Here is a 72,089-nt window from a genome sequence, read left to right as displayed (position 1 = left end):
TCGACATGCAGAACTAACACCCAAATACAGCTGGAATTTTTTGCAAAGACGGGTGCCCAAAAAGTCGGGTTTCTGGTGACAGATGTAGGCATTTGTTCAGCAGTGTCCGAAAAAGTCCTTAGACATTTTAGGCCTTACAGCAGGAATTCTTTGTACAGAAATAGAAATTATTATCCGAAAATAGTTATAGATTATGTTATTTTGATTAATGGAAAAATAAGGATTTTGATTGTATTAATGATTAAAACATGGGGTCATGTTTTTGTTTGAAGTAAGGTGGATACACATGACTAATGTATAGGTCATATGTTATTTTATTATAGTTTAATTCTATTTTTAATTTCAAATCTATATTTTAATATTTATTAATGCTTGGTTAGTCATTAGAAGCAGACAACAATTAATTTGTCACTCCATATAAATTATGACAGGCTGGCAACTAAAGTGTTTGATCTGCTCAGTTTCTTTAACTATTGTTTTAAATGGCTTAAAAATTAATCCTTCAATAATTATATGTTTATGTCAATACTTTCATAGTAACTAATTTATATAAAAAGACAAGTGTATGTGGGATGAATTATAGGTTGTTTACTTGTTGCTGTTATTTATTTGCTCCTGAAATAAAGTGTTGAAGATCTATTCGATGAATCTGTATTCATTTCCGATACTTAGAGAACATACTCCACGCGATACATTCCCTGAAAGTTGAACCCTGTTATGAGCATGAAAGGGCTACTTAATGAAATAACATGAAATGGAGTTTAACCTCCTACTGTTGGGCTAATGAAGATGGGCATACACCATACAGTGTGCTAAGAGGGAAATTTTGTCTGGAGAGCGCACTACGGCCTACTCTTATATTGAATTCCAACTGTCAAGGAATCTTTTACATTCACTCCAATGTGTACACAGGACCTCGGTTTTTCATCCCATCCGAACGACTACATAGCTAACCTTGTCAGGCCCTCTGTCCTGCATCACTGACAAAGGGGAATCACACCGGAAAATCTGGATGAATTCTTTCGGCCAATGCACGGATCGAACACCTACATGTAACCTCCAGACTTAGTGAGACAGCGTCTTACCCACTTAACCACCGTAAACTCCTGCTACTTAATGAAGTGAAATGGGGTTTAACATCCTACTGTTGTGCACCAACTGGGCTAATGAAGACTGGTATACGCCATACAGTGTGCTACAAGGGAAATTTTGCCTCGACAGCAGCGCTACAGCCTACTCTTATATATAGAATTCCAACTGCCAAGGGATCTTTTTCATGCACGCCAATGTGTACATGGGACTTTGGTTTCCCGTCCCATCCGAAAGACTAGACAGCTGTCTTTTTTGTCACGCCCTCTGCCCTGCCCTACGGATAAGGGGAAACCACCTGGATAAAATTATGAGGAACTGTCTCCGCTAATACCGGGAACGAACCTGCGACCTCCAGGCTAGCGAACCACTGTTGCTCCAGGCTATTTATTGTTATCTTAGTTCACTCCCATTAGAGCTTTATAATGCTTGGTTAGTCATTATAAGCAGATAGCAATTAACTTGTCAGTCGATTTAAATTATGATAGACTGGCAACTAAAGTGGTTGATTTGTTAAGTTTCTTTTACTATTGTTTAAATGCCTTTAGGTTGTTTACTTGTTGCTGTTATTTATTTGCTCTTGAAATAAAGTGTTGAAGATCTATTCGAAGAATCTGTATTCATTTCCGATACTTAGAGAACACACTCCACCTGATACATTCCCTGAAAGTGTAACCGTGTTATGAGCATGAAAGGGCTACACAATGAAATGAAATGGGCTTTAACGTCCTACTGTTGTGCACCGACTGGGCTAATAAAGTCAGGCATACGCCATACAGTGTCCTACTCTTATATATCGAATTCCAACTGGCAGGGGATCATTTACATGCATGCCAATGTGTACATGGAACCTTGGTTTTCCAACCCATCCGTACGACTAGACAGCTGTCCTTGTTGTCAGGCCCTCCGTACTGCCCCACTGACAAGGGAAAACAACCCGGAAAATCCTGAGGAACTTTTTCGGCCAATACCAGGAACGAACCCGCGACCTCCAGGCTAGCAAGCCAGCGTCTTACTCATTTAGCCACCGTGGCTCCAGGCTACTTATTGTTATCTTGTAGTTCACTCCCATTAGTGCTTCATAAAGTATGGTTCTCCACCATCAAGTCAAGCGATTGTTTTTTTCGACTGAAATATACACTGAAATATTCGACTTGACAAGGTCAGAACAAAAAAAACCTGACTCGTCCAATACCCCGAGCCCCTGACTACAGGCCTATGTAGGATTCTATTCACTTAGATGACGGAGCCCAAAACATTACTCTCCAGTTAAGTACATGTATCACCTAAATACCTAGGTCATAAGACTTTTTTTGCCCGAAAAATCTGACTTTAAAGTAGTTGGGAGGGGCGGGAGCGAAGCCCCTGGCTACGAGCATGATTGGGCTACTCTATACTACCTTCGTTCACTGCCACCGGTGCTTAATATTGAACGACTGGCTTTATCGACTGGGATATTTGACTGTTTTTTCGCCTGGATTATTCAACTGGTTTTATTGACTGGATTATTTGACTTTTTTTTTCGACTGGATTATTCGACTGGTTTTGTTAACTGAATTATTTGACTGGTTCAGTCAACTGAATTATTTGACTGATTTTATCGTCGAAAAAAGGCAAATATCCCAGTCGATAAAACTATTTTCTTGTGGCCTCATCCCAACGATAAAGACAGTCAAATATCTCGGTCAATAAAACAAGTCAAATAATTCAGTCGATAAAACCAGTCAAATAATTCAGCGATAAAACCAGTCAAATAATTCAGTTGATAAAACCAGTCGAATATCTCAGTCGATAAAACAAGTCAAATACCTCAGTTGATAAAACCAGTCGAATATCACAGTCGATAAAAACAGTCATATATCTCAGTCGATAAAACCAGTTGAATATCTTAGTCTATATAACCAGTCAAATATCACAGTCGATAAAACCAGTCACTGAACCCAATGGTGAAAAACTGAAAACAATACTGAAACTAAGATAGTAAAATGTAGCACAGTTGTCTTTAGATAATCCACACACATGGTCTTCATCCAAGATCAAGTTGACAATGTGCTTTTGACAGTTATATGATGAGAAGTTTTCTTTCCACTGCGCCCAGTCGATCAATATCTGAGTCAATAAACAGTCGCTCAATAATAAGCAGCAATGGCAGTGAACTAAGATATAATCGAGCAGTCCAGTCATACCCATAGCCATAGCTGTAAAAGAGTCGGGGGCTTGCACCCCCCTCCCCTGCCAAATAGTTTCAAGTTCGATTTATGGGGCAAAAGTACTCTGATAATTAGGTATTTCTGTCCGGGGATAGTCGAAAACCAGCGGCTGCCAGGCAGGATACGCCCACATTTTCGAGAGATGGATAGAGAACAAGCTAAAAAGAAAGGGATTTTTCCTACAATCAAGGGCCATAATTCAGGAAATTACTATTCGATATACGCAAATATCGAAAGGAACCGAGATCTTTGGGTTATAAACTTACATTTCAAGTTTCAACAAAATCTGATAAAAATTATGACCTCTATTGGGTCCACAACCTTAATATACCATATTTTTACACTATTTGAGAACGAAGGACGGCCATTTTATCTGCCAGTTTTGGGCCGATTTTCACGAAATTCGAACTCAGTCGTCCTTAGGATGCAACGGTGATGTTTTTTTTAAAATCGGATAAAAATTATGACCTCTATAGGGTCCACAAGTTAAAAACGTGATTTTTCGTACAATCAGGGGCAATAATTCAGGAAGTTACGGTCCGATATGCTCAAATATTGAAAGGGACCAAGATCTTTGGGTTATAAACTTACATTTCAAGTTTCAACAAAATCGGATAAAAATTGTGACCTCTATACCATATTTTTACGCTATTTGAGAACGAACAGCGGCCATTTTGTCTGTCAATTTTGGGCCGATTTTCACGAAATACGAACTCAACCGTCCTTAGCGTTTAACGGTGATATAACCAGCGGCTGCCATGCAGGATACGCCCACATTTTCGAGAGATTCATAGAGAGAGAGAGAGAAATGGGGTTTAACGTCCACTCGACACAAACTAGGTAATTTCCGAACTAACATATGGTTTAATTTTATTTCAATAATTCGCTTGCGCATAGGGGTCTTTAGCAGTGGGAGGAAACCAGAGGACCCGGAGAAAACCCACGAGGTTGGACAGGCGACCCTACTCCTTGTCACGTACAATCGAGAATTCGAAACCACGCCAGTCGACTCAATGACAGACTTTATGATACAGTGCGCGCACGCTAACCATTCAGCCACCCAACCCCCCGAGATTCATAGAGAACAAGCTAACAAGAAAGTGATTTTTCCTACTATCAAGTGCCATAATTCAGGAAATTACAATTCAATATGCGCGAATATCGAAAGGAACCGAGATCTTTGGGTTATAAACTTACATTTCAATTTTCAACAAAATCGAATAAAAATTGTGACCTCTATAGAGTCCACAACCTTGATATACCATATTTTTACGCTATATGAGAACGAACGGCGGCCATTTTGTCTGTCAATTTTGGGCCGATTTTCACGAAATTCGAACTCAACCTTCCTTAGGGTGTAACGGTGATATAATAATACTTTTTTTTTAATCGGATAAAAATTTTGACTTCTATAGGGTCCACAAGCTAAAAACGTGATTTTTCGTACAATCAGGGGCCATAATTCAGGAAGTTATGGTCTGATATGCGCGAATATCGAAAGGAACCAAGATCTTTGGGTTATAAACTTACATTTCAAGTTTCAACAAAATCGGATAAAAATTGTGACCTCTATAGGGTCCACGACCGTGATATACCATATTTTTACGCTATTTGAGAACGAAGGGCGGCCATTTTTCCGGTCAGTTTTGGGCCGATTTTCACGAAATTCGAACTCAGCCATCCTTGGGGAGTAGCGGTGATATATTAACACGTTTTTTTAAATCGGATAAAAATTATGACCTCTATAGGGTCCACAAGCTAAAAACGTGATTTTTCGTACAATCAGGGGCCATAATTCAAGAAGTTACGGTACGATATGCGCGAATATCGAAAGGAACCAAGTTCTTTGGGTTATAAATTTACATTTCAAATCAGATAAAAATCATGACCTCTATAGGGGTCATAATGCAGGAAGTTACGGTCCGATATGCGCTAAGATGAAAAGAAACTGAGATCTTTGGGTTATAAACTTACATTTCAAGTTTCAAAAAAATCGGATAAAAATTGTGACCTCTACTGGGTCCACAACCTTGATATACCATATTTATACGCTATTTGAGAACGAACGGCGGCCATTTTGTCTGTCAATTTCACGAAATTCGAACTCAACCTTCCTTAGGGTGTAACGGTGATATAATAATACGGTTTTTCAAATCGGATAAAAATTATGACCTCTATAGGGTCCACAAGCTAAAAACGTGATTTTTCGTAAAATCAGGGGCCATAATTCAGGAAGTTACGGTCCGATATGCGTGAAAATCGAAAGGAACCAAGATCTTTGGGTTATAAACTTATATTTCAAGTTTCAACAAAATCGGATAAAAATTGTGACCTCAACCTTCCTTAGGGTGTAACGCTGATATAATAATACGGTTTTTTAAATCGGATAAAAATTATGACCTCTATAGGGTCCACAAGCCAAAAATGCGATTTTTCGTACAATCAGGGGCCATAATTCAGGAAGTTATGGTCCGATATGCGCGAAGATCGAAAGGAACCGAGATCTTTTGGGGATAAACCTATATTTCAAGTTTCGTCAAAATCGGATAAGAATTGTGACCTGTAGACTGTTCAGAAACAATTGTGGACGGACGGTTGGGGGCGACGACAATCTACGTCCACAGTTCCATACAGATTAGATTATAAATTTTGTCGTTTGAGGGTTCTACAAACTGAAACAAGGGTCTCAACTCTGGAAGTAATCTACAGAAATTATTGAAATTTGACAGGCTTTTTCGTTTTATTAATCTAAATAATGCATATAAATTTCATACAGATCACATGATCACTTTTGTCATTCAAACGTTCACAATCGCCATAACTCTTAGAAATCATTGACGGAAATTGCTGAAATTCAATAGACCTGTTTCACAAATTTAAATGATGCATATAAAGTTCATACATATCGGATGATAACTTTCATCAATCGAGCATTAACAAGATTTAACAAAGTGAAACAAGGGCAATAATTCTAGAAGTAATTATTGTAAATTGCTGAAATTCAATAGGCTTTTTCATTTCAGTAATCTAAATAATGCATATAAATTTCAGAAAGATCGGATGATAACTTTTGACGTTAGAGCGTTCACTAGGATCAATAAAGTGAAACAAGGGCCATAACTCTAGACATAATAAACAGAAAGTGATCAAGGGCCATAACTCTGGCAGTAATTATCGGAAATCGCTGAAAATCAACAGGCTTTTACGTCTCATGACCTTAAACACTGTGTATGAATTTCAAGTCAATCGAATATTAACTTTAGCCTCTACAGTAATTAGTGGAAATCGCTGAATATCAGTAGGCTTCTTCGTCTCATGACCTTAAACACTGTGTTTAAATTTAGAGCCAATCGGATATTAACTTTAACCTTTAGAATATACAACCACATTCCAATGTGGGCGTATAAAAATAAGATATCTAAAACTCAAGTATATTATTGATACATATTTTGCTTCGAAAACTTGGAAACTTATGAAACTCAAATGCCCGTATCTCAGTCAAGTTTTTGATGTACAATAACATATATTTTTTCCAGATTTTTTCGAGGGAGTCGATTTCCCAAATTTTTGAAAATTGACCCATTTGACATGGAATGACCCAAGAGATGAACAGAGAAAAAGGTTTTTCGTACAATCTGGGGTCTTAATCACGGTCCGATTAGCAGACATGAAGACGGCACCATACAGCTATGACACAATAAATCAAGCCAAGTTCAGATTGTGGATTTTTGATAATTTATTCATATAATTATAATTTTGAAAAAGCCTTTAAATCCTGCAAAGAAAAAATAAACATGTTTAGTGAAATAAATTTGTAGACTTCATACCGATTTTTTGTTTTACTTACGAATCCACCTCCCCGGTCCCTAGTTATATATAGGTTGCCAGGCAATCAAATGTAATAAGAACTGTTATCTAGTCAAACAAGCCAACAGTGAGGCTGATGTCCCCCGCCGAAATCCACAAATAAATAGATGACATATATTAATTAATCGCGCATCTATTTTTTTCAAAAGTATCGAGCAATCAAACTGATAATCAACTATACACTAAGTTTCATCACTCTATGAGATCAAGGAAATGGCTTATCTCTGCTTAGCTTTAGCTCGATATATGTTAATCATTGAAATCAGTCAAGGCGAACATCTACATCAAGTTTAAACATTCTACCTCAATTAGAAGCAGAGTTGTTATGTTCCAAAGTCTTGACCAATCAAAATGCTTATTGCTCCTTAGCCTAAGCAGACAATTCTCATCATCGAACTTAGTCAAGGTATTGATGTAATGAAACTACACCAAGTTTCATCACTTTCACTTAATTAGAACTAAAGTTATCGTGTCCCAAAGAATCAACCAATCAAATTGCTTATCTCTACTTACCATAAGCAGAAAATGCTCATCTTCGCACTCTATCAAGGCATTGACCTCATCAACACCTACACCAAGTTTAAACATTGTAGCTCAATTAGCTACACCAAGTTTAAACATTCTAGCTCAATTAGAAGGAGAGTTATTGTGTTCCAAAGTCTTGGCCAATCAAATTGCTTATCGCTCTGCTTACCCTGAGCAGAAAATGCTCAATATCGGACTTACTCAAGGTATTGATGTAATGAAACTATGCACCAAGTTTCATCAATCTCACTTAATTGGAACTAAAGTTATCATGTCCCAAAGCATCAACCAATCAAATTGCTTATCTCTACTTACCCTAAGCAGAATATGCTCATCTTCACACTCCATCGCCATCAAGGCATTGACCTAATAAACACCTACATCAAGTTTGAACATTTTAGCTCAATTAGAAAGATTTATTGTGTTCCAAAGTCTCGGCCAATCAAATTGCTTATCGCTCTGCTTACCCTGAGCAGAAAATGCTCATTATCGAACTTAGTCAAGGTATTGATGTAATGAAACTATACACCAAGTTTCATCACTTTCACTTAATTAGAACTAAAGTTATCGTGTCCCAAAGCATCAACCATTCAAATTGCTTATCTCTGCTTACCCTAAGCAGAAAATGTTCATCTTCGAACTCCATCAAGGCATTGACCTAATAAACACCTACACTAGGTTTGAACATTCTAGGTCAATTAGAAGGAGAGTTATTGTGTCCCAAAAAGTGTGACGGACGGACGGATGGACGGACGGACGGATGACAGACAGACAGGCAGGCAGGCAAGCCCATTTTAATAGTCCCCTGCTTTCTTTGAAAGGCGGGGGACAAAAAGCGGTTACCATGCAAGATACGCCCACATTTTGCAAGGGTTGAACGGGGTTCAAGGAAAACCAATTGGGCTCATTCTCCCATTGTCCCAGTGCTTCACATCAAATTAGACCAGCGGTTACCATGCAAGATACGCCCACATTTGGCAAGAAATGGATAGAGAAAAAGCTACAAAAAAGATAGGTTGCCAGGCAACGAAACATATGCCCACAGCAGCTAAATCCCCCCCGGCAGTCAACAGGCTTGTAGCATATTTTTTACTTTTGTCGTTAATGAAAACATTTATCAGGGATGCAGCCACACTCGGTGGCACCATTTTTTGCCGCTAAGCACATAGAAAAAATCGAAGAAAGCCGCCCAGTCGTATTTAAACCCCTTCGTACACAAACTCAGCGCTCGAAATTTACCATGGCAAATGGCAAAGCGATGGTAAAAACCGACGCAAACCATGTCTGCCACGGCATAATTTATTTTTGTGTGCCGTGGTAGACACTATCATCCCAAATTAGATTAAAGAAAAAAGTATTGGTATTTTGTTTATTAATATTTACAAGTTGTGTAGGTATATTCATTCTACAATTCTACGGTCTTTAAATTTGTCTATTTGCCGTAAATATGTCACCCAGACTAATTTACGGCACTCCAATGTTAAAGTTAAAGGTTTGAATGTAGTAAATGGTGTCGTAATTCGTGAGACAAGTAAAAAAAACGTGTTCTAATTATCAATATCTACCTGTTGTCACAATTCGTTGTACTCAAATAAAACACAAACACCGTTTTAAGAATCGTTTTAATTTTTAATCTCAAAGTAATAAAGTAATATTTGAAAGAAAAACAAAAAAACCAGAGCGGGGTGGGGCAATTTTTGGCTCGGTTGTATCATTGATGAAAATTAAGTGAATTTGGTAAAAATTTGAATATATAAATGGAAATTTTATTTACACGGAAGCAAATACAAAAGGCAGCAGAGATGCTCTGAAAATACACCAAGAAGGGTTGAATTTTCATTAAAGACCATGCACCCCCCGTCCCAAATTTTTTTGTTTTTTTCCACCACTCGGCAAATCCTGGCTACATCCCTGATTTATAATACACTAAAATCTGATTAAGAGTAGCAACTCATCAAGTAATTACAGTAGAATCTGCATTAAGCAGCCACCCAAGGGAATTTTCACAACTGACCGCTTAACGGGAGTGGCCTCTTAATAAAATCTCGTTGCTTTTTGTGCCGACATAAATTAAATATTACGCTTGGATGCATTGGAAGCGGTAAATTTGGCCGTCGCTGAATCTTGCGCCGAACGAAAATTCTTTACTCAAATCTCGGACATAACTTAACGGGAGTGGCCTCTTAATAAAATCTCGTTGCTTTTTGTGCCGACATAAATTAAATATTACGCTTGGATGCATTGGAAGCGGTAAATTTGGCCGTCGCTGAATCTTGCGCCGGACGAAAATTCTTTACTCAAATCTCGGACATAACTTCTGTAAACTTGTCATTTTGTACCAACCTTCGATACTACTGTCTACCATTGTGATGCATTCGATAATATTTATCCATTTTTGTGAAGAAAATCGATGAATGCATTTTATTTTATCAAAAAAGCACATGAACAAAAAACATCGCTAATTTTATCACCTATTTACAGGGGGTGTAACTCTGTATGTAATATTATAGGAGGCGCTAAGAGAGATACTAGATGATCGTGACAAAACTCGGTACTTTTATTTTATTCAATCAGTATCAAATAATGTGTCGTTACGCGTGAAAACAATGATCAGGTTAGTCGTTTAATAAAACAAAAGATTAATTAACAGATAATCCCGGATTGATTGTTATGTTTACATTTATTTTTACCTGATCAGTGGGGGTCCAGTTAATTAACTACTACTCACGGGATTAGCGGGGGTGTTACAAAGAACGACAAGATGGTATCATTCAACAATGGCCGTTGAATGGGCGATGTTTTGTTGAATTTATTAGTAAAATAGTGACCGCTGGCCGCGTTAGAGGAGTGACCGTTGAATAAAGAGATGAAACAACAGAATTTCTACGGGGGGAATTTATCGTGACCGCTTACAAGGAGATGTCGCTGAATAGGAGTGGCTGCTCATACAGATTCTACTGTATCAGAAAATCATTAGAAATTGTTTGGCCTATGCTAGTGATTAAGCTGTCTGAAAATGGGCGAGAGCTTGTCTATAGAGATTGACAGTGACCTTTTTTGGGTGGCAGTCTAATGTACAGTCTCGCAAGATTATCGCACTGCCTTTGTGAGCTTGACTTATGACCACTTGTACAGATGGAAGACTAGTTAATTCATTTGTGATTTTAAAAAGATACATTACCTGGGATGTGATTTACCGATTTCCAATTGCATAATTACCTGGGACATGATTTACCGATTTTGGATGTATTTGTCAATGGTGGAATACTAATTTTATAGGATAATGGATAACATATAATACTACGACCACGGTAAGGTGATCATCTATGGGTGTGCATTTTTTTAATATTCACCTTTTTTTATTTGTACTTCATATGTAAATAATCGTAATCAAAATGAACCGATCGGATAAACGGCCTCGCAGGAAATTAAAAGGTTCATCTAATAGTTCAACGGCGTACATAAACTAATTGTGTGTTGATTTTTCAACGTATCTCAGGAAAGTAAACGCTCATCTAACAAGCCAACAGTGAGGCTGATGTCCCCCGCCGAAATAGGAAAATAATTAGAGGACACATATAAATTTATCACAAATTATCTTTTACAAAGTATTGAACAATCAAACAGTATATCTTTACTTATAGTCTAACAATCAAAGTAGGAGAGTTATTGTTTTCCAAAGTCTCGACCAATCAAATTGCGTATCGCTCTGCTTACCCTGAGCAGAAAATGCTCATTATCAAACTTAGTCAAGGTATTACTGTAATGAAACTATACACCAAGTTTCATCAATCTCACTTAATTAGAACTAAAGTTATCGTGTCCCAAAGCATCAACCAATCAAATTGCTTATCTCTGCTTACCCTAAGCGGAAAATGCTCATCTTCGAACTCCATCAAGGCATTGACCTAATCAACACATACACCAAGTTTGAACATTCTAGCTCAATTAGGAAGAGAGTTATCGTGCCCCAAAGTATCAACCAATCAAATTGCTGCTTACCCTGAGCAGAAAATGCTCATTATCAAACTTAGTCAAGGTATTACTGTAATGAAACTATACACCAAGTTTCATCAATCTCACTTAATTAGAACTAAAGTTATCGTGTCCCAAAGCATCAACCAATCAAATTGCTTATCTCTGCTTACCCTAAGCGGAAAATGCTCATCTTCGAACTCCATCAAGGCATTGACCTAATCAACACATACACCAAGTTTGAACATTCTAGCTCAATTAGGAAGAGAGTTATCGTGCCCCAAAGTATCAACCAATCAAATTGCTTATCTCTGCTTAGCCTAAGCGGAAAATGCTCATCTTCGAACTCCATCAAGGCATTGACCTAATAAACACATACACCAAGTTTGAACATTCTAGCTCAATTAAAAGTTATCGTGTCCCAAAGCATCAACCAATCAAATTGCTTATCTCTGCTTACCCTAAGCGGAAAATGCTCATCTTCGAACTCCATCAAGGCATTGACCTAATCAACACATACACCAAGTTTGAACATTCTAGCCCAATTAGGAAGAGAGTTATCGTGTCCCAAAGCATCAACCAATCAAATTGCTTATCTCTGCTTACCCTAAGCGGAAAATGCTCATCTTCGAACTCCATCAAGGCATTGACCTAATAAACACATACACCAAGTTTGAACATTCTAGCTCAATTAGGAAGAGAGTTATTGTGTCCCAAAAAGTGTGACGGACAGACAGACGGACGGACAGACGGACAGACAGACGGACGAACCCATTTTAATAGTCCCCCGCTTTCTTCGAAAGGCGAGGACAATAAGTAGATAAGTAAACCGCGTGTTGATTTTTCAACCTATCTCGGGGAAAGTGAAAGGCTCGTCTAATAAATAAACGCCATAAATAAGTGAACGGGTCGTCCATTTATAAACGCCTCTCGGAGAAACTAAACTAAGCCATAGTACTAACTAAACCATTTTTGTAATTCTTAAACGATTTTTATCAATTATCGAACAATGTTTTGAAAGTAAAACTATATGCATACTTTCCAGCGCTAAAAACCCCGTTCTAAACGATACCATTCTTCTAGTCCGGCAGACCTATGACTGAACCTGGAAATTGTATACAAAGTTTTTTTTTTATGATTGATTTTAGTAGCCTAGTGTGTCCTCGTTCAGAATCTGCCTGGTGAACCTCGGTCACCCTTGAACGTTTTGAGAAATTCAAGATAGCGTCCAAGACGGCCGCCACTTCAAATAATCCCCTATAGCTCCCATAGTATTTATTCTAGGATGATAATTTTGGTGTCTATAATGTCTGTGTATAAATTTAAAGTCAATCGGTTATTGAATTTAGCCTCTACAGCGTGCACAAGATTTTTTGAAGTGATCAAGGGCAATAACTCTCACGGTAATTATCGGAAATGGCAGTAATTATCGAAAATTGTTGAAAATGAATAGACTTCTTCGTCTCATGACCTTAAACACTATGTATAAATTTAAAGTCAATGGGATATTAACTTTAGCCTCTAGAGCGTCCACAAAATTTTTCAAAGTAATCAAAGGCCATAACTCTGGCAGTAATTATCGGAAATCGCTGAAAATCAATAGGCTTCTTCCTCTCATGACCTTAAACACTGTGTATAAATTTAAAGTCAATCGGATATTAACTTTGACCTCTAGAGCATCCACAAGATTTTTTGAAGTGATCAAGGGCCTTAACTCTGGTAGTAATTATTCGGAAATCGCTAAAAATCAATAGGCTTTTGACCTTAAAAACTGTGTATAAATTTAAAGTCAATCAGATATTAACTTTAGCCTCTAGAGCGTCCACAAGCAATTGTGGAAACCAGCCGGACGGACGGACGGGGGCGACGACAATATACGACCACATTTCAATGTGGGCGTATAAAAACCAGCAGCTGCCAGGCAGGATACGCCCACATTTTCGAGAGATGGATAGAGAACAAGCTAAAAAGAAAGTGATTTTTCCTACAATCAAGGGCTATAATTCAGGAAATTACAATTCGATAAGCGCAAATATCGAAAGGAACCAAGATCTTTGGGTTATAAACTTACATTTCGAGTTTCAACAAAATCGGATAACCAGCGGCTGCCAGGCAGGATACGCCCACATTTTCGAGAGATGGATAGAGAACAAGCTAACAAGAAAGTGATTTTTCCTACAATCAAGGGCCATAATTCAGGAAATTACAATTCGATATGCGCGAATATCGAAATGAACTGAGATCTTTGTGTTATAAACTTACATTTCAAGTTTCAACAAAATCGGATAAAAATTGTGACCGCTATAGGGTCCACAACCGTGATATACTATATTTTTACGCTATTTGAGAACGAACGGCGGCCATTTTGTCTGTCAATTTTGGGCCGATTTTCACGAAATTGGAACTCAGTCGTCCTTAGGGTGTAACGGTCATATAATAATACGTTTTTTTAAATCGGATAAAAATTATGACTTCTATAGGGTCCACAAGCTAAAAACGTGATTTTTCGTACAAACAGGGGCCATAATTCAGGAAGTTACAGTCCGATATGCGCGAATATCATAAGGAACTGAGATCTTTGGGTTATAAAGTTACATTTCAAGTTTCAACAAAATCGGATAAAAATTGTGACTTCTATAGGGTCCACAACCGTGATATACCATATTTTTACGCTATTTGAGAACGAACGGCGGCCATTTTGTCTGTCAATTTTAGGTTGATTTTCATAAAATTCAAACTCAGAAAATCCTTAGTGTGTAACGGTGATATATTAATATGTTTTTTTAAATCGGATAAAAATTATGATCTCTATCGGGTCCACAAGCTAAAAACGCAATTTTTCATACAATCAGGGACCATAATTCAGGAAGTTACGGTCCGATATGCGCGAATATCGAAAGGAACCAAGATCTTTGGGTTATAAACTTACATTTCAAGTTTCAACAAAATCGGATAAAAATTGTGACCTCTATAGGGTCCACAACCTTGATATACCATATTTTTACGCTATTTGAGAACGAACGGCGGCCATTTTGTCTGTCAATTTAGGGCAGATTTTCACGAAATTCGAACTCAGTCGTCCTTTGGGTATAACGGTGATATAATAATACGGGTTTTTAAATCGGATAAAAATTATGACTTCTACAGGTTACACAAGCTAAAAACGCGATTTTTCGTACAATCAGGGGCCATAATTCAGGAAGTTACAGTCCGGTATGCGCGAATATCGAAAGTAAACCGAGATCTTTGGGTTATAAACTTACATTTCAAGTTTCAACAAAATCGGATAAAAATTGTGATCTCTATAGGGTCCACAACCTTGATATACCATATTTTTTATGCTATTTGAGAATGAAGAGCGGCCATTTTGTCTGTCAATTTTGGGCCGATTTTCACGAAATTCGAGCTCAACGTTCCTTAAGGTGTAACGGTGATATAATAAAACGTTTTTTTAAATCGGATAAAAATTATGACCTTTATAGGGTCCACAAGCTAAAAAAGTGATTTTTCGTACAATCAGGGGCCATAATTCAGGAAGTTACAGTCCGATATGCACAAATATCGAAAGGAACTGAGATCTTTGGGTTATAAACTTACATTTCAAGTTTCAACAAAATCGGATAAAAATTGTGACATCTATAGGGTCCACAAGCTAAAAACATGATTTTTGGTACAAACAGGGGCCATAATCCATGAAGTTTCAAACCGATACATGCCAATATCGAAAGCAGCCGAGATCTTGTGGGGATAAACCTATATTTCAAGTTTCGTCAAAATCGGACAAGAATTGTGATCCTTAGGGTGTAACAGTGATATAATAAATCAGATAAAAATTATGACCTCTATAGGGTCAACAAGCTAAAAACGCGATTTTTCGTACAATCAGGAGCCGTTATTCAGGAAGTTACGGTCCGATATGCACGAATATCGAAAGGAACCAAGATCTTTGGGTTATAAACTTACATTTCAAGTTTCAACAAAATCGGATAAAAATTATGACCTGTACAGGGTCCAGAACCTTGATATACCATATTTTTACGCTATTTGAGAATGAAGAGCGGCCATTTTGTCTGTCAATTTAGGGCCGATTTTCACGAAATTCGAACTCAGCCATCCTTAGGGTGTAACGCTGATATAATAATACGTTCTTTTAAATTGGATAAAAATTATGACCTCTATAGGGTCCATAAGCGCGATTTTTTGTACAATCAGGGGCCCTAATTCATTAAGTTACAGTCCGATTTGCGCGAATATCGAAAGGAACCGAGATCCTTGTGTTATAAACTTACAGTTCAAGTTTCAACAAAATTAGATAAAAATTGTGCCTCTATAGGGTCCACAAGCTAAAAACGTGAATTTTCGAACAAACGGGCCATAATCCATGAAGGTTCGATCCGATACATGCCAATATCGAAAGCAGCCGAGATCTTTTGGAGATAAACCTATATTTCAAGTTTCGCCAAAATCGTGAATTTTCGAACAAACGGGCCATAATCCATGAAGGTTCGATCCGATACATGCCAATATCGAAAGCAGCCGAGATCTTTTGGAGATAAACCTATTTTTCAAGTTTCGCCAAAATCGGATGTTTAAATCCATAATAGTAAACACAGTACAAATTTGCGGTACTCAATTTAAATAAATGGAAAATTAGTGTTTTACTATAACGTAAAAGTCATCGGATTTCGGGTACATTATGTATTTCTCCCATAATTTTTTTTGTTTTACTTTACCATACCTGTCTCCTCGCAAAATTTGATTTCCCCGGAAATGAGGGGCAGCTCCACCCCCTCCTCATCCCTGGCTCGTACGCCTATACGGGTAGTATAGTAAATGAATTATATGTTTGACAATACAACACATGGTTGGGGAAGAAATATAGGCTATGGGTAGTAAAATGAATACGGGAGGCCAATAAAACACTCGGTTTGAAATGGAATGTACGGGTGGCAAATATAACACAAAGTTGGAAATGAAATGTATTGGTAAAAGATAGGTTGCCAGGCAACAAAACATATGCCCACAGCAGCTAAATCGTCCGAGCAGTTGACAAGGGTTGTCGCATATTTATTCTTTTGTAGGCAATTAGGGGAATTTAATAGACAATTTGAAATTCGACAGGCTTTTTCGTTTTACTAATTCAAATAATGTCCAAATTTCATACAGGTCTGATGATAACTTTTGTCGTTCGAACGTTCACAAGGTTCAACAAAGTAAAACAAGGGCCATAACTCTAGAAGTAATTGACGGAAATTGCTAATATTCAATAGGCTTATTCATTTCACTAATTTAAATGATGCATATGAATTTCATACAGATTTGGTGATACCTTTTGTTGTAAGTGTTCATAAGTTTCAACAAAGTGAGACACCGGCTATAACTCTAGATGTAATTAACAGAAATTTTCTGAAACTCAATAGGCTTGTTCGTTTTACTAATTTAAACGATACATATAAATTTCATACAGATCGGATAATAACTTTTGTCGTTAGAGCATTCACAAGGTACAACAAAGTGAAACATGGGCCATAACTCATGGCGTAATACATGGAAAGTGCTGAAATTCAATAGGCTTCTTTGTTTCACTAATTTAAATGATGCATATCAATTTCAAACAGATCGGATGATAACAGTTGTCATGAGAGCGTTCACAAGATCAAATAAAAGTGAAACAAGGGGCATAACTCTAGATGTAATTAATGGAAATTGCTGAAATTCAAGAGGCTTCTTTGTTTTACTAATTTAAACGATGCCTATAAATTTCATACAGATCAGTAACAGTTGATAACTTTTGTCGTTAGAGCGTTCACAAAGTGCAACAAAGTGAAACATGGGCCATAACTCCAGAAGAAATTAACGGAAGTTCTTGAAATTAAATAGGCTTCTTCATCTCACTAATTAGGTGGAAAAGGTGATTTTGAGATTATGATTATACATTTGATTTCATTAGTTTTTCAAGTAGATCTCATCATTCTTCTCACAAAACTTTTTACAGATTCAAAATCGGATGAAAATTTTTTTTTTATGGAGGCTCAAAGTTGCGATTTTTGACTTTTTGCGGAAGAAAGGTTTTTCAAAGCCTTGAAAAAGTCATTTTTGGTGTTTTTTGCGATGCCATATTTCATTTCATATCGAAACTATCAAAAATGTAGATGTAAATTCATGAAATACAACTTTAAGGCTAATTATGTTTAGATTTTCACATTTGTGTAATAATTACTCTGATTTCCCCAGCAACTCCAAAATACATAGGTTTTCTAAAAAATTCCTTTTTGTCAAAGTGATTTTGGTCAATTTTTTCATCAAAAATGGTCTTGTCCATGTTATATCTGAAATATTGAACCTGGTTGTTATGCATTTTAAAGTCAGTAGCTATCAAGTAAGATAAACAAAGAAAAAAATATCTATACGCCTTCTCTCAAGAGCTGAATATACATTTATGTTCATTTTTGAACAATTTTCCGCGGGAGAAAATTGCCTATTTTTGGGACATTAGTAAAATAAGGAATGGAGATACACAAGTGAAATTATGGGAATATGTCAAAAAGTTTGTGAATTTTTAAAATTACGTATTTTTAATCCGCCATGTATTATCAATTTTGGTTGTCATAGCAACCAAAATGGAAAAAAATGCAATTTTCGACCATTTTCAACGCTATTTACCATAACCCAAAAGGTGATCTCCACATTTTAAAGTAAGCAATTTAAACTATTTGAAACCCATGCAATATCAAATTATATGGATTGTGTAAGTTTGAGAAAAATATGAAGGAGTTTGAGTTGTTACCATAGCAACAACAGTTATTTTTTTTTCCAAAAAGCATTATTTTCCAATATTTATGACATCAATATTGATAATTGTATTATCTTAAAATGAGAAGCTATCAGGCAAGATTTTAAAAAATAGCAACAGCAGGAAAGGTGTTCACTTTTGAAAAACATTCCTCAGTAGCAAATTGCCCATTTTGGCCGTTATTACGACATAAATAAAATATGAAGGAATGGAGATATTGAAGTAAATGTGTTTGTGAATTTTTAAAATCACAGGTCTTTACTCTTGTATACTTAATATTTGGATGTTATGGAGATATTGAAGTAAATGTGTTTGTGAATTTTTAAAATCACAGGTCTTTACTCTTGTATACTTAATATTTGGATGTTATCGTACCGGTAACCGAAACAAAAAACAAACCAACAAAAATGCAATTTTTATACCATTTTCAATGGTGTTTTCCATACTGAATTGCAAATGATCCCCACATTTTAAGTACGATACCAGTAAGCATTTTAGCATATACTTATAACACATGTAATATAAAATATTATGAATTGTGTAATTTTAGGGAAATATTAAGGACTTTGGGTGGTTGCCATAGCAACTACATAATTTTAAAAATAACATAACTGTTAGTGTTGTTTCACTGTAATTATTGTTCTCAGCATTTGTTGCTTTCATGTAGGCCTACATGTTACAAGAAGAATTCTACTTTGACATTATTTTCTACTTAGTAGATAACAAAATTGACCAATAAAAAGTTATTTTTGTGGTGCATAATTCTCAAAAAGTAGGCTATCGATAGGCTACGGTAGTGTTAAGGCCTATAACTGAAAGCTACATGTACGACATTATGTGGTCAAAGATAATGCGATGATTTGACTGAAAGAATTGTTTTGTTTTTACTTCACTTTTGAATTTTCATTACCGGCATTCATTCAAATCTGTATGACTCTTCGTCCTTTTTATTTTGTAGATTTTCATCAATGTGAATATCAAATCAACAAGGCCTTAAGGCCTTACGTTTGTCGGTAATTTGAATTTGTTTTACTGGCCAATAAATATAGAGACCCTATAATTAGGTGTTAAATATATTTACCCAAAAAAAACAACAAAGAATTAAAATTACAATAATCAGTATGACAACTATAATGCTAAATTATTTAATAAAATGTTTTGCGACAATTGGTCTACGTATCGACATGACTGACCAAATTCTATGTCGGTTCCATCATCTCAACCTCAAACGAAAAATCCAGAATCTGAGCCATTTTTTTAATTTTTCTTAGCTAGCGTTAATTCTTTTGTTGTTCCAGCTTTATTAAGTGGATAGAAATCGTATATATTATCCGTATAAAAGTTGTCTTCCCTCACAGACAGCTGCGGAATGTAATGGCTCTCCGAGACCCGTGTTGATATTTTCTGATTTCATTTCCATTCATGTGCAGAGTAAATGCTTTAAATTAGGCATGAATAATTCACTGAAAAGCGAATTTTTTATTCCAGAACATTGAAATACTCGTCAATGCTACGGAATATTTCAATTGTTGTTGAAAAACATTTGGTGTTAAATGTAAAGATGTGTTGTAGGAAATTTCCATTCAGTGTATAAGCGCGGGAATATGAGTCACGTGATGTCAACATAGTCGCCCTTGCAAAAGGCGTGAAAATAAATGGAATCATCTATTTTTGGGCAAATCCTTTATTCATATAACATAACGCTTACTTCATAAATGAACATTCAGTTGCATTTTGACATAATTTACCGCGAATATGGGTCTTGGGAACTTGAAATACAGTTTTTCTTCGCCGTGTCTTATGACATCATAATACGAAACACTGCGAGGTTTATTCATTCACAAAATGTCACGTTGTATACCATTTTCAAGTGCTCTGCGGCAGCACTTAAAATGCTCCAATTTTATTGATTTTAATAGCATTGGAACGGCAATAAAACGAACTTTCGATCGGTCGGGGTGGAATCTTGACAAATTACCTCATAAAAAGTGAGCGTGAAATGTTTTCTCAACTTGAAAAATATACATTGTATTTTTAAATGTCAACATTCCACCCCCGACCGATCGAAAGGTAGTTCAATTATCTTTCTAATGGTATCATAATAAAAAAAAAATATATTAATAATAACAACTGCCGCCGAGCACTTGAATGGGGTACCCCCGTTTAAAAATGTGACAATTTTTTTTACCGTAACGTCAAAACACGCAAAATTGACCTTTTTCAACTTACGTTTAAGAAATTAATAATATGATCAGGTTCATAAAAAATATATCAAACAAAACAATAAGAAATTGGCTTACAAAATATGTTAAAAATATTGTAAAAGATTAAATAGCGACTATGTGACATTTTCGAGAGATGGATAGAGAAAACAAGCTAAAAACAAAGTGATTTTTTCTACAATCAAGGGCCATAATTGAGGAAATTACATTTGAATTCGATATGCGCAAACATCGAAAGGAACCAAGATCTTTGGGTTATAAACTTACATTTCAAGTTTCAAGAAAATCAGATAAAAATTGTGACCTCTATAGGGTCCACAACCTTGATATACCATATTTTTTTTGCTATTTGAGAACGAGGGGCGGCCATTTTGTCTGTCAGTTTTGGGACGATTTTCACGAAATTCGAACGCAGCTGTCCTTAGGGTGTAACGTTGATATACTAAAACGTTTGTTCTAAATCGGATAAAAATTATGACCTCTATAGGGTCCACAAGCTAAAATTGATACTTTTCCTACAATCAAGGGCCATAATTCAGGAAATTACAATTCGATATGCGCAAATATTGAAAGGAACCGAGATCTTTGGGTTATAAACTTACATTTCAAGTTTCAACAAAATCGAATAAAAATTGTGACCTCTATAGGGTCCACAACCTTGATATACCATATTTTTTTGCTATTTGAAAACGAACGGCGGCCATTTTGTCTGTCAATTTTGGGCTGATTTTCACGAAATTCGAACGCAGCTGTCCTTAGGGTACAACGGTGATATACTGAACTGTTTTTTATAAATCGGATAAAAATTATGACCTCTATAGGGTCCACAAGCTAAAAACGTGATTTTTCGTACAATCAGAAGCCATAATTCAGGAAGTTACGGTCCGATATGCGCAAATATCGAAAGGAACCAAGATCTTTAGGTTGTAAACTTTCATTTCAAGTTTCAACAAAATCGGATTAAAATTGTGACCTCTATAGGGTCCACAACCTTGATATACCATATTTTTACGCTATTTGAGAAAGAACGGTGGCCATTTTGTTTGTCAATTTTGATCCGATTTTCACAAAATTTGAACTCAGTGGATCTTAGGGTTTAACGGTGATATAATAATACAATTTTTTAAATTGGATAGAAATTATGACTGAAAGGCGAGTTAATTATCGCTAGGTGTGAACAACTCTGGGACAGTGCGTTTTCTGTACTGAGTATGTTAATTAACCGACGGGTTAAAAATGAATGACACGGTGTGTATTGTTTAATTGGTGTGTTTTCTCGATAGTTGTTATAACTGCACCAAAAGGGTATAATCAAGTACCAACCGACTTTATCTGACGCGCGAGTGTTAAATGGAAACTTGGGAAGGAAAATTGTTTTTACCGTGCGATTTTTCATTCGCCGGTGTGTAAATAGGACTTTGTATAAAGACAGGTCTTTATATGTGGAAGTTGTACGGGGCTGTTTCTTCTATGCGTCTTTTGTATTTATTGATGAACATAAGACGCAGTACGTGTTTTATAGTCACGCCACTTATAAAGTTGCATAATAAAATATAAATATGGACCCTAATCTGTCGTAAAAAGGTGAAAACAATGTCGTCATTTATAAGTATCCAGCAGTAAGGCCCCAATTTGAATATATCCGGGTATAAATAGTACAATGTACGTAACCCGTACTTGTTTCGTTGCAACTTTTAATAGATAACCATTTTGCAATTATATTTATATTATAAACAAAAAAATGTTAGCTGTTCAATAATAATTGCTATATAGCCAGCGTATTTAACAATCATCACATAGATGGTTTCCTATACCGTGAGGGTTTGAACAGTGTTTCATTAATAATTAATTAGACCTAGCAAAACTTATTTAACAATCGTCACATATAGATGGTTTCCATAGCGGTCAGATTAAAGTACATAGTTGAGTATTGGTGGGAGGACATGAAATTTCATATATTATATAAATCACATGTAATTTCGTCAAATCACTTCATTGTGGAAGCAGGCGCTACATTAAGTTATTTGAGACACACTCTTCTATAATTAAACTAATTTTCTTTACGATGTCGGTTCGATATCAGTGTTGGTGTACGCGTTGTGATGGAAGTGAAGAATATAATCGTCGAACTGTCAAGGAACACATCGTAGCCGAAAGAGACAGAGGAATTATTAAAAGATGTATTGCATAGTAGTGTTTATTTTGCCATCCGGTTTAACAGTTCGCCGGATAATGAAACGTCCTTAAAAATAGTCAGGACCCACATAATTCGCACAATAATAAATTTTCTGAAATAATAATAATTCAAACAAGTCAAATAATTAATTGATTCCAAGTATATCATGGCATGTCAGTACAGACTACTGCAATAAGAGTTATTTTCTTTATTACAAATAATCACAAATAACCAAATCAAAATAAGACAATAATCGTCATGAATTTATTCACATTGTTGATATTTTCAATAATACCATTATTGATCATGAAAGCTAATTAATAGCTGAGAGACTAATCTTGTCGGCTCATAATCTTAATTGGTTAATTAACACGTCAGTGTTATAAACTCTACCAAATGTTGACTCATCTGATTGTGTATTGGTCTGTTTATAAAGTTTAACACTGATATGTTTATTACCCGAGATTATGAGCCGATAAGATTAGCCAACATATGATTTTACCATAATAAATAAACATGGAGTTTTAAAGTTATAAAACAGAAACCAACATATTTTTGAAAATCAATATTAATTTCATTTTCAGAGAACGTCTATTGGAAAATTGCTAACTGATCCAACAGATTCCCCATTCCCCACATTGCCAAACAGATCAACATGTCAAATCGATTCAGTTACTGGTATAAGGTTTAAAAATATCATGTCTTAAATAGCCCCTTCGTCCCTTTGAATATATATTTTTTTATACTTTAACTTATAAATGCAACACACAAACTGCTTACCGTATTTATACAATAGACGATAAATATCCCAAAGAATAACCCGGTTCAGTTTCTTTCCAATAATTATCACAAAAACAAATCATTAAATTTCATTTTTCCAGTTAACATATCGAAGAAGCTTTCAATAAAACACCTAACAACCAGATCTTATGAATGGAGAGAGAGAGAAATGGGGTTTAACGTCCACTCAACACAAACTAGGTCATTTCGGGACTAACACATGGTTTAATTTCATTTCAATAATTCGCTTGCGCGTAGGGGTCTTTAGCAGTGGGAGGAAACCGGAGGACCCGGAGAAAACCCACGAGGTTGGACAGGCGACCCTACTCCTAGCCACGTACAACCGGGGATTCGAAACCACGCCAGTTGACTCAATGACAGACTTTATGGTACAGCGCGCACGTGCTAACCATTCAGCCACCCAACCCCCCTCTTATGAATGGAATCTTGTCAGGACAGAATTTAGATTAATAGTAACTGATGCGACAATTACATCAAAGAGTCCACATCAAAAGAGTACAAAGGAAATTGCCTAACAAAAAAGCGTGTATTAGTTAAAGGGGCATGGTGCGATATAAGGGATGATTTTTGTGCCAAATTACAAAAATTATCACCACCGGTTAAGGAATGATTTTATTGACAGAGTATGTCAACTGCGAATATGTGTGAAAATCCAGATTGATTGCGTCCCAATTGTAATTGTTCTTTAATAATGAGCTCAACTATTTTGGATAATGATTACTAACTACAGTGACGTAACTAGCTCAGAGCAACGGGGGGGGGGGGGGGGGGGGGGGGGAGTGTTGTCAAGGGGTGCTGTAAAATTGATGGACAATGTACATCTATTGTTTTTATGGACGACAATTTTTTCAAAGGGGAGGGGGCAAGACTACGGCATGGTAGCAATTTGTTGTTAAAGGGGCTTCTATTTTAGTCAATTATCGATTCCTATTGATAGCACGTGTGAATTCACGTAATTTGGAAACTTGACTGACAGTATGCATTGACTCAGACTTTTTGGTGGCGAAATGAAAAGGTCATCAAGGTATTATCCGACTGATAACGTGTTAATGTGCATGTGTTCAGCAAGGTTGACAGTGACTTCTGACGATGTGTGCTTAAAAACAGGAGATGAAGGCATTTAATTCATTTGTGATTTAAACCCGAAGATATATTACTTCAGATGTGATTTATCAATTTAAAATGCATTGTATAACTTATTTGTCAGAATGGAAATGGCTATTTCAATGGACAAAACTTTCGCCCACGGTAAGACCAGCATCTATGTGTGTAAATTTTGAAATTTTCGTAATTTTAATGAGTTTGAAATAGTCGATCGATGCAAGTATTAAAATGTCGAACATATTGATGAAGTAATGTATCGGTACAACCATAATTCTGTTTATTTTATTATATAAATGCCTGCCAATGTTTGATATTTGTTATATTTTCAATATAAGACAGTAAAATCTGCGTGTCTAACCGTGTTAAATAAACAATATTTGTTTGCTTGCCATATTAGCTGATATTCGACTACGATATCACTGCCGTGGAATCGCACGATAAATACATAAACCTATTTCAAACCAGCTATGGATGTGCTGACTGTACATGCGTGAAAGTCAGACATTTTAAAAATCGCGGTGGATGGCGGTTTAAAATAATCACGGAGATCGGCAGTTTACTCAAATTCGCAAAGGAAATTTAGAGTGGAATTTTGAGCTTGGCCAGAGCAGATTGATTAACTTACGTCGTCGATTTTTATATTTATATTTTATTATGCAACTTTATAAGTGGCGTGACTATAAAACATGTACTGCGTCTTATGTTCATCAACAAATACAAAAGACGCATAGAAGAAACAGCCACGTACAACTTCCAAATATAAAGACCTGTCCTTATGCAAAGTTCTATTTGCGTAAAACACACCGGCGAATGAAAAATCGCACGGTAAAAACAATTTTCCTTCCCAAGTTTCCATTTAACACTCATGCGTCAGATAAAGTCGGTTGGTCCATGATTATACCCTTTTGGCGCAGTTATAACAACTATCTAGAAAACACACCAATTAAACAATACACTGCCTTTCAGTCCATTTTTCACCCTTGTTAATTAACACACCTTATCTAGAGATTTTAAGCCATAATGAAGAGTTATAATCCGAATTTTATTTTTTTATCGAGATACGTAGGTATTGACCGTTTTGCGAGTTTTTAATGCGGCAAACGTACGTTTTAACCTTTACCTATTTCTCAGTGTTATATAGGGTCCACAGGCTAAAAACGCGATTTTTCGTACAATCAGGGGCCATAATTCAGAAAGTTACTGTCCGATATGCGTGAATATCAAAAGGAACCGAGATCTTTAGGTTATAAACTTACATGTCAAGTTTCAACAAAATGGGATAAAAATTGTGACCTATAGGGTCCACAAGCTAAAACGTGATTTTTCGTACAAACAGGGGCCATAATCCATGAAGTTTCAATCCGATACAAGCCAATATCGAAAGCAGCCAAGATCTTTTGGGGATAAACCTATATTTCAAGTTTCGTCAAAATCGGACAAGAATTGTGACCTGTAGAGAGTCCACAAACAAATTGTGGACGGACGGACGGGGGCGACGACAATATACGTCCACATGAAAATGTGGGCGTATAAAAACACTTTCTTCCAACACAAGCAATGGAGTTGTGACACCTACACTAATGCAAACATATATCAATTTAAAAAAAATCAGATGATAAATGTAGTCTGTAGAGTGTTCACAAGAAATTGTGGGGGCGACGGCAATATACGACCACATTTCCATGTGGGCTTATAAAAATGTAAAAAATGAATGATAAATAAAATATATTGGCAAATAAAAAATATGGGTCGCAGATAAATCATACAGATGGCAATGAAATAGACCCAGCAGATCAGATAGAACAATTTCAATAAGCCCGACGAGAATGAAGTTGGATTAGGTTTGTATTTTAGGTTTGTATTTTATTTACTTTGTGATCAACTAAAGTGCAAATAAATGCGTTTTTCAATGTTTCTGGATCAGTTAAGAAACAAAATATCCACTCCGTATAATAACTGACTGAAGGTGTGAGCCATAAAAGATACACAGTCAAATTTCAGCTCCCTGACAAATCTGTTGTTATACGGTACTTATAATTAGACTATGAGTGGATATCTCACAAAGATAGGTTGCCAGGCAACAAAACATACGCCCACAGCAGCTAAATCGTCCGAGCAGTCGACAAGGGTTGTCGCATATTCAGGGATGTGCCTACTATAATTACAATTACCAGGCGGCACCGCCCAGCACCAATATTGTCCACCCGGCAAAAATATCTTGAAGCAGATTTCCGCCCACCTCCATTTTCTTGTAAATAAAGATAATCTAAATTGGTAAAAGCGTTTTTATTTGTTGCTTTTAAAATTATAAACTGAATAAATTATTTTGACAATTAAATGTTAGGTAGGTCTTAAACTTACATTGTTGTTTATTTATGATTATATTGTCACTTTGTAAAGTGCCCGTGAACATGTTATATGAAAGGGCGCACTATAAATATGTTGTAATAATAATAATAATTACATTATTGTGTTACCAGCCTGAACCTATTTCACCAGAGGCTAATACAGACTTAAACATGTCAGCTTTCTTCATTCTTTCAAAATCAGCCTTTACATCATAATTCCTACAAATACAAAGATAACCTGTCACAATTTGTTAGACAAGGTAACATATGCCAACCAGGAGTTTTATTGTATGTGCTGTGATAATACTTATACTCTTTGTCTTATGATTGCCAGGCAACGAAACATACACCCACAGCATCTAATTGTGACTTCTAGAGGGACCAAAAGCTAAAAACGCGACTCTTCGTACAAACAGGAAGTTACGATCCAATATGCACAAATATCAAAAGGAACCAAGATCTGTAAGTTATAAACATGCATTTTAAGTTTCATCAACATCTGATTAAAATTGTGACTCTACAGGGTCCACAACAGTGATGGGATTTCAAAATTTTACTTGTCGGACATTTTACCGAAAATAAAGGGTCATAACTCTTATCGTTATTTAAGCAGACGAATTCGTACCACAATTAAAAGTCACATGTCAAAATATTCAAATCCCGTACGTATTAAAAAAAGGTGAACCTCGCTATTTTTCATATTTAATTCCCGTACAGTATTCAATTCATACCACAATTAAAAACCACATTGTCATGTCAACAAAATATTCAAATCCCGTACGTAATAAAAATTGGTGACCTCGCTATTTTTCACACTTAATTCCCGTACGGCATTCAAATTTATGTCTGTAAATGTCCTACAAAATTAAGCATTTTCGTGATATGTTGAATGAAAGCTTGCCGATCCTGCTTCGGCATCAAATTCACAACCATAATATTCCTTTAGAATTACGTGTCTTCGTTTATACGGCAGCAAATGAATGCAGAACTTACGAAATAGTTAAATCACTTGTAAACAGGCATAGCTAACCTCAGCGAATACCACTCTTTGATAGTCACGACAGAGTGACAGGCATCATAGGCAACACAGCAGAATGATTGACGCCTACAAATACGTAAGAATTTCTGCTCATATAGCTATTGGTAGCCCCTCCCCTTTTTGTTATTTTGCTGGGTGCGTACTAGTCTCGGTCACCCAGAAACTCCTAGTCTTCAACATATTCGTAGAATATTTTTCTGGATAATAGAGACTAATAGCCTACGTGACTCATCACACGGCTTCATAGTAAGCACTGCCTAATAATATGTTAAGCAATATTCGTGCCGCGCTCGAGATCAAGGGAATTTCTATATGGATTCTTAAAAGACGTAAAAGATATCGTAGACAAAATGACTGTCCATTGATTTAGGGTGTTATTTACTCTTACGATATGTGACATCTATGATTAGTTTATTATAGATGATGTCGGCTCACATCAATGCGATTAAGATGCCCGACAAATGAGAAACCACGAGGTTTATAATCATTCTTATTGAATTGATGAATAGTCCGACAAAAGGAAAGCAATGACTTCTGTTTAAGATTAGATTGATGAATTGTCCGACAAAGGATTAAGTCAGTCAATCAAGGCAGATTAAGTAGTTAAATCAAGGTAGGTTTATACTATAGACGGTATAACACGATAAATACGTTGATCACTTAATTACCTAATAAACCCAGCGTATTATCGGCGATAATCGGGTTGAGTGGTAGTTATACACTCAGTAAACTATATTAATTTCGGAATTTTGAATATTATTCACCATGTCTTGATGTCCGATTGGGCATATTCCCGGTCGGACAATTTTGGGCGTTTGGAAAAAAGATTCGGACAAGTCCGGAATATACGGGCAAAATCCCATCACTGGTCCACAACCTTAATATACCATATTTTTACACTATTCGCATACAAGCGGCGGCCATTTTGTCCCACAGTTTTGGTCCGATTTTCATGAACTTCGAAGCCAACCTTCATCACGGGGTAAAGGTGATATAATCAAACGGTTTTTAAAAACAGATAATAATTGTGACCTCCAGAGGGACCACATTTTCGAGAGATGGATAGAGAACAAGCTAAAAAGAAAGCGATTTTTTGTACAATCAGGGGCCATAATTCAGGAAGTTACGGTCCGATATGCGCGAATATCGAAAGGAACCGAGATCTTTGGGTTATAAACTTACATTTCAAGTTTCAACAAAATCGGATAAAAATTGTGACCTCTATAGGGTCCACAACCTTGATATACCATATTTTTACACTATTTAAGAACAAACGGCGGCCATTTTGTCTGTCAATTTTGGGTCGATTTTCATGAAATTCGAACTCAGCTGTCCTTAGGGTGTAACGGTGATATAATACATTTTTAAACTTACATTTCAAGTTTCAACAAAATCGGATTAAAATTGTGACCTCTATAGGGTCCACAACCTTGATATACCATATTTTTACACTATTTGAGAACGAAGGGCGGCCATTTTGTCTGTCAGTTTTGGGTCGATTTTCACAAAATTCAAACTCAGCAGTCCTTAGGGTGTAACGGTGATATAATAATACGTTTTTTTAAATCGGATAAAAATTATGACCTCTATAGGGTCCACAAGCTAAAAACGAGATTTTTCGTACAATCAGGGGCCATAATTCAGGAAGTTACGGTCCCATATGCGCGAATATCGAAAGAAACCGAGATCTTTGGGTTATCAACTTCCATTTCAAGTTTCAACAAAATCGGATAAAAATTGTGACCTCTATAGTGTCCACAAGCTAAAAACGTACAAACAGGGGCCATAATCCATGAAGTTTCGATCCGATACATGCCAATATCGAAAGCAGGCGAGATCTTTTGGAGATAAACCTATATTTCAAGTTTCGTCAAAATCGGATAAGAATTGTGACCTGTAGAGTGTCCACAAACAAATTGTGGACGGACGGACAGCGGCGACGACAATATACGTCCACATTACAGATAATTATTCATACACCCACTTAAAGTTTAATCTTGCGTAATTTCCACGAATTGTTAGGAGCATTTCAGCTTTCTTGGGATCCAATCTGTTCCGTTTCTCGTCGTACAAATCACCCGCCTCGCTAAGCCGCCTTTCACTGGGTACACTAGGAGGGGCACACAAATATTTCGAAGCTAATTTGGTCAGTATCGGATAGCGATGACGACGTCGATGACGATTAATCTTCCAAATTGTCAATGGCTCTTCCGTTCTTCCTGGTATCGGTTCTGTGGAATAGAGGGCCAGTCCATTCTTAATACTAATACCCTTGTGTGACATCTGATGGGCATCTTGTTCCTTAACAAATTGATCGAACTCCTCATCGAGTAATGATTTTGTTGACGTTGATGGTTTGTGAATTTCTTGTAGTTCTGTCAATAGTTCCGCTTCCTCCACGTCTCCGTCTTCCATCAACCATTGTGTTACCGTCTTCTCTGTGTTGTCTGCTTTGAAAAACAATGCCTATTTCTTGGGTCTAAATACAGTAGAATCTGTATGAGCAGCCACTCCTATTCAGTGACATCTCCCTGTAAGCGGTCACGATAAATTCCCCCCGTAAAAATTCTATTGTTTCATCTCTTTATTCAACGGCCACTCCTCTACTATTTTACTAATAAATTCAACAAAACATCGCCCATTCAACGGCCATTGTTGAATGATACCATCTTGTCGTTCTTTGTAACACCCCCACTAATCCCGTGAGTAGTAGTTAATTAACTGGACACCCACTGATCAGGTAAAAAGAAATGTAAACATAAGAATCAACCCGGGAGTATCTGTTAATTAATCTTTTGTTTTATTAAACGATTAACCTGATCATTGTTTTCACGCGTAACGACACATAATTTGATATTGATTGAATAAAATAAAATTACCGAGTTTTGTCACGATCATCTAGTATCTCTTTTCCATTGCCACTTTGTTGTTAAACAGACGTTTTAGCACCTCCTATAATATTACATACGGAGTTACACCTCCTGTAAATAGGTGATAAAATCAGCGATGGTTTTTTGACCTATGTGATTTTTTGATAAAAGAAAATTAATTCATCGATTTTCTTCACAAAAATGGATAAATATTATCAAATGCATCACAATAGTAGACAGTAGTATCAAAGGTTGATACAATGTTACAAGTTTACAGAAGTTATGTGCGAGACTCGAGCAAAGAATTTTCATTCGGCGCAAGATTCAGCGACGGTCAAATTTACCGATGCAAGTATTGATGTTCGCTTCCAATGCATCCAAGCGTAATATTTAATTTATGTCAGCACAAAAAGCACCGAGGGAATAATAATTGACATGGATGATCCCTCAAATATCTGCAGTGTTGTTATAAGAGTACCGGCTAATTTCCACTGATTTGCTGTGGCTTGAGGTATATCGTATGAACTTGCGTAATCAACTATAGCGGTCATCTGCTCCAGCATTCTTTTCAGCATGTAGAAGGAACTATTCCACCGGGTTTGTACGTCTTGAATGATCATGTCATTGGGCAAACAGTGTTTTACTTGCAGTTCTTTAAGTCGGTAACTTGCTAGCATCGAATGTTTAAAATGTCCCACAACCTTTCTAAAGATAGGTTGCCGGGCAACGAAACATACGCCCACAGCAGCTAAATCGTCCAGGCAGTCAACAAGAGTTTTTACTTTTTTCGGTAATGGAACATTTATAATACACTAAAATCTGATTAGAGCAACAACTCAGAAAACCATTAGAATTTGTTTGGTTTTTATAAAGTTCTGCCCCATGCTGACATTTTGTATACAAAACACGCCCTGCAACAACATGTAAAGCCGTTCTTCCAGCAACAGTGATGCCTCCCCACACCATAACAGAACCACCCCCAAATCGATCATGTCTGATGACGTTAACGTCTTGGAAGCGCTCGTTTCGACGACGCCACACCCTCCTACGTCTGTCCAAAAAATCAACAGTGAACCTTGACTCATCTGAAAACATCACATTGCTCCAGCGTCGATTATCCCAGTGTTGACGATCCCTACACCAACGACGTCTTGCCTGAATGTGATGATCTCTCAAACAAGGGATCACGCGAGGACGTCGGGCGCGAAGGTGACCCCTATGCAGTCGATTCCGAATCGTCTGGCCACTCACTCTTACACCAGTGTCTGTTTGAAGACGAGCGCTGATCTGATTTGCTGTGATGACACGATTTCTCAAGGCCAAGGTACGGATAAATCGATCCTGGGCTTGAGTTGTCGCCCTTGGTCGACCTGAGCGTGGTCTGTCCTGTACAGATTGTGTATCACGGTATCTGGACCATAGCCTGCTTATGACAGACTGAGAAACATTCATCGTCCGCGCCACAACCGCCTGTGTTGTGCCGATCTGTAGCATGCCAAGGGCACGTAACCTTTCATTTTGGGTAAGCCGACGCATATCAAAATTTGTTTTCTGGTCACTAAAACAATTAAACTGATGTTTCCACCCTGGAATTCAATGCCACAATGACTGTAACATTCAAAGTCAGAGTCGTGCAAATCTTGGGTTGGACCCCCATGATGATCCCAAGCATCACCTGCATTCCATGCGGTAGCTATTGGTGCGTTTGGGCGTCACATGTAATTGGAAATGTTTCTTCTGTTAGGTTCTATAGTGACTTTTTTCGTAGTCATTTGCATATTTTAGTATTATGCCCCCAAAATCAAATATCCCCTTCTTTTTTTGAATAGTATATATCTTGAAGTCCCCAATTAACACTATAGCTATCTGAACTTTTCTCCGTAAAGATAACGTAATCGACAATGATCCCGGTCAACTGTCACTGCTATGGGATTTTGTTTTGAAACATACCAAATCTTTAACTTGATTTTTCTCAAAACTTACTCTGGTGAGTTGGGTGGCTTTAAGCAGTCACAACTCGGTCAATTTTCGGCCGATTTAAACAAACTATACATCAAATTGAAGGTAATGAGTCGGAGAATGTGAAAATAACAATAACTAAATTTTCAAAATTTCCTCATTGCGACTCAGTATGCCATGGGGGGTCACAAATATGAAAAGGGACAGATCTTTGGGATATAAAGATATGTTTTAAGTTTCAACAGAATCGGATAAAAATTGTGATCTCTAGAGGGTCCACAACCTTCGTATTGCATACTTTTACACAATTTGCGTACAAAGAGCAGCCATTTTGTCGGGCAGTTTCATTTCGATTTTCCTGAAATTCGAATTCAACCTTCATTATGGTGGAATGGTGAAATATTTAAATGGTTTTTAAAATCAGAAAAAAAAAATTGTGACCTCTAGAGACTCTGCAAGCTAAAATGCGATTTTTCTAACAACCAAGAGCCATAATCCAGGAAGTTACTTTCGGATATACGCGATTATCAAAAGGAAACAAGATCTTAGTGTGTAATGGTGATATTCACATGTTTTTTTTAAATCGGATAAAAATTGTTAACTCTACAACAAGCTAAAAACATGATTTTTCATACAACTAGGGGCCATAATTCAGGAAGTTACTACCCGATATGCTTGACTATTGTAGCACTATCGTCGTTGCGACATTGTTTTTAAATTTATAGACAAGGAATAGAAGAATAAGATGGGTTAAACAACATTATTTATCTTTACAAATTATTCTCTATTGTCAGTATATTAAGGTATGAGTTTATGAAATAGCGTGAGAATAACAGGAAAGAGGGTCTGAGTTCAAGGATAGATTGTGTCGAGAAACATGGGACGGAAAATTACGATTGCATCATTTAGCTTGTTTGACCAATCTCTATACTTATTTACATGATATTTGACCAATTAGATAATTGAATGTCCAAAACCCACAGCTACAAAACTATCATACTTGTGAGAATTCGTTAGACTTCCATTAGATTCCAGAGAGCTTCCATCTGAGTTCCTAGACAGCCGCGAGGCTGGCTAGGGTAGAGAAGTGGTTTTAGCTATATAGTATTGTAATTTGTGCTATGCTTGTATACCTGTATTCAGTTATATGCTATATAAAATGTAGAAGCGAACTATGCATTATTATTCCTGGTAAGACAAACGTCTTAAGAAACTGGAAGAAGTAAATACACAACGTGAAGCAGAATTAAAGACAGCTAGAGACAAATTCTAGACGATCACAAGGCTACAGAAATATGTAGTAAGAAAAGATGCATGGGTCGTATGTAGGATGTGGCGACCGGTTTTCCATAGACGCTCTCCACGTCAGACAAAAGACCTATGGTGCTACATATTCTATTTGGTTGCCGTGACAGTTTCGACCTTTAGGGTAAGCAGAAAATTTGGAAGAAGATTAGAAGAAAAGAGAGTAAGCATCACATATTTTCCACATCTAACCAGTGACTGCATAGCACTGCATAGTCTTACATATTCGATTTGATACCGTAACGAAGTTTCGACCTTTGGGGTAAGAAGTCACTTTAGAAGACGAATACATATTTGAAGACGTTAAGAAGAAAACCTGTACAATCCAGCAACAGAAAAAATCTGGTGGAAAAAAAAATCTGGTGGAGATATTCGAAAAATTGGGTAAATACATTTTGTTTGGAAAATTAAATGTGTTAAATTTGTTTAAAGACCAAATAATATTACTTTAAAGTTAAAATCTGATTAGAAACTAAGTATTTAAAATTTAACTGTATAGAGAATAAATTAGAGTCATTCATAAGTTTAGATTGATAGGTTTATTAAACAATATAATTTCATGAGTTAGGTATGTATATTGCCAGGTTAACATGACCTGTCGTAAATTTGTAGTAAAATTAAAGTTAAAGAGAATGTTTAGGGAGTAGGTTTTAAAAAAAAAATGTTTTGATATAACTAAGGAATAATAAGGAAACGGAATAGGGAATAAAATAAGGAACTAATGTTGTCTCCGGATCGCATTGAGAAAGAAGGCAGAGCTGAGGATGAAGTTGTGAGTGATTAACTCTAATTTCCTAGTTGGCCGTGGTTTCTACTGTGTTTCGTTAATTTGTGTTTTTGTGTTGTTTCGTATATGTGTGTTCAGCTATATAATTTTGAGGTCCTTAGTCCAGGCCTTAGAGTTGTTGTAATTTAACTTTTGATTAAAAAGTTGGGTTATGTAAAAAATCCCATATGGTTCATCTAGGGATGTTGGTTATAGTTTTTCTGGGAAAAAAACTAAAATTAAAGGCTCGTTAAATTGTGAGATTATCGCAAAGTCATTAATACGAGTTTTATAGGAGGTTAAAGTTAAGAATACAACACTTTTTAGAAAAGTGAAGTATACGGTAGATTTTGTCCGTATATAATATTATGTAATTAAATTTTTGCTTAGAAACGTAATATTAACATTTAATATATACTGCTAATTGCTTTAAGCTGTCGACATGTGCGCAAGGATTAGAATGTGTAATTTGACATGAGGTCGAATTATTATAAACAATAGGTTCTAACACTGTGTTAAATTTGACGTGTGTAAAAGTCACGGATTGCATTAATATAATATATAGGATATAGTTAGGTATGTTCTAATTGTTTTGTTTATAGAATATAGACTGGTGTTCCGAGGGAGTGAAGTGCACGTCACTTGCTTTGAACATGATTCTAAATAATGTTTATATACATGTAATACTAATAATGGAATAGGAACTGTAGGATGAAATGGAATGTCATTCATATACTGGCCATATTTGATTGACAGTCCTATTCTAAATAACGTGTTAGGTGATACTAATGTGGAATAAGTAACCATGGGCTTGTTTCATGTATTGGTTTTTGACTAACATACAAAACTGTAAATGATTAGGTCAAAAAGGTCACATTACTGACGGTGAAATATAAAATAACAGTGTAGGAATTCTAAAACACAAACGGAAATTATAAAACATAAACGTAATTCTAAAATTGTCCATTACTCAGTTCAGGTCAAGAGGTCAAACTTAGTTTGAAGTTTTATAGTTAAAGGGACACATCAAAGTTTATTAATACTTAAATAAAGTTAATTTTAATTAAGAGTAAGATTTACAAATAATTTTTCGAAATAATAATGTTAGATTAATATGAAAATAAAGTTTTAATAATTTAGGAATAGTTAGTTCTTGGTCTGATGGCAATGACATGTTTGATTGACGGATAAAATTGTACAACCCATACTTAGAAGAAAAAAAGAAAGTTTCAACTTGATACTATGGTAGCTGAAACAGACCAATACAAATCCAAGAAGAAGAAATGGTTTACCAGTTTACCAAATTGAGATTTCCTGAGACAGGATTTAGAGTGAAACCTGAACTTTATAAATATTACGTGATGTGTTATAGTGTTTTGAAATTAGGACACTTGAAGATTTAAAAAAGACAATTTGTGTTCTCTGTGTTTGGGATTAATGAATTTTCGTAGGACTTTGAAGTACATATGAACTTTTTGGATAGCTTTTGCATGCAACTTTTGATTTTTGATTATTTGTGTTCTTCTTTCACAGCTTTGATTTAAAGTATAGTAATCATTTATATTTGCCTGTTGCGTGAATAATTAGTTAGAATATCTATATTTTATATATATTCTTAAAGGGGGAAGAATTGTAGCACTATCGTCGTTGCGACATTGTTTTTAAATTTATAGACAAGGAATAGAGAAATAAGATGGGTTAAACAACATTATTTATCTTTACAAATTATTCTCTATTGTCAGTATATTAAGGTATGAGTTTATTTAAAACGCAAATTAACTGTTTATGAAATAGCGTGAGAATAACAGGAAAGAGGGTCTGAGTTCAAGGATAGATTATGTCGAGAAACATGTGAAGGAAAATTACGATTGCATCATTTAGCTTGTTTGACCAATCTCTATACTTATTTACATGATATTTGACCAATTAGATAATTGAACGTCCAAAACCCACAGCTACAAAACTATCATACTTGAGAGAATTCGTTAGACTTCCATTAGATTCCAGAGAGCTTCCATCTGAGTTCCTAGACAGCCGCGAGGCTGGCTAGGGTAGAGAAGTGGTTTTAGCTATATAGTATTGTAATTTGTGCTATGCTTGTATACCTGTATTCAGTTATATGCTATATAAAATGTAGAAGCGAACTATACATTATTATTCCTGGTAAGACAAACGTCTTAAGAAACTGGAAGAAGTAAATACACAACGTGAAGCAGAATTAAAGACAGCTAGAGACAAATTCTAGACGATCACAAGGCTACAGAAATATGTAGTAAGAAAAGATGCATGGGTCGTATGTAGGATGTGGCGACCGGTTTTCCATAGACGCTCTCCACGTCAGACAAAAGACCTATGGTGCTACATATTCTATTTGGTTGCCGTGACAGTTTCGACCTTTAGGGTAAGCAGAAAATTTGGAAGAAGATTAGAAGAAAAGAGAGTAAGCATCACATATTTTCCACATCTAACCAGTGACTGCATAGCACTGCATAGTCTTACATATTCGATTTGATACCGTAACGAAGTTTCGACCTTTGGGGTAAGAAGTCACTTTAGAAGACGAATACATATTTGAAGACGTTAAGAAGAAAACCTGTACAATCCAGCAACAGAAAAAGTCTGGTGGAAAAAAAAATCTGGTGGAGATATTCGAAAAATTGGGTAAATACATTTTGTTTGGAAAATTAAATGTGTTAAATTTGTTTAAAGACCAAATAATATTACTTTAAAGTTAAAATCTGATTAGAAACTAAGTATTTAAAATTTAACTGTATAGAGAATAAATTAGAGTCATTCATAAGTTTAGATTGATAGGTTTATTAAACAATATAATTTCATGAGTTAGGTATGTATATTGCCAGGTTAACATGACCTGTCGTAAATTTGTAGTAAAATTAAAGTTAAAGAGAATGTTTAGGGAGTAGGTTTTAAAAAAAAAATGTTTTGATATAACTAAGGAATAATAAGGAAACGGAATAGGGAATAAAATAAGGAACTAATGTTGTCTCCGGATCGCATTGAGAAAGAAGGCAGAGCTAAGGATGAAGTTGTGAGTGATTAACTCTAATTTCCTAGTTGGCCGTGGTTTCTACTGTGTTTCGTTAATTTATGTTTTTGTGTTGTTTCGTATATGTGTGTTCAGCTATATAATTTTGAGGTCCTTAGTCCAGGCCTTAGAGTTGTTGTAATTTAACTTTTGATTAAAAAGTTGGGTTATGTAAAAAATCCCATATGGTTCATCTAGGGATGTTGGTTATAGTTTTTCTGGGAAAAAAACTAAAATTAAAGGCTCGTTAAATTGTGAGATTATCGCAAAGTCATTAATACGAGTTTTATAGGAGGTTAAAGTTAAGAATACAACACTTTTTAGAAAAGTGAAGTATACGGTAGATTTTGTCCGTATATAATTTTATGTAATTAAATTTTTGCTTAGAAACGTAATATTAACGTTTAATATATACTGCTAATTGCTTTAAGCTGTCGACATGTGCGCAAGGATTAGAATGTGTAATTTGACATGAGGTCGAATTATTATAAACAATAGGTTCTAACACTGTGTTAAATTTGACGTGTGTAAAAGTCACGGATTGCATTAATATAATATATAGGATATAGTTAGGTATGTTCTAATTGTTTTGTTTATAGAATATAGACTGGTGTTCCGAGGGAGTGAAGTGCACGTCACTTGCTTTGAACACGATTCTAAATAATGTTTATATACATGTAATACTAATAATGGAATAGGAACTGTAGGATGAAATGGAATGTCATTCATATACTGGCCATATTTGATTGACAGTCCTATTCTAAATAACGTGTTAGGTGATACTAATGTGGAATAAGTAACCATGGGCTTGTTTCATGTATTGGTTTTTGACTAACATACAAAACTGTAAATGATTAGGTCAAAAAGGTCACATTACTGACGGTGAAATATAAAATAACAGTGTAGGAATTCTAAAACACAAACGGAAATTATAAAACATAAACGTAATTCTAAAATTGTCCATTACTCAGTTCAGGTCAAGAGGTCAAACTTAGTTTGAAGTTTTATAGTTAAAGGGACACATCAAAGTTTATTAATACTTAAATAAAGTTAATTTTAATTAAGAGTAAGATTTACAAATAATTTTTCGAAATAATAATGTTAGATTAATATGAAAATAAAGTTTTAATAATTTAGGAATAGTTAGTTCTTGGTCTGATGGCAATGACATGTTTGATTGACGGATAAAATTGTACAACCCATACTTAGAAGAAAAAAAGAAAGTTTCAACTTGATACTATGGTAGCTGAAACAGACCAATACAAATCCAAGAAGAAGAAATGGTTTACCAGTTTACCAAATTGAGATTTCCTGAGACAGGATTTAGAGTGAAACCTGAACTTTATAAATATTACGTGATGTGTTATAGTGTTTTGAAATTAGGACACTTGAAGATTTAAAAAAGACAATTTGTGTTCTCTGTGTTTGGGATTAATGAATTTTCGTAGGACTTTGAAGTACATATGAACTTTTTGGATAGCTTTTGCATGCAACTTTTGATTTTTGATTATTTGTGTTCTTCTTTCACAGCTTTGATTTAAAGTATAGTAATCATTTATATTTGCCTGTTGCGTGAATAATTAGTTAGAATATCTATATTTTATATATATTCTTAAAGGGGGAAGAATTGTAGCACTATCGTCGTTGCGACATTGTTTTTAAATTTATAGACAAGGAATAGAGAAATAAGATGGGTTAAACAACATTATTTATCTTTACAAATTATTCTCTATTGTCAGTATATTAAGGTATAAGTTTATTTAAAACGCAAATTAACTGTTTATGAAATAGCGTGAGAATAACAGGAAAGAGGGTCTGAGTTCAAGGATAGATTGTGTCGAGAAACATGTGACGGAAAATTACGATTGCATCATTTAGCTTGTTTGACCAATCTCTATACTTATTTACATGATATTTGACCAATTAGATAATTGAACGTCCAAAACCCACAGCTACAAAACTATCATACTTGTGAGAATTCGTTAGACTTCCATTAGATTCCAGAGAGCTTCCATCTGAGTTCCTAGACAGCCGCGAGGCTGGCTAGGGTAGAGAAGTGGTTTTAGCTATATAGTATTGTAATTTGTGCTATGCTTGTATACCTGTATTCAGTTATATGCTATATAAAATGTAGAAGCGAACTATGCATTATTATTCCTGGTAAGACAAACGTCTTAAGAAACTGGAAGAAGTAAATACACAACGTGAAGCAGAATTAAAGACAGCTAGAGACAAATTCTAGACGATCACAAGGCTACAGAAATATGTAGTAAGAAAAGATGCATGGGTCGTATGTAGGATGTGGCGACCGGTTTTCCATAGACGCCAGACAAAAGACCTATGGTGCTACATATTCTATTTGGTTGCCGTGACAGTTTCGACCTTTAGGGTAAGCAGAAAATTTGGAAGAAGATTAGAAGAAAAGAGAGTAAGCATCACATATTTTCCACATCTAACCAGTGACTGCATAGCACTGCATAGTCTTACATATTCGATTTGATACCGTAACGAAGTTTCGACCTTTGGGGTAAGAAGTCACTTTAGAAGACGAATACATATTTGAAGACGTTAAGAAGAAAACCTGTACAATCCAGCAACAGAAAAAGTCTGGTGGAAAAAAAAATCTGGTGGAGATATTCGAAAAATTGGGTAAATACATTTTGTTTGGAAAATTAAATGTGTTAAATTTGTTTAAAGACCAAATAATATTACTTTAAAGTTAAAATCTGATTAGAAACTAAGTATTTAAAATTTAACTGTATAGAGAATAAATTAGAGTCATTCATAAGTTTAGATTGATAGGTTTATTAAACAATATAATTTCATGAGTTAGGTATGTATATTGCCAGGTTAACATGACCTGTCGTAAATTTGTAGTAAAATTAAAGTTAAAGAGAATGTTTAGGGAGTTGGTTTTAAAAAAAAAATGTTTTGATATAACTAAGGAATAATAAGGAAACGGAATAGGGAATAAAATAAGGAACTAATGTTGTCTCCGGATTGCATTGAGAAAGAAGGCAGAGCTAAGGATGAAGTTGTGAGTGATTAACTCTAATTTCCTAGTTGGCCGTGGTTTCTACTGTGTTTCGTTAATTTGTGTTTTTGTGTTGTTTCGTATATGTGTGTTCAGCTATATAATTTTGAGGTCCTTAGTCCAGGCCTTAGAGTTGTTGTAATTTAACTTTTGATTAAAAAGTTGGGTTATGTAAAAAATCCCATATGGTTCATCTAGGGATGTTGGTTATAGTTTTTCTGGGAAAAAAATTGTGAGATTATCGCAAAGTCATTAATACGAGTTTTATAGGAGGTTAAAGTTAAGAATACAACACTTTTTAGAAAAGTGAAGTATACGGTAGATTTTGTCCGTATCACAAGGCTACAGAAATATGTAGTAAGAAAAGATGCATGGGTCGTATGTAGGATGTGGCGACCGGTTTCCCATAGACGCTCTCCACGTCAGACAGAAGACCTATGGTGCTACATATTTCGAAAGGAACCAAGATCTTAGGGTTATAAACATGCATTTCAAGTTTCATCAAAATCAGATCAACTTTGATATACCAGATGTTTACACTAATTGTGTACGACGGGCGGCCATTTTGTCTGGCAGTTTTAGTCTAATTTTTATGAACTTGACCAAAATTACGGTGTAACAGTGATATATTTGCACGTTTTTTTACATCGGAAAATAATTGTGACATCTAGAGGGACCTCAAGCTAAAAACGCGATTTTTCGTACAACCAGGGGCCATAATTCAGGAAGTTACTATCCGATATGTGCGAATATCGAAAGGAACCAACATCTTTGGGTTATAAACTTACATTTCAAGTTTCATCAAAATCAGTAGAAGATTGTGACCTCTAGAGGGTTCACAACATTGATATACCATATTTTTACGCTATTTGTGTATGAGGGGCAGCCATTTTGTCTGTCAGTTTCGGTCCCATTTTTACGAAATTTGAACTCAACCATCCTTAGGGTGTAACGGTGATATATTCACAAGTTTTTTTTTAAATCGGATAAAAATTATGACCGCTATAGGGGTCCACAAGCTAAAAATGTGATTTTTCGTACAATCAAGGGCCATAATTGAGGAAGTTACGGTCCAATAAATGTGAATATCGAAAGGAACCGAGATCTTTAGGTTATAAACTTACATTTCAAGTTTCATCAAAATCAGAAGAAAATTGTGACCTCTAGAGGGTCCACAACATTCATATACCTTATTTTTAGGCTATTAGAGTACGAGGGGCGGCCATTTTGTCTGTCAGTTTTGGTCCGATTTTTACGAAATTTGAATTCAACCTTTCTTAGGGTGTACCGGTGATATAATCAAACGGTTTTTGAAATCGGATAAAAATTATGACCTTTATAGGGTCCACAAGCTAAAAATGCGATTTTCTGTAAAATCAGGGACCATAATTCAGGAAGTTACAGTTCAATATGTGTGAATATCAAGAGGAACCAAGATCTTTGGGTTATAAACATGCATTTCAAGTTTCATCAAAATCAGATCAAAATTGTGACCTCTAGAGAGTCCACAACTTTGATATACCAGATGTTTAATAATAATAATAATATAATGAATTTATAAAGCGCCTGCATTCCAGTAAAAATTACTGCTCCGTGGCACTATTACATTTTGTCAAAATGGTAGAGGCAGAATAAAAGATAGGTTGCCAGGCAACAAAACATACGCCTACAGCAGCTAAATCGTCCGAGCAGTCGACAAGGGTTGTCACATATACTATTCAAAAAAAGTAGGGGATATTTGATTTTGGGGGCATAATACTAAAATATGCAAATGACTACGAAAAAAGTCACTATAGAACCTAACAGAAGAAACATTTCCAGTTACATGTGACGCCCAAACGCACCAATAACTACCGCATGGAATGCAGGTGATGCTTGGGATCATCATGGGGGTCCAACCCAAGATTTGCACGACTCTGACTTTGAATGTTACAGTCATTGTGGCATTGAATTCCAGGGTGGAAACATCAGTTTAATTGTTTTAGTGACCAGAAAACAAATTTTGATATGCGTCGGCTTACCCAAAATGAAAGGTTACGTGCCCTTGGCATGCTACAGATCGGCACAACACAGGCGGTTGTGGCGCGGACGATGAATGTTTCTCAGTCTGTCATAAGCAGGCTATGGTCCAGATACCGTGATACACAATCTGTACAGGACAGACCACGCTCAGGTCGACCAAGGGCGACAACTCAAGCCCAGGATCGATTTATCCGTACCTTGGCCTTGAGAAATCGTGTCATCACAGCAAATCAGATCAGCGCTCGTCTTCAAACAGACACTGGTGTGAGAGTGAGTGGCCAGACGATTCGGAATCGACTGCATAGGGGTCACCTTCGCGCCCGACGTCCTCGCGTGATCCCTTGTTTGAGAGATCATCACATTCAGGCAAGACGTCGTTGGTGTAGGGATCGTCAACACTGGGATAATCGACGCTGGAGCAATGTGATGTTTTCAGATGAGTCAAGGTTCACTGTTGATTTTTTGGACAGACGTAGGAGGGTGTGGCGTCGTCGAAACGAGCGCTTCCAAGACGTTAACGTCATCAGACATGATCGATTTGGGGGTGGTTCTGTTATGGTGTGGGGAGGCATCACTGTTGCTGGAAGAACGGCTTTACATGTTGTTGCAGGGCGTGTTACAGGCCAGTACTACCGGGACAACATCTTGGCAGTCCATGTTGTGCCGTTCGCACGACGTCATGGCCGCCGTTTCATCTTCCAGGATGACAACGCAAGATGTCACAGGGCCAGGATCGTTACAGGTTACCTCCAACAACAGAACATCACCACATTACCTTGGCCAGCACTGAGTCCCGACCTCTCCCCCATCGAGTATGTCTGGGACATGCTTGGACAGAGGTTACGTCAACGTCAACAACGTCCTGCCAATGTCCAAGAACTTGCTGCTGCGTTGCAACAGGAATGGGACAATCTGGACCAAAATGACCTTAGACGTCTCATTAGGAGTATGCCACGTCGGATCAATGCTTGTTTGGCAAACAGAGGAGGATTTACCCGTTACTGACTTGGTTGTGATGCTGTGGTAACTTTGCTGTTTGACCCCGGGTATCATTTTACCCTTATAATGGTCAGTCTGTGCCTTACTTAGTCTAACGATCATTTGGAATAAATCGATGAATGTGAACTTCATTTCATTTTGTCATTTGTTTCTTCGTCAGTTTCATTAGGTGACTTTAATAACACTTAAAAATCAAATATCCCCTACTTTTTTTGAATAGTATATATATTCTTTTGTAGGTAATTAGGTGAATTTAAAGTTACAATTTCATATTTTCTAAGAAAGTCAAAACATAATTATTTCTATGTCTTTTGCTCAATAGGTTGTCAACTCACTATTATACGATCATAGGTGTCATCAGGGGGGTAAAAAAAATTTTGAATCCACTAGCCCAGGGCTAGTAGTCTACTGTCAGGCACTAGCCCTGCATTAATATCCACTAGTCCATAGTTTGACAAGGTACCGGTACAAGATTTAATCTTCAATATTTGGGCATATGTTTTGTTGCCTGCCAACCTATCATTTTTAATAAAGATCGTAGACTTGATTGCCAAATAATTAAGGATGTATAGGGCTACTCGGTTAACCGGTCTCGCTTCGGTTGCACTGGTGAAACAGTTAAAAAAAACTACAAACCGATATTCGTTTTCATATCATATCTGACCTTCAAAACCAGGAATGGTAGCCACAACAATGTTTTCTTTCACTAAAGACCATATGTAAATACTTCATATAGCACATGTCATTTATAATACATCACGGTAAATTAACGTCCTTTAATTCCCGCTGGAAGATTTGTATAAGTTATTATTAGCACTTAACTGTAAAGCACGAGATAGCCTTGACTGATTGACAAATTAATTGTTTTACCCTATTTATTTACCTGGTCAATCTATAATAAAGAGTCTCAAAATGAAACAAATCAGTTTAATGTGCTGATATAATATTAAAATAGACAGGATAGTAAAATTGTTTATATTATCACTCCAGTGCCATGCTGTGTGCCGATAGGATCAAAGTTGATGACACACGGGTCACTGGAACCATTCATCATGGCCTGTGTGTAATGAACAGGTGTAGTAAATTCTTTGGAAATACCCGACATGTTAATAATCAAAATTATTTTGTATTTAAAAATACAAAGGTAAGCTTTCAAATATTTATGTCAGAACTAATCTAATATAAAGTATAAGTGAGTCTTTTGTTTTTAAATCAACCTGATTTCAACTGGTTTATACATGACCTGTCAAAGCTGCAAGATGGAGAAATGAAATGTCAATCTTTGAGTTATAAACTTACATTTCAAGTTTCAACAAAATCGGATAAAAATTGTGACCTCTATAGGATCCACAACCTTGATATACCATATTTTTACGCAATTTGAAAACTAGGGACGGCCATTTTGTCTGTCAATTTGGGGCCGATTTTCACGAAATTTGAACTCAGTCGTCCTTGGGGTGTAACGGTGATATAATAATACGTTTTTTTAAATCGGATAAAAATTATGACCTCTATAGGGTCCACAAGCTAAAAACGCGATTTTTCGTACAATCATGGGCCATAATTCAGTAAGTTAAGGTCCGATATGCGCGAATATCGAAAGGAACCAAGATCTTTGGGTTATAAACTTACATTTCAAGTTTCAACAAAATCGGATAAAAATTGTGACCTCTATAGGGTCCAGAAGCTAAAAACGTGATTTTTCGTACAAACAGGGGCCATAATCCATGAAGTTTCAATCCGATACATGCCAATATCGAAAGCAGCCGAGATCTTTTGGGGATAAACCTATATTTCAAGTTTCGTCGAAATCGGATAAGAATTGTGACCTGTAGAGAGTCCACAAACAATTGTGGACGGACGTCCGGTCGGATAGGGGCGACGGCATAATACGTCCACATGAAAATGTGGGCGTATAAAAACACGATTTTCATACAATCACGGGCCATAATTCAGGAAGTTACGGTTCGATATGCGCGAATATCGAAAGGAACCGAGATCTTTGGGTTATAAACTTACATTTCAAGTTTCAACAAAATCGGATAAAAATTGTGACCTCTATAGGGTCCCCAACCTTGATAAACCATATTTTTACGCTAATTGACAACGAACGTGGCCATTTTGTCTGTCAATTTTGGGGCGATTTTCACAAAATTCAAACTCAACTGTCCTTAGGGTGGAACGGTAATATAATAATACGTTTTTTTAAATCGGATAAAAATTATGACCTCTAATGGGTCCACAAGCTAAAAACATGATTTTTCGTACAATCAGGGGCCATAATTCAGGAAGTTACGGTCCGATATGGGCGAATATCGAAAGGAACCAAGATCTTTGGGTTATAAACTTATATTTCAAGTTTCAACAAAATCGGATAAAAATTGTGACCTCTATAGGGTCCACAACCTTGATATACCATATTTTTACGCTATTTGAGAACGAACGGCAGCCATTTTGTCTGTCAATTTTGGGCCGATTTTGATGAAATTCGAACTCATTCGTCCTTAGGGTGTAACACTGATATAATAATACGTTTTTTTAAATCGGATAAAAATTATGACCTCTATAGGGTCCACAAGCTAAAAAAGCGATTTTTCATCCAATCAGGGGCCATAATTCAGGAAGTTATGGTCCGATATGTGCAAATATCGAAAGGAACCGAGATCTTTGGGTTATAAACTTACATTTCAAGTTTCAACAAAATCGGATAAAAAATGTGACCTCTATAGGGTCCACAACCTTGATATACCATATTTTTACGCTATTTGAGAACGAACGGCGGCCATTTTGTCTGTCAATTTTGGGCCGATTTTCATGAAATTCGAACTAATTCATCCTTAGGGTGATATAATAATACGGTTTTTCAAATCGGATAAAAATTATTACCTCTATAGGGCCCACAAGCTAAAAACACGATTTTTCGTACAATCAGGGGCCATAATTCAGGAAGTTACGGTCCAATATGAGCGAATATCGGATAAAACGGCGGCGGCCATTTTGTCTGTCAATTTTGTGCCGATTTTCACAAAATTCGAACTCGGCCATCCTTCGTGTGTAACGGTGATATAATAAAACGTTTTTTTAAATCGGATAAAAATTATGACCTCTATAGGGTCCACAAGCTAAAAACGTGATTTTTTGTACAATCAGGGGCCATAATTCAGGAAGTTACGGTACAATATGCGCGAATATCGAAAGCAGCCGAGATATTTAAGAGATAAACCTATATTTCAAGTTTCGACAAAATCGGATAAGAATTGTGACCTGTAGAGTGTCCACAAACAATTGTGGACGGACAGACAGGGGCGACGGCATATGTCCACATGAAAATGTGGGCGTATAAAAACGCAATTTTACGTACAATCAGGGGCCATAATTCAGGAAATTACATTCCTATATGCGCGAATATCAAAAGGAACCAAGATCTTTGGGTTATAAGCATACATTTCAAGTTTGAACCAAATCGGATAAAAATTGTGGCATCTACAGTGTTCACAAGCTAAAAACATGATTTTTCGTACAATCAGGGGGCATAATCCATGAAGTTACAGTCCGATACATGCCAATATCGAAAGGACCTGAGATCTTAGGGTGATAAACCTATATTTTTAGTTTCATTGAAATCGGATAAAAATTGTGACCTGTAGACTGTTCACAAACAATTGGGACGAACAGGGGCGACGACAATATACGTCCACATGAAAATGTGGGCGTATAAAAGTATGGTCCATGCCCACGTTGCTTGGGATGGCTTCTTTTATCATCTATACAGTGACATTTGAAAACTTGTTCAGCCACTGTTCAACTTGAAGGATATGACAGACTTCCAAGACAGAGTAGCAGTAATCTAATTGTACAATCTAAAATCCTGACTGGAAAAATAACCAAGGATGCATCTCCTGCACTTCTAGCAGAGGTGTTTACAATAATGCAAGTAGATGATGTGTCGAAGATTGCTCAGAATGACAGTCTGATTGTGAGTCTGGGGAACCAATACACGAAGAGGAAATTATGGGTAAATACTATACATCTTCTCTTATGCGATTAGCTGCAAAAATTTTGTTGGAACTATGTAAATTGGATAATGAATGCTCCAAACAAAAAGATATGGATGAGTATGTACATCCAACCAAAGTATTTTGACCTCATGATTAAAGCAGCCTTGAAATGTAGTAAGCAAAATATAGATGAAGAGGATCTCAAATCCCCCAGCAATGCAATCAAAATCTGATATGACTTAAAGAGGATGGCGTCATCAAAGTTAGCAAAAAGCCTTATGGATGGAGATCTTGTAAAGAAAGAACAAGCAGAAAACTTCTTAAAATTAATGGACTTGCAATGGAGTTTACTTAAACTAAATTAGCACGGGTTACACTTACAGAAAGGATGTTCAATACAAGGAAATCCCTTCCTCTTGCTGAAGATGTGAATAAACTGTCACAGTTTCTGAAGACCTCCATAATCAATTTAGATCTGTCCAAAACAGAGTATGAGAGCTACCGTCGGACTGCTATTTTGACATTAGCCAGAGTGACACTATATAACAGAAGAAGGTGCCATGAAGTTCAAGCAATGAGGTAAGTTATTAATATGAATATTTTGGCTTAAAGGGGCAGTCCCAGATAATTCTCAAAAAAGTCTGTTTACGTATGCAATTTAAAACGCCAAACTATAGAAAAATGTTGTCGTTTTAACATGAACACGAAAATCGCTCAACCGATTAAATACTCTGTTAAAGTATAGTATAGGTGGGGTTTTCAAGAGATGTAAAGGCCATGTTCCAAAACAAATAATTCAAACTTGTAAAATTTTTTTGCAAACTCCCATTTATTCAGTGTGAACGATTGAGTCTCTATAAAAGAAAGTCGACAGCCCTAGACCGTGCCATGACATTGAGCAATAATCAGTCCCAAGAAATACATATGTGGCCTAGAAATACATATTTGCACAGGGCTAATGTAAAGGTTTATAAGGGCTTATTTATTCATTTCATTGATTTCGTTTTCAGGATGGATCAGTAAAACAACAGAAAAAAAGGTGGAGAACTAACTGCAAATGAGATGGTAGGAGACCTAACGGAATTTGAGAAGCAACTACTTCACACTCAGGAAGTAGTTGAAATACGAGAAAAGGTATGTGAATATTTTTAGGTTATATGAGTCTTTTACATAAGCCTTTCCTTTCCTGATCTTACTTCCTTTGCTGTAGTTGTAAGGTTAAAAAGATTACTCCTCCTAGGGGCGCTTAAGCTGTCAATTAGGTCAAATTTCAAAATGCCATAATAGTGCCATTTACCGCAGAATGTTGTCAAAATATTAATAGTTCCATTAACCCCACAATGTTGTCACAGTATTTACAATGCAAAAAGACCCCAGAATGCTGATGTCATAGTCTATTAGTATCCATTAACCACACAATTTTACTTCACCGTGTTGTTTTTAGAAAATGTTTTAGTTTTTATTTACTTGTTGTTTTTTTAATTAATAAATGAGTTAAAATGTTAAATTGTGTTTTTTCTTTTAAGGCTGGCAGAGGTGTTCCAGTTATCATTCCTGGAGATGTCAATGCTGCATTGCAGATCCTTTCAAATACAGATACAAGGAAAGCAGTTGGGATTCAACCAAGCAATGTGTACCTTTTTGCAAATGCCCGTAAGTTTAAAGGGACAATTCCACTTTCGCTGTTTAAAAAAAATAAATTGCCTTATTCTAAGTTCTAAATATGTTAGTGTCCTAGTCTACCTTTAGTTGAAATCTTCCCATTAAATTCTATTTTATTAGTCCAAAGGTTTCAAAAATATTTCATGGAAATTTAATGTAGTCTGAATAATGATGAATCAAACTTTCCAGTTCTAAAAATAGCTTTCATTGACGTAGTAGACGGGATATCAACTAATAGTTATACTGATTAGATTTAAATCTCATACCATTTTGGTAGAATGTTTTACCAGTCGCTTTTTATTTTTATATTCCAAGATAATAAGTTATCCGTTGGCATTCATGAATTTTTCCATTTTTAAAAATAGGTTGATTTAGATGAAATATATAGCACCAATAAACTGAAATATCTTATAATACTACAATTTACTGATCAGAACGAAGATTGGGACATTTTTGGGGGTTACAACCAGAGAGGGATCGTCACTTAACTTTGTATATTAAAACATGTTAGTGGACAGGGATGAGAATCAGTAAAATCAATTTATCAAGGCCAAACATTGACAATTTAAAAAATGAGCTTGAATTTTTTTAATTTATTTATCTAGTTTTTGTGTGAAATAACTTGGTTAGGTTATCATATTTAAAGGAGCTAGTGTGTTCAGGGCATATGAGTTACCATATACTACACCAAAATCATTTATTTCCTCACCAAGTATCATGGTGCCAAACTTCCGTGCTAATTGAATACTTCGCCGTTAAGGTGTAGAATTCAAATTCATAAATATCCGTAATAAATCTAACATCAAAACACGACTTGACACCTATGGCTGTGCATGGCTGCATATTTACAGAGGACAGGTAACGTCCCCTGGAATTCCTTTCTCACATCCATGTCTATCTTTACGCTACAAATTATATTTATATTTATTAAATTTTTTCCCAACCTAATTATTGATTTGTGTCAAATTTTCTAGTAAATTATTCATAGCCTTTATTTATGGACATTGTTTTAAAATGATTAAATACACCAGACAACGAGCCGTGTGCATTTCCATTCCAGATATTTACTGTGGGGTCGTTATGGTAGAATAAGTAGGTCACATGACTTGGGGGTGCGTTTTTAATTTATTTAGACATAATAATTCATAATGCTATAAACTAGTGTTAAACAGAAGAAAACAAGTGTAGATGGTGTGAAATTTATTGTTATAAAATTGGCTACTTCCAACTGTGCGAGTAACTGTACGACAGTGCGCAATGGAAACAATGCAAATGGCGGCTTTTCGGGGTATTTCCGAGCTTAATTCTTGCATTTAGAAATGTACGTGGCGTAGACGTGAGTATTGTGGTCAGTTTACTGAACATAAAATAGTTTTTCTTGCTACCTGTTAAGACGTAAAATTCGCCTGTCGGCGACAAGATAGGCGAACATTTCGAGCCATGACTGATTTTTCAATCGAGAACCCCATCGCGGTTTCACGCCAGATCTCGTGACCTTATAAAGGAAAATATGTTTTCCACATAATATTTTGAGAAAAAGACGTATATTTATCCTTCTTGAGTGATTTGGAATAAAACGGTTGAAAGTTTTAAAATTTTTACTGGCCAGATCAAAAATCTACTGGCCACGGGCGTTCGGGCCAGTGCTAATTTTGCACACTGGAATTCTATAATAGGTAACCAGTGTAAATTTTTTATAATTGGGGTAATATGATCATATTTTATAATGCGTGTAATAAGGCGTGCAGCTGTATTTTGGACTCGTTGAAGTTTAAAAGTTTGGCTGGAAGACCAGCTAACAACAAATTAAAATTGTCCAGTGACCAAAGCATTAACAAGTGTTTTTGTGGAGTCTAAGGGGATAAATTTACGTATTCTACCAATATATTGCTTATATTACAATAACACAATTTACATATATAATTCACTTGAGCTTCCATACTCATATTCATATCAAATATTACACCAATATTACGTGCAGATGACGAGGGATTAATTTCACTATTACCAATTAAGAAGGGAGATTGGCAGTCAATTTTTGACAATTGTTTATTTGATAAATATTCAGTTTTATCATCATTTAATTTTAAAAAGTTTTGACATCCACAATTTAATTTCAGATATACATTCTTCAATAACAACTTTTGAACTGACATAATAATCTGGATTTTTAGGTGAAAAAGAAATATATAATTGGGTGTCATCTGCGTATAGATGAAATTGTAAATCATATTTTCTAACTATATCCCCAAGTGGTGAGGTGTATAACGTAAATAAAATAGGACCAAGGACATAACCCTGAAGAACGCCAGATTTTAAAACACAATGAGAAGAATATTTACTATTTAAAACAACACATTGCTGCCTAACAATTAAATAACTTTCTAAAAGATTCAGAGCAGATTTATTCATACCAAATCTAAAACGGAAAAAATTTAAAAGAATGCTGTGGTCGACTGTGTCAAAGACAGCAGACAGGTCTAATAATAATAAAAGAATACATTTTTGGTTATCAAGGGATAAAAGAATATCATTTGAAACACGAGTTAAAGCAGTTTCAGTACTGTGGAATTTTTTATATGCGCTCTGTAGAGGTATCACCGAATAGTGATATTAATTTTTTTTTTAAATAATGCATAATTTAATTCTTACTTCTATATTCATCAATATGGCTGACTTTATACTATTCATTGATTTAGATTTTAATATTTTGATTTAAACCTCTTAAAGTGATTGCCCTAAGCAAGAATGGTCTTGACTGTACTATTATAATCTTTGAGGTGCCAATAGGCTTATTAGTAGAAAGCTCGAAATAAAGATTTATACATTTAACAATGCAGTCAGATCAGTGTCAATCAAGTGTCGACGCTTTTAATTTTATTTACGGTTTAAAGCTTATTAACTAGTTCTATATGTTATTGTAAATTTTTTACCCAATGAAATTTATATATTAACTTCTTTCATTTGATTCGTTAAAATATTTTGATCCCTAATTTTATCTTTAATCTGATTTGTTGAAATAATTGTCTTTTTGTCTGTATGCAAATTAGTTTGTTAAAAAGACCCCTACACAGACAGAAGACAATGAAAAATATACAGGGACATCAGATGAGATAGGCTTAAGACATTTAGTAACCCTTTGATATGATCTTGTAAATAATGTATTTTTAAACTGTATATAAAGTAATATTGAAATGGATTTGGAATTGGACTTATAATGCAGTGACCACCTTCACTATAATACTTCTCCACAAATAAGCTATACACCCCCAATCCTAGCTCATCTACAAATATTACATATGTATCACCTGGGAGTATATTCAAAAGCAGAATAGCCCCGAAACCGTGGGTGATAAAGGCTCGTGAAGAGAATTATCTTCAATATGACACTTCAACTGACTGGCAATACATTTTTCAAATATTTTAGATATAAAACTTAAATTTGTGACCGGCCTGTAATTTTTCAAAACATTACAATCAAGGTTAGTCTTTTTAATTAAAGGATTTACAAAGGCAAGTTTGAATTTAAAGTCAATCGGATATTAACTTTAACCTCCGGAGCTTCCACAAGCAGGGACCGGGGGCGACGACAATATACCACCACATTTCAGTGTGGGCGTATAAAAAAAATTAATATAATTTCCTCTTATGTACTTTTTACCTTATAAATTTTAGACATAACTAGGCCCATATCTTTGAACAGTATCTAAAATAATCTGTGATAAGGTCTAATCAGTAACTAGCTAGGTAGAGATTAGTGGTTGACTAAGTTTGGTATTCTCAAAAGTCAGATTAGCTAATCTTTGACTATAATCAAAGATTAAAATTCACGCCTAAACTTTTGATTGTACATTTAATCAATGATTAAATATAATCTGTGATTAAAAAGGCTTTTATCATTGATAAAGGGGCCCAATTACAGGACGTAGATTAAGAAAGTACATGTTGCAGGACACAGCTCACCAAATATTTCTACACCGTCACCCACGATGTAGGGCGAAAGTTATTTTAAGTCTTTCTCTCCCTTTCCCTTTTGCATGGCGATTTTTGTTGACTTTTTGGTGTAGAATCAAAGAAAAGGGTTTGAAAATACATTTTCTGCCAGGTTTTGGTGAATATTTATGATTTTGTTTTGAGGCGGAAGGATACAAGAGTTGAGAGGTTGAATTGGTTGAAATGTAGGGCCGAAAATTGCATGTTTACTTGTCTCTACTTCAAGCTTGTGTATCTCAAGTTTTTCATGGTGAACCTCATACATGCTTTTGGGCAAGAGTTTGCCACATGTTGCTCCATCTGTGGCAGAAAGCGTTCTACCCAACGAAAATTTGGGAAAGATAGGTTGCCAGGCAACGAAACATACGCCCACAGCAGCTAAATCATCCGAGAAGTTGACAAGGATTGTCGCATATTTATTCTTTTGTAGGTAATTAGGGGCATTTAATAGACAATTTCATACAGATGACATTGTAATTTTAGTCGTTTGAGGGTTCACAAGGTTCTAAAATCTAAAACAAGGGCCTTAACTCTGGAAGTAATCTACAGAAATTGTTGAAATTTTCATTTTACTAATTCAGATAATGCTTTTAAATTTCATACAGATTGGATGTAGGCTGTGGTGTGAAATTTCTAGCTAGCTTGCTTCTGTTTCTCCATCCCAACCATTTTCGGGTGAAAAAAAAACTACATCATCTAATTCTTCTAGTATTACTTTGTATTGTCAGACAACTTTTCTTTTATCAATTCTTTGACGTTTGATAGAAAACGTAAATTAAATATGGGCTTACTTGTCAATGTGCAATGGTATTTGAATTTCGCAGTGACTAGGTTTAAACAGATCACGTGCAGGGCTGTAGGTAATTTTTCACAGATGATTAGCAGCACTGCTAATCAAAAAGTCCAATTTTGCCAAATTTGATTAGCAAATTTAAAAATTGATTAGCAGTTTTTCAGTTTCAAATCAACATAAAACACCTAAATAACAAAATTATTTTAATTTTAATTGATAGCAAATGATTAGATTTCATTTTACGAATAATCTCGATTAACTAGACGCACGCGATATAAACAATAATAGTTTACGGGAATTCTTACTTTGATTTCTCACTTTACAATACGTTTACACGTATTTATTTTTTATATTTTATTTACAATACGTGGGGGATACACTGAATTTATTTTCTTTCAAATTGAATACTGATATAATTACTCGAAATTGACATGTCTCGCAACGTGAGTGGTACTACTTGATTCCCTATTTCCGGTTTAATAGTCCCGATTCATAGAGTTATGTCCCTGTATTATATAGTATCATGAATTGAGTCTGGGTAGTTCGAGAAGAAAATGTCACACAGAGAATTCCGTTTTGTTTATAAAATTTATTTGATATTTTATACACGTTGAAAGTGTTGAGAAATGCAGATAAATCTTTGTGTCAATATCCAAAATGACAGGCATATTAATGATTCGCAGTTACTGCAACGGACAAAATATGTATCGCAAATTGCGCTGCGATACTGGTTGTCGGCAGCCCTGATCACGTGACATAATTGGCAAAGTTCAACAGGTCGTGTGGTGAAAGGTCACCTGCTCTTTGTTTACGTTTTGTTATTAACGGTACATGGCTGAAGGATAGCTAAAGTAAAACTGCATACTTCGTGTACATTTTGTTAAAAACACTGAGCTAAAGCCGTTCACTGCGACAAGATGGGAAAAATTTAAGGTATGTGCTAACCAGTGGATCAAATTAGATGGAAATGGCAGGCTTGTGCTGGAGACAAATGCCGATTTGCTGGACAAAGAACTCCAGGCAGAAATGTGCAGACAAAACTCTCACTGGGGTAAGGTAGAGGCTACTACTTCTCACATTCCACGTTACCAACATTAACAAAACTGTATGAAACATTATCACGATTCCAAAATCGTGTTTAAAATTAAAGGTTTTTTTTTTATTATTCTAGTCAAAATAAAAAAGAAACAAAATAATAGCAATACAGTGATTTATTCTTCAAATAAACAACATTACATGTGTCATCGTCTCTACTTTAAAATTCCAGGAGAGCGACTTTTAGTTTTTTCCAATCCCAGGAGAGCTTTTTTTTAGCTCTCCATGATTTTTTAGACGTGAAGGCCTGTATAAATTTCAAACAGATTGGATGATAATTTTTGTCGTTAGCGCGTTCACAAGGTGCAACAAAGTGAAACAAGGGCCATAACTCCAAAACAAATTGTGGACGACGGACGGGGACGATGGCAATATACGACCACATTTCCATGTGGGTGTATAAAAAGTTAAGAGTTGGTCTAAGAGACGAGAATTAACATTAAGGTCAATGAGGAAATCATTAGTGATCTGTGGCCTGTCTGTATGACAAGGCTGTGACTGATATGCCTTAGTTCTGAAAATATGAAGTCTAAATTCTCAGAAAATATGTATAAATATTTTGACTACAGAAAAACTAAAAGAGACAGGTTGCCAGGCAACGAAACATATGCCCACAGGCCACAGCAGCCAAGTCATCCAAGCAGTCAACAAGAGTTGTCGCATATTCTTTCTATTGTCGGTTATGAAACATTTATAATACACTAAAATCTGATTAAGAGTAACAACTCATTAAACATACATTATGCAAGAGCTAAATCTGCCTATTGCTGGTCTTTCTTTAGGCCTGAAATGTTATCTAAATCATTAATTAGACATTAAGGCCCATACTTACGAACAGTGTTTAAAATAATCTGTGATTAGGTCTAATCAGTAACTAGTTAGAGATTATAGTTCGATCCCTAATGTAAATCCGTCGGCTTTTCGGGTAGAAATCGTTGAACAAGCTTTATTTTGTAGATTTTCATGTTTAATTACAAAGATAGGTTGCCAGGCAACAAAACATACGCCCACTGCAGCTAAATCGCCCGAGCGGTCGACAAGGGTTGTCGCATATTTATTCCTTTGAAGGTAATTGGGGGCCTTTACAAGACAAATTCCATGCAGATCAGATTATAAATTTTGTCGTTTGAGGGTTTACAAGGTTCTACAAACTGAAACAAGGGTCTCAACTTTGGAAGTAATCTACAGAAATTGTTGAAATTTGACAGGCTTTTTTGTTTTACTAATTTAAATGCATATAAATTTCATACAGATCACATGATCACTTTTGTCATTTAAACGTTCACAATCGCCATAACTCTAGAAATTATTGACAAAATTGCTGAAATTCAATAGGCCTGTTTCACAAATTTAAATGATGCATATAAATTTCATACATATCGGATGACAACTTTCATAAATCGAGCATTAACAAGGTTTAACAAAGTGAAACAAGGGCTATTACTTTAGAAGTAATGATTGTAAATTGCTGAAATTCAATAGGCTTTTTCTTTTCACTAATTTAAATCGTGCATATAAATTTCACAAAGATCGGGTGATAACTTTTGGCATGAGAGCGTTCACAAGGTTCAATAAAGTGAAACAAGGGCCATAACTCTAGATGTAATAAACGGAAATTGCTGAAATTCAATAGGTTTCAGTAATCTAAATAATGCATATAAATTTCACAATTGGGTGATAACATTTGGTGTTGGGAGCGTTCACAAGGTTCAATAAAGTGAAACAAGGGCCATAACTCTAGACGTAAGAAACAGAAGTTGCTGAAATTCAATAGACTTCGTTTTACGAATTTAAATCATGCATATAAATTTCACAAAGATTGGGCGATAACTTTAGGCGTTAACAGCGTTCACAAGGTGCAGTAAAGTGAAACAAGGGCCATAACTCTAGATGTAGTATACAGAAATTGCTAAAAATCAATAGGCTTCTTCATTTCACTAATTTAAATAATGCATATAAATATTAGAAAGATCGGATGATAACTTGCACAAGGTTCAATAAAGTGAAACAAGGGCCATAACTCTAGACGTAATAAACAGAAATTGTTGAAATTCAATAGGCTTCTTCATTTCACTAACTTAAATATTGCATATAAATTTCACAAAGATCAGATGTTAACTTTTGGCATTAGAGCGTACACAAGGTTCAACAAAGGAAAACAAGGGCCATAACTCTAGACGTAATAAACGGAAATTATTGAAATTAAATAGGCTTCTTCATCTCACTAATGTAAACAACATATATTAATTTTAAAACAATTGGATGATAACTTTTGGCATTAGAGCGTTCACAAGAAATTGTGGACGACGGACAGACGGACGGATGGGGGCGACAGCAATGTGGACGTATAAAAAAACCAATGTTGACATTTTTTCTGAGTAGGTCTTCATAGTATGGGAGGGTATTATCTGAGGGCAGCCATTTTGCGATAATATTGCAACTTATTTTTTTATTTTCCCCTTATTTATAATGTTATCGACATATCAACTATGATTTGGCAATGTTTTAATATTGACAGGGGTCATGACTATATTTCAAATTTTTTTCCATCACTTCATGAAGTTATCTCCAAGATGGCGACCATTTTTGGCAGGAAAATCAGACCATGTGCTGATTTTGATTAAGTAGTAGTGTTTAGTGTCAATATATATGGAACGCAGATTCCATTCCTGACATTTACAACCTTGTAAAATGATCACATGTTCACATACTTAGCATATTTCAAAGATGGCGTCCATTTTTGACGGGAAAATGGGACGATGTGCAGATTTTGATTAAGTAGTAGTGTTTGGTGTCAATATACATGTTTTCAGGGGCGCAGAATCCATTTCTGACATTTACAACCTTGTAAAATGTGCAAATGTTCACATATTTATCATATATACAATATTGCTGCCACTTGTGGCGGGAAAATCGGACGATATGCTGATTTTGATTAAGTAGTTGTCTTTGGTGTCAATATATATGTTTTGGGGGCGCAGATTCGATTTCTGCCATATACAACTGCGTAAAATGACTCATGTTTACTAGTTTCGCATATTTCCAAGATCGCGGAAAGTTTTCTAAACACATTATCATTTTTGTTACTTTTTGTTGTTATTTACATGTTTCCGAGTCCAATTCTGCTACGTAGGCTATTAGCTTGTAGCACATTCCTGAAAGCCGGTACCGTGACGTACCCATTTGGTATATTATTAAACGATGAAAATTCCTCATCCGAGATGACCACTGAGCTAAAATCGATTTTCCTATTAACTCGGTCTCCTGGCATGAAGGCAAAGATAGCATAACGGCAGCATGGGGCTTGCGCCAATAAGCGTTTCAAGAAATTGAACCGCACCCATCATGCTCATGCCACGACCACACCAAGCGCTTACTACGGCCAGCGCGCTCCAGTCAAGCTTTGGCTACACTCCAGTGACGTGCCTACCAAGCGCAAGATGCTCTCTTGCCACGCCTACAGAGACTGTGCCATGCTCACCCATTCTCATTCACTTTCAAAGCAGATAACCACCCAAAGTCAAGCAATCAAGAACATTTTATAGTTTTCTTGATGTTTCCTCTTTGGGTGATAGACTAGAGTTGATGGGCTAAGCTCAGTATCTTCCCTATAAAGACAAACATCGTAACAGCGTAGCATGCATGCAGCCAGAAGCTTCATTTCAGCCTGGCGGCATTGTGGTTAAAGGTTATGGGGATGTGGCTTTAGATGAATTACACGCTAAGAAGCCCTCGTGGCATATATTAAGTTATCAACTGACTTCCAAGCTGAATGTGGAACGAGCATGTGGAATGCTGTTACCACTTACACAACAACGTGGCCGGCCACTTTGACATCACGGCCACCAGTTCTTTCAATGGTGATGACAGAGATGGCATAAATGACTAGCACGTCGTAGTTTAAGTGGTGATATAGTTTCTTTTTCTAACGTGACAACCTTCCTCCCAACGACTCCTTCCACACGCAGCTCGAGGCCAGTTGATAATATAATCTATGCCATAAAGATTTCTTATAGCAAGTATTACTATTAAAGAGCCATTCCATGAGAAAACCATGCAGAAGGTTCGAAGGTGGGGGTCGGCCGATTGAGTTCATATTTACAGGGTTTGGTCGACCCATCAAGCTTACTCCCCAGCAAAAATCATCGATTTTAGAAATCAACCATTTCTGAGATACAGCCCGATTACGTTTTTCGGCTGATTTTCGTCATTTTCAGGTCAAATTTCGACCATTTTTGTAGCATTACTTTAGCCGTTAAGAATGCGTTTGCGAGAGAACCATGCAGGGACCGGCACATGGTGAGTGACCGATTTTCACCATTTTTTTTTATGTATGATGGGTAACCGCTCCAAACCCCACTGCCACAATTTTAGATCAATCGAACCATTTTTAGAGTGTAGAAAAATATTTGAAATTATAAGACCGAAAAAAGACAAAAAATCATCATTTTTAGGCCACTTTTCAATTATGGCTTACAACTAAACTACGGCGAGTAGATTAATGAAACTTTATAGGGTAGCAGATATGGTTAGTAAGTATACATTCTGAAAGTTTGATGGACTTTCATTCAGCGGTCTTTTGTATAGAGACAGTGCTGTAAGGTACCAAAATAGCTCAATTTAGGTATGTCATTTTATTCTATCTATATCTCACCCACTGCGGGTTTAAGTATTTTTTGGGAATGCTGACTGAAAAGGCAATGATCTATAGTATGAAGATCAAGAAAAAACTTGGGTGGCACTCGACCCGTTTAGTAGTAAATAATTTCCATTTTTGTTCAAAAATAACGATTTTCAACAAAAATGACGAAACATGAACCGTTTTATTTACACATTGAAAAGTGTGACGTGGAACTGGAAACCAAATTAACATGGGTTCCAGTTCAATTAAGAGCAAGCCATAACAGAAATAGAAATAAACAAGTAAATATAAACACATGATATACTTTCATCAAATAATTCACGTTTAAAAAATGTTCCATTATCAAAACTACAAATACTTATTACCAATAAGTATTTCAAATTAAAAAATATCGCTATACTTTACTATCTACTATCTATCTAATCATCTATCTATCTATCTATCTGTCTTTTTATCTGTCTAATAACTATCTAATCATGAAAACTGAGCTCACAATTACACCGTTAAAATTTTGAAAAGCTTAATTTACTGTAAATGCCAAAAGAGCTGTTCTTGGTAAATACAATTAATCTCTCTAGACTATTTTTCAACATTTTATTAATTCGGCACTATAATCTCATGATCTAGTAGAAAGATGATGAATTTTTGAACAGCAAATCGTAAAAACTAAATAGTGTAGTAATCATGTACATCTGTCTATACTTGACAAACGAATCAAGCGATATTTCAAAAAGACAAAAACAGATAGTTTATGAGCGTAAGGTCACTATTGTAGCATACTCCCCGCAGTTTTTCGTTTGATTAGACCTAATCCCACACAACACTGCCGTAATGAAAGCAAATTTCTGTTCCAAATTATGACTGGTCAATAGTCCGATTAACAACCAATACCTAACTGCGTAACAATATCATTCGAGTTTAAACAGAGGTCCAAATATGTTTACATAACGTTACGTCATGATTCACGAAATTTATTACTCCCAAGTAACCAGTGCATAGCAGAATATTGCAGAAAAACTAATTGCGCGATAAACGAGGCTATCAAAACAGCTACAATGTAAACAATACTGTTTGGAGACGAACAATACTTTCACCGTTTTTAATACCTTACATCCCACTTCTACTCGTTGTCACTGGCAACCTTTGATAAAACTGCCCTGTTTATTTTCAATACATGCTTAAAAGTATCCGTGTATCAGAAATGTACAGAAAGAGTACTGTTCATTTCTGATACACGGATACTTTTATACCGTTTTAGATACCTATAAAGCAATAAGTAGTGGACGTTTAGTCCGACCCAGATCGCAATTGATAACGATGGCTCTATACAATGCACAAGGATAATGTACATGAAACAACTAGTCAAAATCATAGTAACAAAACAAAATGGGGGGAACTACATGGCAGTTCAAAAACATATACAATGACATTAAATTAACATACAAAAATCAATTATTATACATATCAATTGGCATCTATTTCATAATTTGGTTTGATTTATATTAATATGCAAAATATATAAATTAGAATATTGAATGATTATTTTAATTAATTGTGATGATAGAAGGCGCACTTCACAGGCATTGAAAATAAGCAGGATGAAAAAAAAAAAAACGCCTAGAAAGTCATAAACTTTATTACAAATAAATTTCAACGGAAGAACCATCCGCCGATGCATACTTTCACCAGGAATGACCCACGTTTCGCATTTCCTTTACACTACATTTAATAATATCGCAGTCCTCTACGCCATAGACAAGTTGTTTTGACGATGTGTTCTAAACAAACATGTGATTGTTTTACGCTCAGAGTATCATAGCAAAACGCACGTGTAATTACTACTCAGGTCGTCTCTCCACTGCGAAATCATTCTACCATGAAATGTAACGTGAGGCTCAGAAAGGGATAAATAATGAAAGAGCAGGAAGTATTTGTCACTTTTCAGTTGAAAGTACTCGATAATAAATACTATTTTCACATTTTGATTCACAATACTCGATAGAAATGTGATGTAAGTAACTTATTAGCACCTTTCCTCGGTGTATCGGTGAATATCAGGACAGTTTTGGTCGGGAGCCGTCTCGGCTGGACCTCGACCAAAACTGTCCTGATATTCACCGATACACCGAGGAAAGTGTGCTAATAAATACTACTTAAATCACTGTCCAAAGTTTTAGGGAAGACCCCAGATTTAACGAAAGACTGTACTTAGGAGCAATTTGAATGAACGGGAAGAATAGACACACTTCCCCCAAAACATAAGTATTAGAAGTCAATCAAGTAATGGCCAGAGCGGTATTTCTCGAGCTACTGCTTCAGGAATATGCTAGTGTAGTTTCTTTCGGATAACTGGCTACTAAACCGCATTTTATTTGTGCAAAAAAGAGAGAGAAATGGGGTTTAACGTCCACTCGACACAAACTAGGTCATTTTGGGACTAACATATGGTTTAATTTTATTCACATAATTCGCTTGCGCGTAGGGGTCTTTAGCAGTGGGAGGAAACCGGAGAAAACCCACGAGGTTGGACAGGCAAAAGACGGGGGAAATGAACAGCTGATTTATATAGCGCACGTACTCCATGTACAGAGGCATGTCCACTGCGCATACAATTAAATTAATTTAATTAATCCTGATAACAAGATGAGTTTTAAGTCTTGATGTAAAACAAGAAAAGGTTTAATGATGATTTAATGATCTCTGGAAGGTTGTTCTGCGGTTTAGGCGCATTCACTGAGCACGATCCATATCTAAATGATTTAATTTGCACCTTGAGCAACACAACTGATGACGGTTTGTTCGGCCGGAGGTTACGCGAGGGAACTTGTATTTGCATAAGGTTAGATAAGTATATTTGAGCTAAGCCAATTCACACACCGATACGTCAAAGAAAGACTTTTGAAGATGATTCTTTCATGAATTGGCAGCCAATGGAGTGATTTCAGAACAGGAGTAATATGAGAGTAATTTTGATGATCTGGTAAGAATTCGAGCTGCGGTATTTTGTACAAGTTGATATTTTTTTAATATTGGCACTAGATGTTTCTACTAACAGGCTGTTACAGTAGTCAATCCTTGAGAATACCAGTGTCTTATATGGCCAATGTTCCTAGATCGAAGATAACAGTAGCAACCCCAGATGAATTTTTTGTTTAGAAGAAAAACAATAAAAACACAAATACTATGCACATCTCAATAAATGCTTTCCAAAACAGTTTAGTTTGTCTTGATAGGCCATCTAGAAGCAAAGTTATGTCCAACTGAAGTCGAAAAAACTCAGCATTTTTTGGAAATTTAGTTTTATTAAACGCGATTTCTTAAAAATATAGACATTTCCGTATAACTTTTTTATTTAAAGAAATATCTTCATGAAAATTTCACCCTAGACTAAACTTCGTGTGTCGAGTTGTTTTTTAATCTCAAAACTGACCTATAGTGACATCTTCATGTTCAGCCAACAATTCAATGACTTTTTTTGTTAACATGAAATATTTCTTTTGTTCTTTTTTTCCAGCGTTGTGTTGTACAATTGTATTTCACGTACATGTATTGATATCAGTAAGATGGTAAATACCTGATGTATCATACAATTAGTTTTGCACAAAATATGACATCAAAATCAAATCAAAAGTAGGACACAGACAACAACGACGGACAACATGACGACTATGTCTATATCCTGACTGCTCAAATAAGTGAAAATTTTATACAGTTCTTTTAAACATTTTATTACCGGTATATATTATTCATAATAACCTATATTATTAGACTCTAACCTATCTTAAGAGCTGACAGTTTTCGCTATATAGTTAAATAGATAATGTTAATAGAATATTTCAGGCAAACTGCTCCATTGAACCAATATATTAGTGATTGGATTAAATTTTAGGCCTAGTCTCGATTATCATTACTTAAGCCAGTCTTGATTATCCATTTTGACATTAAAATCATCTGTGACATAACATATTCAAATCCAGTAAAGATTGCACGTTAGATTAGATAAAAAGCTGGCAGTTATTGATGCTAGATTTTTCGAGCCAAAGCTTGTATATGAAGGAGTACATGTATGGTCTTTAAAAGGGCATTATGGGAGATTAGATAAAGAGCTGGCAGTTCTCGCTATATAATAGTTAAAAAATAGAAAACTGAAAGGAAAAAAAAAAAGAATGGTCAAGAAACTTTTCAATTTTTTAATTTTATTAGTATTTCCCATGAAACTGTTTCCTTCAAGAATGGGAAATAAATTAAATTTAGCCAATTTGTCATAGACCCAGTAATTTTGTATCCATTCCATAAAATTTTACTTGGTCTTGGTCTTGTGTGGTTTATTAGTATTTCCTATGAAACTGTCTCTTTAAAGAATGGGAAATTAAATTTAGCCAATTTTTCATAGACCCAGTAATTTTGTATCCATTCCATAAAATTTTACTTGGACTTGGTCTTGTGTGTTACTGTTAGGTTAGTAAATAATAAGACAGGCCTTACTTTACTAATAAAGTTTTAGATCTATGGAGTCTAATGTGTTCAGTGTAAATTAGAATGTTCCTTTTCATATGTTCAATTACTAACTGTCTATCAAAGAAGTTAAAATAATGTACCGGTAATGCCAAATCTGTATTATTTAGGATGTACGGGTGGTTATTTAAGGGGACCTCGCTACGACAGGGAATGAGAGTCGCCATTTTGAGTATATCACGTGATCGCTTATATCGCCGTTCATTGGTTGAATACGGTAAACAATATCATGGTTACCGTTACCGGCCGTCGAACGAGCAGTGAGAGAATACTTTGAAGTGATATGCGGGGACTCATTTCACATTTTATTAACACAGGGTATATATCAAATTAATCTTTGGAATTCCAGCTTTTTAGTCGTGTATGAATCAAAACAATATGCCTTCTCTATTTTTTGTAGACTTCGTTTGACTTTCAGTCGCCACTGTCGAGTTTTGAAACATTCGATTTTTACGATTCACATTCTGCACCAAATAGGATTCTTTTTTCTGATTGGTTGTTAAAAATCATAAACATCCGCGACCTCGAACCCCGCCGCAAATTAGAATTAAAATAACACGCGTCGCGCAATGACGGTCTGGTTCTATTTATCAACAAACGACGTCATTTTATCGTATTTTCACACTTGATCTCAAAAGAAAAAAAATGTAATAAATATTAACAAAATGAAACTTATATCGACGGAAAGGGGATTTTATCAGCTTTTTAATAGTATATAATTTGTCAGGTGAACTGTTGGGAGGGAACTGAAGGGAAATGAAATAAATGCACCGCCCATTGAAAATAAATTTCTAGCGTTAAACGCTAAAGAGCTGGGTTTGCTAATAACAGTTTCGACAAATTTCACTCATGTGGCTGCCCATGCTCAAATTGGACCTTAAGAGGACACCTAACTTCTTCTCAGTGTCTCATGGTACAAATATTGCATCTCGTACAACCATATCATTTGAACTTGTATTTTTGCAGATGTGTATTTTGACCACATAAAATACATTCTGATTTAATTAATTCAATTAAATTTAATTTCAACATATTTCTTGTCATCCTATCTCTAATCTTAGAACTAGTATTCTAGTTCTATGCTTTAATGTCATGTGTAATGTGTACAATTAGGGGATGGAACCGTTTTTGAAAGGGAATAATTTGCGATCAGCTGTGTATCATCTGCATAGTTGTCCTAAATTCTTAGTGTACATTACAGAAAAGACTGATCCTTGTGTAACTCCCGAATCATCTGGACAGGCCCAACACAGGGTTGCTGGAAGTCGGTTGCTTGGGGCATTAACTGGCCTAATAATCCAGGCAATGAATGATTTTATTGGAAAAATGAAGTAAAAAATGAAGTCATTTTCTTCAAGTTCGACCATCAAATTTAATATGAAAGAAATCTGTGCCAGTCATTCTGTCAAAACCAAATATTAGTACAAGTAGTCCTCAACTTCCATTATTAATAGAATTGTCCTCAACCCCGCAGTGGGTGAGATGTAGCATTATGAAATTTATATGTTTTAGCATATAGCAAGCTACGTCTCAAAATAAATTCCTCATAGCCTCAAATAGTTTCGGAAAAATTTAATAGTCATACATATTGAAGTAGTAGACAAGATCATTCATAAAAAAATAATTAAAAGAAATAAAAAATCAATAGGCAACTTATGGGAAACATTTGAATTTAGGGATTTTTTTTTTTAAAAAAATGACGTTTTTTTAACTCTAAAATGGCCATAGCTGGTTCTCTGTAACTACAAGGTTGGTGACCCTCATATTTCATGTGGGCTATACGGGGTACCCAATGACCAAATCTGCAAAGTTTGGTCAAAATCGCCCGACACCGCTTGTACCGTTTTTTTTAAATTTTGCATGATTCTCTCGCGAACTCATTCTTAATCGACCAATAGCGAACTAAGTTTTGGTTGGTGATTATAGTCCAGGTCTCACCCTACCATATTATAATGGTCACCCAATGCAGCCTCTCTTTCCGTAGGTGTCAAGGCACTACACAAAATACTTGTCTGCAGACACCTGAATTATACTCTTTCTTCCAATTGCGATAACTCCACTGGAGCAGGGTTTGCGATAAAAATGAAAATCGTTTTATTTGCAGCTTGACCTGTTCTAACATAAAAAAATAAAATTGTTGTCAACTAACCCTCAACAGCATGAAAATTTGTGCCGAAAGTTACGAAATTCGTCACTTTTCGTGTCGAATTTCAGTTTCTTAAGTGTTGGGATTTCACTCGTATATTCCGGACGTCCTATGCTATTTTCCAAATGTCCGGCCAGGAATATGCCCAATCGGACATCAAGGTATGATGAATAATATTCAGAATTTCAAAATTAATATAGTAAACCGAGGGTTTAACTACCACTCATCCCGATAATTGTTGATAATAGGCTGGATTGTTTAGGTATAATTATGTGATCAGCGTATTTATCGTATTATACCGTCTATACACCTACGTTGTTTACCTGCTTAATCTGCCTTGCTTGACTGACTTATTACTTTGTCGGGAAATTCACCAATCTAATCTTCATTTGCTGACGTATAAACGAAGACTCGTAATTTTGGGGGAATATTACTGGCATGAACTTGATTGAAACAGGTGCGGATCGGCAAATTTCATTCTATCGTATTACGAAAACACATAATTTTGTACGAATATTACTGACATAAATTTGAATACCATCCATACGGGAATTAAATATGAATAAGCGGTTGCCATGCAAGATACAGCCACATTTTCCAAAAGATGGACAGAGAACAAGCTAAATAAAAAGTGATTTTTCGTACAACCAGGGGCCATCATCCAGTATGTTACAGTCCGACATGCGACAATATCAAAAGGAACCAAGATCTTTGGGATATAAAAGTATATAATATAAAAGTTTCATCAAGTCGAATAAAAATTGTGACATTAAACATGCATTATGCAAGAGCAAAATCTGCTCATTACAAGTCTTTCTTTAGGCCTGAAATGTTATCTAAATTATCAATTAGACATTAATTAACTTATCCAGACCATAATAAACTCTCGATGTCAAGGCTAGCCTTCGATGTTGGCTGGATTAGATTCCTATATGCCGCTAATGGCCGTTGATAATTAAATCAATAAAAGTGGATAATCGAGACTAAGCTGTTTATAATAATGATTTTAGAAATGATGACCGAGACTATGCCAAAATTTCACCCGCTTCTTTCACGGCTCATAGTGGATCAATTTGGCTGAAATTTTCAGTAAATTACCTTTACACTATTTAGTTTTTAACTATTATAGCGAGAAGTGCCATCTCGTTATCTTATCTCCCATAATGTATCTTTAAGAGGGACTACAAGATCAAAACGTGTTTTTTGTATATTCAGGGATCATAATTCAGGAAGCTACGATGTGATATGCGCGAATATCGAAAGTAATGGAGATCTTTGGGATATAAACATACATTTTAAGTTTCATCCCAATCGGATAAAAATTGTGTTTCTAGAGTGTCCACAATCTTGGAATTACATACTTTTACTACACTATTTGCTTATGAGGAGCGTCCATTTTGTCCGGCGGTTTCGCTCCGATTTTCATGAAATTCGAACATATTTGTCATTAGGGTGTAACGGTGATATATTGAAACGGTTTTTAAAATCGGATAAAAATTGTGACCTCAAGAGGAATTTCAAGCTAAAAACGTGATTTTTTTTAAAATCGGGGGTCATATTCCACGAAGTTACGGTCCGATATGCGCGAATATCGACAGGGACCGAGATCTTTGGGATCTAAACATAATTATTTTAAGTCTCATGAAAATCAGATATAAATTGTAACCTCGAGGGTGTTCACAACCTTGGAATTACATACTTTTACACTATTTGTGTACGAGGAGTGGCCATTTTGTCCGGCAGTTTCGATCCGATTTTCACGAAATTCGAACTCCGCCATCATTAGCGTTTTTAAAAATAGAAAAAAAAAATTGTGACCTCTAGAGGGGCTACAAGCTAAAAACGCAACTTTTTGTACAATCATGGGCCATAATCCAGGAAGTTAAGATCCGATATGCGAGAATATCGAAAGGAACCGAGTTCATTGGGTTATAAACGTACCTTTTAAGTTTCAACAAAATCGGATAAAAATTGTATCCTCCATGTGGAGTGTCCACAAGCTAAAAACGTGATTTTTCGTAAGTTCAGGGGCCATAGCCCATGAAGTTACTGTCCGATACATACCAATATCGACAGGAGCCGAATTCTTAGGGACATAAACCTATATTTCAAGTTTTGTTGAAAATGGATAAAAATGGTTTGTCGATAGAGCAACGTGTGAACTTCAAATTGTATCCCTGAAGGTCACGGTGAAGACTAAATAGGCGATTTTCATGGAAATTGGGTCTGTTTTGCATAATTGTAGACTTTCATCTGCTGTAACTCAACTGTTTTTCAAAATTTTGAATTGAAATTTCTCATTTTTCATAGAAAAAAAATGTTTAAATAATCAGGATCGACTTTCTAGATCGAGAATTTGCGAAAATCCATATTCACTGGGAGACGCCATCTTGGATTTGTAGACTGGATACCAAACCACACCGAGACTGAATATTTTGGCAAAGCTGGTTGAAGAGGAGCCGGAGTTGATATATTGACCCTTTGAATAACAATATTGGCGATTGGGTACCTGAATAATCCGCGGATGTATCCCAATCAAAACAAAAGTTTTCGGTAACTGTGTAATGGTGGACATCTCCGAATAACCGTACCGCTGAATTCGAACCGTTTAACGGTCCAGTTCTATCCGACTAGTCGTAGGAGCACTATAGACGACTACTACTCAATATTAGCGCATCGCCCCATTTTCCTGCCAAAAATGGTCGTCATCTTGGAAATATGTTAAATAGGTAAACTTGTGATCATTTTACACACTTGTAATTGGCCGAAATGGAATCTGCGTCCCTGAAAACATCCGACCTCTGATCACTCCGGCACTCTGTTACATCCGACACCATTTTCATGTCCCGATTTATTTCCTTATTACTTCAGCCAAAAAATCTCTGGGTAATTCAACCTCTGTACGTTCCGGATTACGACATCAATCAGCCATCCCGTCATACGATTTCCATTGAATCGACACCGTATAATCGGTGGGTGTGAAGCAAACACTTACCGATCAATTATCCATGAGATTAAAACTGGATGGGTGTGAAGCCACAAAATTATTATTATTATTATTACAGCATATTTATAGTGCACCCTTTCATATAACATGTTCAGGGGCACTTTACAAAGTGACAATGTAAATCACACATAAACAACAAGATTATGGGCATGTTAACGATTGTATACAGAATCAGTTAAAAGCCTGATTAAATAAATGTGTTTTAAGTTGTTTTTAAAAGAATACAGAGATGTACAACATCTTAAACTAAATGGTAGATTGTTCCATAAAACAGGTGCTTGATAACTAAAAGAGCGCTGACCATAGGAGACTAGTTGAACAGTTTTGGGCTTTAAAAGTAGTTTATCTGATGTACGTAATGTTCGGCCAGGTGTATAAAGTTCTAAAAGATCTGAGAGGTAAACAGGAGCTAAATTATTTAAACATTTAAAAGTAAGTAATAAAATCAATTCGATATTTAACAGGTAACCAGTGTAAATTATATAAAACAGGAGTTATGTGGTCACATTTCTTAGTTAAAGTCTAGCCGCAGTATTCTGTACTTTTTGTAATTTATCTATAAGCTTTAAAGGTAAACCAACTAAAAGTGAATTAAAGTTATCTAATCGAGAAGTGACCAGAGAATTAACAAGTGACTTAGTGGCCTCTACAGTTACACATTTACGTATTTTACCTATATTTCTAATATTAAAATAGCACAATTTACAAATATTATTTACTTGAGCTCCCATAAGCATAAAACTATCAAAGATAGCGCCAATATTACGAGTAGAATAAGATGAAAATATATCACAATTACCAATTACAACAGGGGGGTTATCTTGTGCAGATTTACTTAATTGATGCCTTGAGCCTAATAACAAATATTCGGTTTTATCATCATTCAATTTTAGAAAGTTCTTTGACATCCATTTTCTAATTTCACTAATACAGTTCTCAAGTTGCAATTTTGATAAATTGAAAGAAGATGGACAATTAGGTGTAAATGAAATATATAATTGAGTATCATCGGCATACAAATGAAAGCTGAGACCATATTTTCTGACAATATCTCCTAATGGTGACGTATAGAGGGTAAATAAAATCGGACCAAGAACAGAACCTTGGGGAACCCCAGATGACAAAACAGATTCAGACGACGATTTGCAATTAACTAAAATACACTGTTTTCTACCCACAAGATAGCTCTCTAAAAGATTTAATGCAGAGCCACAAATACCGAATTTAAACTGAAGTCTACGTAGAAGAATGGAAGGGTCCACCGTGTCGAAAGCAGCAGATAAATCTAATAAAATTGAAAAATGTACATTTTCTATTATCAATTTCCATTAAAATATCATTTGAAACCCGGGTTAAAGCTGTTTCGGTACTGTGAAATTGTTTATAAGCACTTTGAAATGGTTCATACAAACAGTTATCATCTAGATGGGCCTTTATCTGAGAAGCAATACATTTCTCCAATATTTTAGAAATAAAACTTAAGTTAGAGACTGGCCTGTAATTTTTAAAAACATTAGGATCCAGTGTAGACTTTTTAATTAAAGGGGTAACATAAGCTCGTTTGAAAACGTTGGGAATAGTAGCGGATGATATACAAGAATTAATAATATTGGTAAAAACTGGAATAACTTCGTCTAGACAGTCCTTAAGAACAGAAGTCGGAACAGGATCTAATGAACAAGATTTAGGAGCAAACGATTTAATTAGCTTTAAAACAAAAGATTCACTAACCAAGTTAAAATTTTCTATATAAACAGAATTTTCTAACTTATCAAAATCATGAGCGTTAAAGTCAATAGTTTTATTTAAATCATCAAGTTCAGTTCGTATTTTCTGTATTTTTATTTGAAAGAAATCAGAGAATAAATTTGCAAGTTCAGTGTCATTATCATTGTCCGGGAGGATAGTACACTCAGCATTATGGTCCAAAAGGGAATTCACAACTTTATACAGGTCTTTTTGTCTGTTTTCGCCATTTTCTATTTAATTTTAGCATCTTCAATTAATTTATTCACATTGTTTTTTAAAGATTTATAAATCTGTTTATGGACATGTAGATTTGTTTTCTGCCACAGATGTTCAGCCTTA

The 72,089-nt window shown here is 35.6% G+C and overlaps 3 long non-coding RNA genes across 3 annotated transcripts; all 3 read left to right on the top strand.

Moving 5' to 3' along the window:
* Positions 1 to 35,493: 35,493 nt before the first annotated feature.
* LOC130012541 (uncharacterized) lies at positions 35,494 to 37,193 on the top strand. The gene is made up of 2 exons (XR_008787990.1): positions 35,494 to 35,625; positions 36,190 to 37,193. It is a non-coding gene; the product is annotated as an uncharacterized LOC130012541 (long non-coding RNA).
* Positions 37,194 to 38,418: 1,225 nt separating this feature from the next.
* On the top strand, positions 38,419 to 40,236 carry LOC126817197 (uncharacterized). The gene is made up of 2 exons (XR_007678859.2): positions 38,419 to 38,668; positions 39,233 to 40,236. It is a non-coding gene; the product is annotated as an uncharacterized LOC126817197 (long non-coding RNA).
* A 7,939-nt stretch (positions 40,237 to 48,175) lies between these two features.
* LOC126817879 (uncharacterized) lies at positions 48,176 to 49,971 on the top strand. The gene is made up of 3 exons (XR_008787989.1): positions 48,176 to 48,727; positions 49,159 to 49,282; positions 49,675 to 49,971. It is a non-coding gene; the product is annotated as an uncharacterized LOC126817879 (long non-coding RNA).
* Positions 49,972 to 72,089: the final 22,118 nt, after the last annotated feature.

The sequence above is a fragment of the Patella vulgata genome, chromosome 4 (genome assembly GCF_932274485.2).
Source record: "Patella vulgata chromosome 4, xgPatVulg1.2, whole genome shotgun sequence".
NCBI lineage: Eukaryota > Metazoa > Mollusca > Gastropoda > Patellidae > Patella > Patella vulgata.
The sequence above is the reverse complement of the archived record's forward strand: the minus strand, read 5'-3'. Positions and strand labels throughout refer to the sequence as shown.